Here is a 72089-nt window from a genome sequence, read left to right as displayed (position 1 = left end):
AAATTATTACAATGTGCTCTAAGAGATGAGACATATTCTAAATAAGTTTAATGAAAGATTTTAAAAAATATATCATTAGAGAGGGAAGGATGAGATGCTTCGGACATATAGTACAGAGGGAGATTATTTTTGGAAACTGGTACACATTAGAAATGGCTTCCTAGCAGAAGAAGCATCTAATCTGGGCCTTGAATGATTAGGTTTTCTCCATTAATTCAACAAATATTTCCTAAGACCCAATTTGACACAAATACATCATAGAAGAGACATTCAAGTTTGGCTAGTTAGGAGGGAGCTGTTTTTTCAACTGCTAATTTTCTACATTTTGTTTTTCTTCTCCTTCCTTGTACATCCCCAGTGCAGATCAATTAGGGATTGTCAAAACTGGCCGCTGCTAGAAGTTGGTTTCTCCAAACCAGCTAAACCTGCATTCATTCAACATGTGTTTATCAAGTACAGACTCTGCATCAGACACATTGGTAGGAGTCAGAAGTCCAGTGATAAGCCCAGCCACTGTCTCATGCCACTTACAGCCTGGTTGGAGAGAGGGACGGTATCAAATGACCTCACAAAGCCACATAGATTGTAATGCTGATACAAGCAGCAAAGGGAACATGGCCCTTGTGGCTGAGGACCTTTGAATGAAGGGATTTGGCCATGTCAGAGGGACCAGGGAAGGTCTCACTGAGGGCTTAATGCTTAACACCAACACGCTTCAAGTGTGAATACGAATTTATTAGGCAAAGAGGGAAGGAACAGTGTTCTAGGTAGAGGGAACAGCATGTACATGGGCTGTCAGAGGGGCTAGAGAGAAGGGAATGGAAAGGATTGTGGTGCAAGATAAAGCTGCAGGAGTAAGGAGGCGCCTGTCGGTCCAGGAAGCGAAGTCAAAGGATTTTCATCTTTATCCTCAGAATCAGGAGAAGCGACTGAGTATTTTAAGCAAAAGAGGTGGAGGGTAGTCAAATTTATATTTTGAAAAGATCCTTTTGGCGGCAGTAAAAGGAAGAAACAGAGGCAGAACAGGTGTGGGGAGTCCGCTTAGGAAGGAATTGTTACTGTCAGAGAGAAAGATGATGTTCTTTTGACCAGGGTGGTGGTGGTAATGGAGAGATACAGAAGAGCTAAATCAACAAGATAGTGGGCTGAATGTGGGAGTTGAAGGAAAGAAAAGGGTCAAAGGCATTGCTTCGGTTCTTCTCTGGCATGCAGAACTGAGTGGATGGAGAACCACAGAAATAAATCACCAGTGTGCTTGACTTCAGGGCTGCCGAAAACAGTTGTATGAGTTGTGCACTATACCAGAGCATCTCACTGAGGCAGGAAGGCAGGAGCTAAAAGTCAACCCATCCCAATATGGGACTAAGTCAACCATATTTAAGAAGAACACTTTCTTAAAACTGGCACAAAGGAACCATCCATTTGGCTAGATTAGACAAATCAGCCCCTTTAACTCTGCATTGCAGTAATTCAGGCAGGCCTGAATGGGTGCTACAAGTGAAGGGGAGTGGGCTGGGGTTAAAGGTCAGGACCAGAATACCTAGATGGTTATTTGAAGACTAGTGGTAGATGAGAAAAGGAGAGGGTGAAATGAACACCAAGCTCAGTTTATTTATCCCTCAGTGGCTGTCTCTGACCTTTCCTGGACTCCTGACCCACAGGGAGGGATCCTGGCTGTGGCTCACACTTCCTGTTATTTTGATTCTTTTGTTAAATGCCTTTGATGAAAGTAGACATGGAAACAGACTGTCATAGAGCAGAAGCACTTTAAGAACCATCTAGCGCTATTCCCTCGTTACATAGATGAGAACACGGAGGCCCAGGGAAGTGGAATGCTTTATCCCCCCGTCGCCGTATCCCCACAATGGGACTAGAGCCTTAGTTTCCTGACTCCCCACATCATGCTAAGCTTTCCTCTAAAAGAAAGAAAATAAGCTTTCACTAGCAGCCAGGCACACCTGAAAACGCACAGGCATTGGGTCTGGTTAACCTGGGTTTGGATTCCAGCTTTGTGATTTATTTGTTATGTGATGCTAGGCAAGTTACTTAATCTCTCTGAGCCTCAATTTCACCACTTGTAAAACAGAGATAAAATTAGTCACCTTGAAAGGTGGGGGTTAGTGTAAAGCGCCTGCAACAGTGTCCAATATTCACAAACCGAGGTCCAGACTAATGTTTCCTTCTACAGCCCCTGCCTCTTTCCCTATCCTTTCTCTGTTCCTGAAATTTTGGCAGGGTTCTGCAGAAAAGATATTTTTTTTTGGAAGCTCTTTGTTCTGCACAATATAGGTATAAATTTAGCATATCAAATAAACACAATACTGGCAAATGGCTCTACATTTCCCCCTAACCTTCTTTTTTTTTGCTCCTAAACTTTTATTTGAAGTTCTAATTCCTAAGATGTAAATGGCAAATAAACCCTGGCCCCTGAAACAGCTCTCTACTTTCCCCTGCAATGTCTCTGCACAGATGTCAGGAAGCTTTGCATGAAAATAACACCTTGAAAGCCAAAGCAAAAGGAACTGGAGAGGCTTCTGCAAGAAGCATAATATAAAAGCCAGTTTTGAAGAAGGTAGGGGTGCAGGAGGGGCTCAAAAAAATAAGTGATCACAGGAAGGGTTTTGTTTTTCTTCTTTCAAAATGATTTTTGATGGCACATAGTTACTTTCATTTGTTCCCTGACTTTGAGAGGCTGACAAATAGCAATGACATTCTGAATGCTTATTGTTACTCCTGAGAGTTTATGCAGAGTAGAAAGGATTGTTTTGAATGTTTCTCATGTACAACTGGAACCTGTACTCTTGCTACAAATGATTCATCCAGCAGAAATGATATGTAAACAAGACTGCATGCTTGGAAAGCGGATGGGAGGGCAAATTATTTCAGAAGGACTTTTCATTTCCATGCCAGCTAACGATCAAAGCTAGTGCTCAAAACTGGGTGTGGGGGCCAACAGGATGGGAACTTCAGAAAATTTTTGAATTTAACATCTCATAGTCAATACCGAAGAAGGTATTTCTTAAATTTTCTGACTAAAATCAGTTATTTTCTTAAGACAACGATGTAGCAATAAATTGATTCAATTTTAGGGCTTGACCTGTCCATGTGATATGGCTTAAACAGCATGGGCTCTGTAAACTGATGTAGCTGAGCAGAATCAGCACAAGGGTAAGGCAAGAGAGGCGGTTAGGGTGTGAAATTTAAGGAGGCACTCATTCTCAGGGTCATAGAAGCACCAAGTCAGCACTTGCACAATTCTGAGAGTGAGTGTCTCCTTAAATTTTGTACCCTGAGCACCTCTCTTACCTCACCCTAGTATGGGCTCTGGAGCTGAGTTAGAATCAAGACTCCAGCGTTTATTGGTGGTATGACTTTGGGGAATCAGTTAGAATGAAGTCCTGTTGTAACAGAGAAACCCCAAATAAGAGTGAGTGAAACAAATAGGAGGTTATTTCTCTACTACATAAAAGTTTAGAGTGATACAGTCCAGGGCTGGTGTTATATCTCTATTCCACAAAGTCATCAAGAAGCTAGTGTCTTTCCTGCTCACTGTTCTGCCATCCCTAGTGTTTTGTTCTCATGGTTCAAATGATAGCATCTTTGGTCCAAGAAGACATCCATGGTCCAGGAAGCAGAATGCAGGAAAGTGCCTAAACCATGTGAACATATCACTGATTTTTAAAAATTAAAAAATTAATAAAATTGTAATTACAAAAATGCAGCACAGGCTTTAAAAAATCCTAACAATATTAAAAATATATTTTATTTTAACTGTGAAATCACCTATCATATGATTGACATACTATTTCTATTATTCCCATACCAAATTCCCATCCTGAGTTCATGTTTATCACAAATATCAGGAATTGAGCCAGCCTGGCTGCCCAGAGTTGGGAATGATATCAGAAGGAAACATCGTTATGGGTCCTCATATAATTTTCCTAAAGTCACAACTTTGGGAATGGGAGAATTAGCTAAAGTGGAGTGGCAGATATCTGTGGAATTTTTCTGCCCAGAATTTAATCCTTATTCTGGTAGTCACACCCCCATTCTGATTTGGGGAACTAGCAGGTCTGCTTGCGGTCTTGATGGAAACTGTCAATTAGACTGAAGGTTGGAAGGAATAGAAATGGGACTCAAGACAGGCCAATGGCCTCCCTCTCTCCCAGCAATTTGTTTCTTGGGTAGAGAGAGAAGGCACAGAATATGGTTGGGAGCCATTCTCTGTAACAGAGGCATGGAGTTTAGACAGAGGCCCTGAGCTTTTCTGGACCCCATCCTTTCTAAAGCCTGATTCTTCCATTTTTCCTTCAAGTCTTTGTTATGCTTTGTATCTTCCAGTAAACTTTTCTTTTTAAGTTAGCTAAAATCTGTTTCTGTTGTTTGTAACCAAGAACCCTAATTGACACAAGTAGTCATTCATTTTCCTACTTAAAGATTTGGAATTATACACGTTGGTCTCCTACCTCGTTACCTCTACCAGTTTCTTCAGCAGCATCTCCCAACTGTGGCAACTTAAGCCCCCAATTGCCAATTTAGCTCTGCCCTGTTGTAGAGCAAGTCCCAAAACAGAATATAAAGAGTCTTGGTCTTCTTTTTGAGAGGTATGACTTGGAAATTAAGTCATACTTCTCAAATCTGATTTCTAATGACTAACAGGTCTGGTTTCATCCTTGTAACAGTTTGATATAGTTATGAATTCCAAAAATTGATATTGGATTATATTTATAAACTGGTCTGTACCTGGGCATGACTAAATTACAATTAGGGCTTTGATTAGGCCACGTTAGTAGGGTGTTAAGTCCCCACCCCTTAGTGGGTGGGAACTCAAAGATAAAAGGCATGACAAAGGACAGAGTTGGAGGATTTTTAGTGTTGGAACTCTGATGTTGGAGTTTGATGCTGAAGTCTTAAGCTGGAGCCTCGAGAAGTAAGCACACAGAAAAAAGAGAAGCAAGCACCAGGAAGAGAAGAACCCAGGAAGCCTGAACCCTGGCAGATGTTGGCAGTCATCTTGCTCCAACACATGGATATAGACTTTGGTGAGGGAAGAAACTTACACTTTATGGCCTGGTATCTGTAAGCTCCTACCCCAAATAAATGCCTTTTATAAAAGCCAACAGGCTTCTGGTATTTTGCATCAGCACCCCTGTAACTGATTAAAACAATCCTGAAGACTGAGATCAATGAGGGGATGGAGTGAGTTCTGTGCATCATCCCAGGGACCAGGCTGAGGCATTACCTAGAAAGTACCATGCTGAGGAGGGAAGAAGCCAAAGTGAAATGTAGACTTCACAAACAAACAGGTCTTCCTCTGTACCTTCAGTACTAAAAGGCATGCCCAGTCCATCATAAATATTCAGGAAATATATGCTGGATGAAAGAACGAAGAAGCAGTAGAGATAAGAAGGGCTGAGATTTGTGGTAGCAGAAATCAAATGAATGGGGTGAGGTGACATCACAGAGATGGAGAGAGAAGTCAGTGAGTAAGAAAGTGGAGTACTTGGAGTTAACAGTACAGAGAAGTTAGATTCTTAAAGGTGCCAAACCAAGACAGTCACAACAATAGCAGACTTTCTACACTTCCTTTTGAATTCTTGTCTCTGCTAAATAAATCTCTTAACCAGAGTCAACTCCAGGAAGACCCATAGCTTCCACATTCTGTCCCACTACCCAGCTCTCTGATGGGTTGGCTCATTCACTAAAATGACATTCTGCTTTGGTCCCTCCTCTTGAATGCTGACCATTTCCCTGTCCTAATCTCTAACCCCAGATATGGGCTCTTATGCCCTGCCTTTCTCTTCCAAGTTCTCCTCACTAAGACCAGAGACTTGCTCCATTTTCTGGACATGTTTCCTAAATGATGATCTGGTTAATAAAAACAATAAAGACAATATCTAACATTTATTGGACACTTAGATGATCAGTTCCTGGGTAAAGCTCTTAATTTTGTAAAATGCTCACCAGAACCCCTGGAGTAGGCACCATTATTGTGGCATGGGCAACTAGGTGCCTACCCCATATCCATTATCCCATTCTCTCTTATTAACAAATGTTAAAGACTAAATTTATCAGCCTTCCTTGCAACTATGAGTGGCCAAACATAAAATAAAAGAAAAGAAATGGAAGTTGCTGGGTGAGCTTCTTAACACAGGTAGTGTTGGGAACAGATGTGGTTCGAGTGGTTGAACACTGACCTCCCACATGGGAGTTCCTGGGTTTGGTTCCTGGTGCCTCCTACAGAAGACAAACAAACAATGAGCAGACATCAAGCAAAAACAATGAGCAGACAACGAGCAAGAATGAGCAGACAATGAGAAGAAATGAAGAGCAGACAACAAACAAAAAAAAAATGGGCAAGATGGTGAACAACAAGCAAAAACAAGTGAGCAGGGAGTGGATGTGGCTTGAGTAGTTGGGCACCCGCCTCCTACATGAAAAACCCCAGGTTCAGTTTTCAGTGCTTCCTAAAGAAAAAACAAAAACAGACAATGAACAAAAAAAAAAAAAAAAAAGACAACGAGCAAGAACAATGAACAGACAACGAGCTCAAACAGCAAGCAAACCAGATGAGGGAGCCATCTCAGGGGGTAGGGGGACAAAACCAAAACCAAAAAGGAAACAACAAGCAAAACAAATGAAGAAACCAACTCAAGGAAGCCAATGTGACTCAGTGGTTGAGCACTGGCCTCCACATATGAGATCCTGGATTCAATCCCTGGCCCCCATTACCTCAAAAGCAAGCAAACAAACAACAACAATGACAACAAAAAACTGGTAGATTCATGTTACTCAAATGTGGCCAGTCTTGAAGCCTAACTCAGCATCTAAATGCAATGCCTTCCCTCCAGCGTGGGACATGACACCTGGGGATGAGCCTCCCTGGCACCGAGGGATCACTATCAACTAACAACTGATAATGCAACTGGAAAATGACCTTGAATTGAAGGTTCAATGCGGATCAGTAGAATATCCCTGTCTACATAGAATAATATGACTTTAAAATGCTGTTTGACCTAATGTAAGGGGGAAATAGAAAGGAGAAATGAGTTTATATGGCTATGAGTCTCTAAAAAAAAAAAGAGTCTGGAGGCTGTCAGAAGGATTTCCCTTATGCACAACTGAGCAGAGTCTAAGAGACAGATAAAGTAGATACAATCCCCAGGTATTGGTTCCTTTGAGGGCTAAAGGGACCCACGGGTTCTACGGTCATGGCAGATAGGGTTCACTGCCATGTCAGATGGCCCTCCTATGGAGCTGGTGTTTCTGAGTGATGAAACTGGACCCAGAGGGGATCTCTTTTCATAAGACTATCATGCTACTTTACTGGAATTGTAGTTGGTATTGGGGTTTAAGATATATTTAGGGGATTGAATCTTTTTACTGACAATATGATAGCCAGGCCCTGAGCCTCAACACACTCCAGCTCCTACAATCTGAATTATTGGACTCACCTCACTCAGCTAAGATGGAGTTGAAGAAGGGCAACCACCACACCATGGAGCCTAGAGTGCCTACAACTGAAAGCAGGAGGATTGCATCCAGTAACCATGTGGAATCTGAGCCTCCTCTTGACATAGAGGTGCAACGGACACAACCAATCCAAGGACCTCAGAGAAAATGTGGCAATGGAGTGGGAAAAGTGGACATGGTGGCTGTTGGGTATGGGGAATGGCAGGAAGAGATGAGATGTGGAGGCACCTTTGGGACTTGGAGTTGCCCTGGATGGTGCTTCAGGGGCAATCACCGGACATTGTAAATCCTCCCAGGGCTCACTGGATGGAATGGGGGAGAGTGTGGGCCAGGATGTGGACCACTGACCATGAGGTGCAGAGATACCCAGAGATGTACTTACCAAATGCAATGGATGTGTCATGATGATGGGAGTGAGTGTTGCTGGGGGGGGGGGGGGGGGGAGGGGTGCGGTGGGGGTGGTGGGGTCGAATGGGACCTCATTTTTTTTAATGTAATATTTTTACAAAATCAATTAAAAAAAAATCAAAAAAAAAACAAACAAAAAAAACTGGTTGAGTGTCTTATTTTGCTTTGACCTTTTCTTCCTCCTTCTTGCCTAGAATGTGTGACCTTTTCTTCCTCCTTCTTGCCTAGAACGATAGCCGAAGAGCATCTTGTAACCATGAAGTGGCTTTCCGGAAGGAATCTGTGTGCAAAGAATTGGGAGTAGAAACACAGAAGGAGCCTATGCCCCTAATGACTGTGGAACTGCACACTGCCTCTGTTCAGATATCTTTTAGAACAGAGGAAATAAATCTCTATGTGTCCCTCACATTTCCCATTCTCTCTGGCAGTTGGGTTGGGCCATGTGTCTAATTCTGACTAATAGGCTCTAAACAGAATTGACACGTGTTACTTCTGAGATGGGACATTGAAGAGCCAGTGTGCCTTCTCCAGCTCTCTTCCTTATCACATTAATGGTGGAAACCATATGATGAGATGGTAGTGTCACATGACAGAAGAAACCTAGATCCCTGAATCATTGAATGTTGAAGGGTTTCCAGTGACCTGCCTCAAAGTTTGGGTGAGTGAGAAATTAACTTTTGTTTTGCTAAATCATTGAGATTTTAAAGTTTCTTTGCTACCACAGCATAGATTAACCTATCCTGACTAATACGTCCTATTTTATTGATGAAAAGATTGAGGTTCTCAATAATAAAAACATACCCCAATCATATGGCTACCAACTAACTGAGTTTATTAGATTCATAATAGCCAAACTCTATGGTCTCCTCTTTCTTGGCCACTGCCTGGCATCCCTGCCCCTGTTGGCTCTCCATCATTTGCTTCTATCCAAGCCTTTCCTTCTTTCCCTCTGCATCTTTCTCTTTGGCCTGCATAGACTACAATGCCATATGCCCAACTGACACTGAAATCATAGAATTACTTCTAGTGTTCCGTGTTGTAATTCTGTCTTGGAATTTATTTTGAGTCTTGGCTGGTTGAATTGGCCAATACTGAAAATGGCTGCTCAGCATCTGACTCCTATTTGGGTTTTGGCTAAAACATGAAATTCAGAATTAATTGCCATAACTGGGTTTGTAGTATTTTCTGTGTGCTGAGCACAGTGAAGGGAAAAAGTGAGATGTGGCTGTTATACTGTATTTGAATCATCCAGCTTGGGGGTTGAAACAACTTTTTCGTAAGAAAAACTCGTGTATTCAACAAATGTTATTAAATTCTAGGGGCCATGATAGATGCTGAGGATGCAAAGAAAATTTTAGATACTCATAGCACCCAGTTCAGTGACCTATAGAAACAAATATAATGCAAAACAGTGTGATAAGCCTTAAGAGAATCAGGATGTATCAGGAACAGTAGTGACACAAATGTGGAGGTGGTCTTTTTCCACCTGGAGTGGTTCTAATTCCCACATGAATGGGCTTTATCTCCACGATTGGAAGGGTTACTACATAAGAATGTTGTGCTATGTTTTTCCCATAAATCAATTCTTCTTCCCCCCTTTTAAATCTGTTCCATAGATGTGTAAATAAACTCTTGCTCAGTGAAAGTAAGAGAAGTGCCCAAAATTGCAAACATCTAGGACTTTGACCTCAGTTCCGTCCAACTGTAGAACTTCAAACCTTCGCAGCATGGACTTTTTAGAAATTCAGTGCTAGTTACCAAGGCCTCCCTACCTGCTGCGCCTTATTCTTCATTCCTGAAATAAGAGCTGTCCTGTAAACAGTTTCTGGTGCTTGCTTCCTGGCGTCTGGCTGGGGGTAAGGACGTTTCCAGGACATATGCTTCCCCACTCTGTAAAGAATGTGTTTATACTTGGTCCCCTCTGAAGATTGGCAGTGACCATACTTCTGTCCCAGTGGAATATGTTGGCCGGTTTTTCTGATCCTTATGCCCTGTGAAGCAGAGAACTACGCCTGCCCTCTGGCGCCACCTACCGGAACTGTTTCAAGTCCCTGAAGAAGCCCCCTAGGGAGTAGTTGAGATTTATTCAATAAGATGAATCCTGCCATTTTATTAACAGAATTTTTTTTCTTTAAGGATTAGAGGGTGACTAATAGTAAAAAGAGTATACAGCGAATATGTTATTTTACTTTAAAGAGATAAGTCTCTTCTTTCTCACTTTCTCTATCCCACCAGTTGTAGCATTCCTTCATCTTCCATCCTTTCTTCCTCCTCAAAAACATTTATCTTGTTATTGTATAGAGATCAGGGCATGGGGCACACAGCTGAACATCTGAGCACAGAGCTTATTGATTTGTTGGTATAATGAAAAACATTGGTTTTGATCTCATTGCTGTGATTTTACAATGGGCACCAAATTCTATATAAGATTCATTGAGGAAGTCTTCAAAGAACGCTGTTCTAGGTGTGTGCCTGGCAAGCTGCCTCTCCAAGTCTTTGCACAGGAATAACCCAAGTTTGGAGACCCAGGCCTGTCAGATCAAAGCCAGTCCTGGCCTCCAGACCTTGAAACAAGTCACAACAATGAACCTTACTCATCCATTTTCAAAATATGGCCTGTTCCCTTTGCAGAATGTAGCAAAGCCTCTCAGATTGGTGCTGGCTGCAATATTTGATATATTAGGGAGAATCCTGACTCCTTCCAGGTTTCTGCTGGTCTGTTTTAAATCCAAATGCTTGGCTGAGGAGGTTTTCAGTTATTTTTTCATTTGAAATGGAATTCAAAACAGCAGGGGCATAAAGCTCAGATATGGGTGGGAGAGAAAAGGCAAAGGCCCCTGGAGTTTCCTAGTCACCCTTCATATTAAGGAGAAGGAATTAGTATGCATTATAAGCCTACTATGGAGTAAGGCACCAGTCAGAATGGGTGATACTGTTGAGCCATTGACCATCTACAACATCTCTAATGCTTTTGGTTTTCTTCTTTTGGGGCACTTTGCTGTAGCAATTAAGAACTTGGTTTTCGAGTCAAATCTTGCTCTTGCTTCTTGCAGTCCTATAACCATTCTCTATAACCTCTGAGCCATCACCCCATTTTCCTCTCAAACTTCTCATCCTTTTAAAGATACAATTCAAAAATTACTTCTTTAGTGAAGTCACTGTTGAACTTCCTTAGGTGGGGTACCCAGCCCCAAGAGTTATGGATTGAATCATGTCCCCCACGAAGACAAGTTCGAGTCCCAACCCCCAGTCCTGTGGATGTGAACCCACTATAAATAGCATCGTTGAAGATGTTATTAGTGAAGGTGAGGCCAAACTGAAGCAAGAGGAGCTTTAACCCAGCATGACTGGAGTCTCTTCAGCAGAGGAAATCTGGACAGAGTAGGAGGCTGATAGCCATGGGGGGAGGCAGAGATTCGAGTTATGGATTGCTGGCAAGCCACCACCAGAACACCGCAGAGAAAGCGCAAGCCTGCTTACACCTTGATTTTGGACTTCTTGCTGCTAAAATGTGGAGACAATAAATTCCTGATGTTTAAACCGACTAGTCTCTGGTATTTGTTACGGCAGGCCTAACAAATTAATATATTGAACAACACCTGCTTTGTTAAAAATTGTAGTATCACATATATATCTATATACACACACATATATATATAACACAAAATTTTCTATTTTAACCATTTTAAGTATACACTTCTACGGTGTTAATTATACTCACAATGTTGTGTTAACATCATCTCTATCCATTACCGAGACTTCTTCATGACCCCAAAGAGAAACTCTGTACTTATTAAGTAATACTTCTCCATTTCCCCCCTCCCCTGACCCCTGGTAACTTCTAATGTACTTTCTGTCTCTGTCTCTATTAATTGGATTATTCTAGATATTATTTATATTATCTTTTTGTTGAGTTATAGCAGTTCTTTATACATCCTGCATATTAAATCTTTATCAGGTATATGATTTGCAATTATTTTCTCCCATTCTGTAGGATGTCTTTTTTCACTTTCTTGATAATGTCCTTTGATGCACAAATGTCACCACCTTTTGATAGAGAGATCAATGCTTTACATAGTTTCTCACTTCTAGTGTTTCCTGGATACCTGGCACAATAGAAGAGGCATTCAGTAAACATTAGGTGAATGAATGGAGTAACACTGCCTTCTGAGAGAGTGATGATAATTCAATCATATATTAATATCATAAGGTGGAAATATTTAAAGACTATTTATGACAAAAATTGATCATTGCATTTTCTCTTAGAGGTGTTTTAAGCCACACAGTAGGTACTCACCAACCTATCCTATATTTCATACTTGCAACACTGGATTTATCATTCATTTATGTTTATAACTAGTTCTCATTACTAGGACTTTTCAGAGATTTTCACAAATCTTGGTTTCCAGGTGTAAAAATATTAGATTCTTTGTGGAGAGGAAAAGGATCATTTCATTACACATTTGTTCTCTTCAGAATTCAGTCTATCTCATTTTTCCTTCCACTTTTACTACTTCAGCAATTGAATTGAGAAGATACCTATGCAGATATTGATACTGATGCCCTTAAATGAGCAGGTAAATAGAAGAAAACATAGACTGGAAACAAGTGCACTTGATGGGTTTCTTGACATGCCAAAGTCTTGCCTGGAGAATCTTTAACACTTTTATTTTTCCTTGATGAGTCACTTCTACAATAAACATCACAACAACTAATATCAATCAATAACTTTAGTTTTTATGCAGTATTAAAAATATATGGGAAATGAATGTGGCTCAACCAATTGGGCTCTCATCTACCATATAGGAGGTCCAGGATTCAATGCCCAGGGCTTCCTGGTGAGGGCAAGCTGGCCCATGCGGAGAGCTGGTCCATGTGGAGTGCTGGCCCATGCAGGAATGTGGCCCCGTGCAGGAGTGCCACCCTGCATGGGAATGCCACCCCACGCGGGAAAGCCGCCCTGCGCAGGAAAGCCAACCTGTGCAGGAGTGCTGGCTGACACAGAGAGCTGGTGCAGCAAGATGATGCAAAAAGAGACATGGAAGAGAAAAAATAAGAAGATGTAGCAGGACAGGGAGCTGAGGTGGTGCAAGAGAGCAATCACCTCTCTTCCACTCCAGAAGGTCCCAGGTTCGGTTCCCGGAGCTGCCTAATGAGAATACAAGCAGACACAGAACACACAGCAAATGGACACAGAGAGCAAACAACAGGGGTTACTGGAGGGGGTGGTGATGGAGTAAATAAGAATAATTTTAAAAAAAGAAAACTGCTTTAAGAAAAAAAAAATCTCATTTAATACAATGCTCTTCAGTATTTTCCACCCAGAGAAGTATGTTCTTGATGATCTGTACCTCATTAAAAGAGATCAAAATGTGGAGCATCAATTCTGACCTGGTTTTTTGAAGGGCAGTAGATGCCCTTCTGTCCTCATCTGTAAAGTTTGATGACAATAACAACAATAATCACAAAATGGACTGTGATGTTTGTTTAACTCCCCAGCATCTACTTCCTTCTAGCTCCTGATTTTCCTTTGAAGATTTCCTCCCCCTCTCTCTGGCCATGTGGTTTGATTGGGCTTCCAAAAATTCTGGTTTCAGAGGTGGGCATGCTGACCTACACCTAGGTCAATCATCATTTCCCACCCCTCCCCTTGGCCACAGTGATTGGTTCAAGGATGGATATGGGACCCAATCAGACTAACGAAATAGACTTTTATGGGATGGCAGGGAGCTGATTCTAGGCAAGTGCTCTTTGCTCTAGACTTAAACCTGGGAGAATGTAAGGAACTGCTATAGTCATCTTACTGACTCATACAGACAAAAAACCAGGAGATACTGACTTTACCACATGGAGACTAAGGATGAATGAAGCTGACACTTTCCATAGCAAGCTGACAGATGGAGAGAAATCCAAGCCTCCTGATATTATTTGATCCTTGGATATAGCCAGGCCTAAAGTTTGATCTGCAGATGACTTTCCAATTATGTATTTCAAGAAAATTCCTTTTTTGCTTAACTAAGTATTCTGTCCCTCACAACCAGAGAATTCTGATCTAGTTATGATTTGCTAGGACTAGACTAAGTACTTTTACCTACATTAGCTTATTTAATCTCTACAACAATGCTAAGGGGTGGATATTATTAGCTCCACTTTGTAGCTAATGAAATTGAGACTTAAAGAGCTGAAATGTTGGGAAACACCTGTGGCTCAGTCGATTGGGCTCCTGTCCACCGTATGGAATGCCCTGGGTTCACATCCCAGGGCCTCCTTGTGAAGGCAAGCTGGCCCATGTCCACAGAAAGCTGATGGCCTGCGCCCCATGGAGAGCTGACGGTCCATGCCCCACAGAAAGCTGGTGCAGCAAGATGAAGCAACAAAGGGAGACAAGCAGACACAGAAGAACACATAGTGAATGGACACAGAGAGCAGACAGCAAGCAAGTTGCAAGGGGGGGGGGCGTTAATAAATAAATAAATAAAATAAATCTTAAAAGAAAAATAAAATAAAGAGGTGAAATGTTTTCCCATTCACAGACAGGAGATGTTGGAGTTGGGATTAAAATTCAGGACTTAGCCACTGAACAGTTTCTTGGGTATGGGAACGTGGTTGGAGAGTGGTAGCAGGTTCCATACTCAGACTTCCACGCCCTCTCAGGCACTTTACCATCCATTGCTGTCCCACCATTCCCTAACACTTCTATCCCTTCCTTTGTTTGGCTCCCTCTACTTCTTCTTCTCCACATACCCCTTTACCTCAAGACTCCACAGAGATAAATATTAGCCCCTCCACCCAGCAAGCTCAGGGAGCCCAGATTTAGTCGTTCCACTGCCCAAAGAAGGGGGCTGGATGAGGTGGTCCCTGCTTGCTCCTTCTGGCCACCTAGCTATGGAAATCACAGCCCTGCCCTGGATGCTGTTGATTCTTCTTCCTTTTCTGGCACAGACCTATTCTCACAGCCTTCTTTGATAGCACTCTGGACAACTCAGGCTGATAGGCACCCTGCTTGGATAAAGCATTACACTGCCTGGGCATTTGTGTGCAGCTGGCTGTGTTTGAAATCCTGCCTTTCTCTGACTTCACTTCCTGAATGTGCTGACAAGCGTCTGAGCCAAACCAAACAGGTCCACAATGCCATGCCTGCAGAGTATTCCCCTGTGAATGCAGCTGGGGAAACAAAACTTCTCTCCAGTCCGCAGAGAGGACCTGCCAGCCCTTATATGACCAAGAAGCAGGCCCCATGAGACCTCGTTGAATCTTAATGGGAAATGTTTTTATTTCAGCTAGGGTGGTGTGTGTGTGTGTGTGTGTGTGTGTGTGCAGGGGCGGGAGTTCCTGATCATTTAAGTTAACAAGTCTATGAGAAAAAATGCTAATTATTACTTGCCTGCTACATACCTGTGCTTTATACATATAAACAACTGTTCAAAGTAGCCATAGTTGGACTCATTTTACAAAGGAGGGAATTGAGGCTTAATGATATTAAGGGATTTGCTTTGTACTTCCCAGCTGTAAGCAGCAGAGCTGGGATTTATCCCAGGGACGCTTGACACCAAGATCAGTGCAGCTCCTCTACCTCATAATATGTTGGTTATGTTATGGTCAAAAGGGCAGAAAGGAACAGTGGACAGGGAGAGTTTCTAGTGTCTTGCTAGCTCTCTGAAGTTGTGCAAGTTAGTTTTTCTCTGAACCTCAGTTTCCTCATAAGCAAAATGGAGAGATGACAGTGCCTGAGTGGCAAGGAGGTTGTAAGGCTCAACTGAGATGTAACTTTATGTGGCAGTACTATTTAGGAGCAACGTCAGGTGTGGACAAAACAGCTCTTTGGAGTCAGAAAGACCTGGGTTCAGCACAGATTTCCACCACTTAGTCCATGAATGCAAACAAGGTCTGAAGCACCATTTCCTCGTTTATAAAATAGAACCCTAACATTTATCTCATAATTTCTAGCACAGTGCCTGCTACATAGTAGAAGGTTAGTAAAATGGTATCTCTTATGAATATTATACAGATGTCAGGAATTGCTGGTTCCTACTGGATCAGTTAGGATAGGCCAAGAAATGCTACAATAACAAGAAACCCTTAAATCTAAGTGTCTTTAAACAGTAAAGTTTAATTCTTACTTGTGCTAAATCCATTATAGGTATGCTGGGGGAGGGGATTGGGCTGTGACCTATCTCACTCTCATTTAGGGGCCCAGGTTGATGGACTCTCCATCTCTGTTTTTGCAATTGCCAAGGCAGGGAAAAGAGAAAATGTTGAACTTTTACTAACACTTAAGCTTTCACCTGGATATATGACACTACTGATGACATTTCATTGATTGACACAAGTCATAGGCCCTCATCCATCCTCAACATGGCATGGAAGTACAGCCTCACCTTGTGCTCAGGAAGAGAACTGAAAATATTTGATACAGAGCACAAAAGATTACTTTGCCAACCCCAAAACCATATTCCCTTTCCACTTCTCTTTTTGCAATCAGAACCCTGAATTTTGTCTATTTGTAAAATTTATTTTCAGGATTCACCCTCCCACCTTAGAAAAAGGTGGTTCCATGAGGTGAATCATGACTGCAGGCAAGTCATGGTGGTCTCATTCCCTTTGCCAGTAATGAATTTAGATTCAGGCATGTGACCTGCCTGTAGCCAATGGGACCCAAGGGTAAGTTTCCTGGAGAGGAGGGAGGAAGTTCTAGGAAAGGTTTCTCTTGTTAATAAAGATAGAAATATGGAAACAAACACCCTGAAGGCAATTATTGTATTTACCTATGATGCCAGGAACTGCTGCAGCCATCTTGAGTCCATACAGGGAGTTTCCTTGGTACACTGAGAACGGTAAAATGAAAAGATGGAAAGCACCTGGGCCACGATGATGTCACTGAGCCATTATATGACCCATCTCTGGGAATCCTTATTTAAATTGTATCTTCTATTACTGGCCCCTATCAGCATCCTAAGTGGTGGGCTGATCAACGATATAACAGCCCATCTGCCTCTCCCACTTCTTCCAAAATTTGAGATAAGGTCAGGCAAAGTTTCCCTCTAAGGAGGAACTGAGGAAGAACCAATATATCATGGAAGAGTCTAGCTATCAGAGGAAGCTGATGGACAGAACATCCTGAGGAGTTTTGGGAAATGACTAAATTCTGTCTAATGAGTATCTATAACCAAAGAAGGTAGCAACTTAATCAATGATTTGATAGCCCAATTGTCTGAGGCAATAATGAGGCAACCGTCAGGCAATGTTTTTTAGAGTGCATATGTGAAGGAAGTCTGGATAGTAAAGAATTGTCAGGGCTTCTCAGCACTATTCTGGTCCGTCCAGAGAGGGAGATTTTGAAGCAGGGCAAGGAAAGTTTATTAGACATCACTACAGCATGGATGAAATACCCCAGGAGACTATCTGATTACTTTTGCTCAGATGCTGTGCATATCAAAGAACCTTCTGATAACTAATTCAGTTCTCCAGGGTCCTTGGTATAGATGTAGGGGGTATGCTGGGTAAGGGATCCAAGGTTCCTAGGGTATCTGGTTCCTACAAGAATAGAGGAGAATGGTATGGTTTTTGAGGGCTGAGGACCTAATCTATATCCCCCCAGTTACTGGATGAGTGGCCTTGAAAAAAGCACTTAAAACCCACTGGCAATCTCCACTTCTGTTCTGGTAAAATACAGCTACTATGAGTACTTCAAGAGTACTCATGAAAAAAAGTGAAGATAACACGAGATATAAGAGGTGAAAGCACTTTGTCAACTATAAGAATATGAACTTGTGGGTACAAAATCTCACCACTTGTCACTCTCCCCTTTACCCACTCCACTGCAGGCATGCAGACCTTCTCTTAAATCCTAGGACACACTGAAGTCTTTCCCCAATGAGGGTCTTCCCTCATGCTGACCCTCTGCCTAGAATTCTCTACCCCTACTCTTCTGCTTTTCACCTGATGGACTCTCAGTCATCTCCTAAGTCTCAGCTCAAGTATTTCTACTGAAAGGTCTTCTTTGCCTCAAACCCAGTTTAAGCTGTTATTCTCTTTTCTAGTGCCCCTTTCTTCTCCATTGCACATGTCAAAATGTATAATCATACATTTATCTGTGTATTTCCTCATTTAATATTGCTCTTACTAGATTATAAACCTCATGAGGGCAGGAATCCTGTCAATTTTCTTTCAAAAGAAGGAATTCAATATTACTTGCTGGGTAAAATGAATGTTATATGAATACAAGGGGTTCTTAGTCAATTCCCCCAACATACATAAAAACTTTGGCCTCTTTGTTTTATACATCAAAGAGTTTGTATAGTTTGGGTCAATTGGTCCCACTGAGCTTAATCAATTCTGGGTGACTAAATAAAACCAGACTCAGGTCCTGCAAAGGTGAGCCCAATCTGGCATGGTGCTGAAACAACCGAGCACTGTCATCTTGGGAGGCCTGGCTTAGGCGGAGCAGTCCTCTTTCTTTGACATCTGTTTATTTGAGCAGGAGGGCTCTGGGCCATTTTGTAAGCCAGCTTTCCTTCAGGATGCCAAAGTGACACAGGGGAGAGGAAAACTTGAGTATGGGACAAGTAGTGTAGGTGAAAAGTGAATTTCCCAATATCATACTTCAAGCCTAACATGTCGGAAATTTGCAGAAGAAATGTGGAATAGAAGTAGTTTGGACAAAGCTATCTTCTTCCATTTCTCTTCCAACTCTGGGATTACTATAAATGCCACAGGCATTCTAAACTAAACTAAACACTCTGGTCTTAAACCCCTTACCCAGTCTCTTCCCCATTAGTCCATCATCCAAAAGGCTGCCAAAGTGACTCTTTCTTCAGTTTAGAGCTTTCTGCTCTGCTTCAAATCCTTCTATCATTCTCCATCACCTGCAGGATAATAACCAAGCTCTTAGCATGGGTTCCTTTACAACCTGACCTTTATTAAACTTTCCTGCTTCATCTCCCTTCACTTTTCCTCTCATGCCTTAATTCCCAGTCACTCCCCTTTTCTTACAGTGTATATGTGCAGCATAGAATAGTTGCTGCTTCATCTCTACACTCCTTCCCACCAGAGTGTGAGTTCCCTGAGAACAGGAATTGTATCTTGCTTATCACCGAGTTCCTATGGACTAGTTTAGGACCTCAAAAAGACTCAGGCCCAGTGGAATGCCCATCTTTGGGGTATCCAAGGGAAGCCTCTAGCAAAACTAAGGACTAGGGATATTTTCACCTTCTGGGGCATCCCTAACTTCTAACCCTCTTACCCATTTCCATGAGCTTTTATTTGATCCATGTAGTGGTGGCTGGTGGAGGCAGGGGGGAGAGCAGACTAGATGGCATTGTCTTTTTCCTTGGTCCATCTGATGCACAGCTTCTCTAACAATAAAAGAACACAGAGAATAGATGGATTAGTCTATGATCAGATGAATATTGGGTACCGACTTTGGACCCTTGAAATACATCTAACTTACAAACAGAAATTCCCCTATGCCACTACAAATTAAGTTGGTTGTTTTTAATAAAGTCACATCTGGAACTATTTTTTTGTGCCTGCTAATGATACATGTATTATCCTTCCTTCTCCATCTCCTTCCTCCAAGCCTATTATTTCAGGCAGACCAGTTTTATACAAGAAGATGCCTCCTTGCATAGTGGAGAAGAAAAGGGATGCGCTGTGTGGCTAGAAGTATGAATGTGCTAACAGCTTAATTATTTTAAGGGCACGCACTGATAAAAAGGCTTTAGAGCTTGATAATTGGCCAACTTTGACTTCTTGGGGAAGTCTGATCCATCTAGGGTTGTGCACTTGGAAATGGATTTCACTGGGGAAAAAAACTAAGACCTGAAATGATTGGGGCAGAGGGTTTAAGATCAATTGTTTATTAAACATTTATTTTTATGAATACTGACTGTACCAGGCATTGCACTAGTAGTGTGGGCATAGCAAATGAGGATAAGGCTCTGACCAGGAGACAAAGAAATTCACAATGATAATACAATTTGGTAAGGTATATCATAGATGTTTTGACAAAATGTTACGGATGCTCAGTGGGGAATTATTCATTCCACAGAGAGAGTTAGCAAGGAAGGATTCACAGAGAAGGTGACACTAGTGTCGAGACTTGAAAAATGGGTAGGGTTCATCAGTTTACCCAGAAGGAATGTATTCTAAGTAGAGGAATGAGCACAACCGAAAGCATGGAGTTGATAGGGCATGGGATTCAGAATGCAGAGATAGATATGTTTCTGATGGTGGGTGTGTAGCCATTCAATTCAGGGTGTATTAACCTTTGTTGAATCATAAAAATCTGTGAGAACCAGATAAAAGCCATTGATCTCTCTCTCTAAGAAGTCGTACACATGCACACATACTTACATACAATTTTGTAGGTAATTTCATTGAATTCATGAACCCTCTTCCCCAATGGACATGCAAGTTAAGCATCCCTGATCAAATTATTTATTTAATATATTTAAAAGAGGTGAAATGAAGAGAGGATTAGTGATTTTATGTGCCACTAGCTTCAACCTCTTCAACTATTAGTGTTACCAGAAGCGTAAGTCATTCTATGTCTATAATAATATTAACCTTTGAGTGCCTACAAGTAATTAGCAGATTTTCCATCTCAAGAGTTTATAGGAAACCATTGGTTAACTTCCTCTACCACAATTTTTTTTCCCACCAATTTTGGTTAGGATGATTAGAATTTCAGGGATATGCATTTGGAATGACAGTTGAAACAACTAAGTTTGGGGATAGGGCCAAGTTTCAGAACTGAAAAAAAAAAAAGAAAGAAAAGAAAAACCTGGAGTCTAAAGCCAACTGGGGAGTGGTGCGGTTTCTCTGTGCTGCAGTGTTGTCTGGGCCTAGTCTACCTTTGCAGGTAATTAATTCCCCAGCCTGCTTATTTTTTCTAGTTGGCTCTTGTTTAGCTTCCATAGAGCCCCGCCCCAAAGTGCTTTATTGTCCCTCTGCTTACTATTCCTACATATGGTCAAAATCAACTCACCTTCTGGGTTGCTGACATCGGCAAATTCACTGCTTGGCGAACTGGGCTCTGCTCCCAGTAACCCTATGTTAAAGAAGTGTTATTACAATGGTGTGTATCTAATAGGCAAAAACCCTAGCCAATCCCTTCCACTTCTAGATATACTCCTCATGAGAAACTCTCTATTTGGATTTGCAGCCACAGGCAGAATATTAGACCTGTTGGGTACTACAGCACTGCTAATGAGCAAACAGCTCTGCCTCAATTAGTAGTTTATGAAATATTCCTGAATATCAAATTGCTTTTGCTGCTTGATAATCACACTTGCTCTTGGGATGAAAAGCAACCAAGGAAAATTGTTCCCTTGTTGAGTACTGCCTTGTTGATCTCCTAAGTTGTATGTGTAGACAGAACTCAAGTTTGCCATTTCCCCGGAGCTGGAGTTTGCTTTACACGTGGAATCGTTGTATTGGTGTTCAAGATCTCTTGCTAATCGTTTCCATAGCATCTAGAGTACTATCTTTTGAGACCGATTCTATAATACTTATTAAACAAAGTCCATTATTTTAGAAACAAATTAAGAAATAAAGTGTGGAAGGATCCCAAAATGGTAAACTGCTATGCCAGTAATTTTCTTAGGAGTGTTTATTTCAGGCAGACAGAGATGAAGATAGATATACAGGTAGATAAACATTTTCTTCTGCAGTATTATGACTTAAAGAATTAATGAAATTGGAAGGATGTTTTATCCAGGTAAACAGTGATTGCAACTTCTGGTTTTGATTCTTCCTAGTTTGCTTCTTAATGATAAAAAAAACTTCAGAGTGCAGTAACGTTAACCCCAGCAAGTGAAAAGAAAAGCTTCAGTAGATAAGCTTGGGGAGGAAAAGTAGTAAAGGGAACGGAAGTCAGGATCTGTTATAGATATTTGAATATATTTATTGTGACAAGAATGCTGTTATAAATATTCATAAGTAAAGACCATCTTTTTAATCTAGGATTTGCTAAAGTGAAGATTCCAAATTGGAAGACTACATCTTTTGTATAATGTCACCAGTTCCTACTTTAAGCATCTACTGTTAAATTTCTACTAAGTGGTTGCAGCACATGCCATTGGATACAATCCCAAACTTTAAAGTGTTTGACTCGGGCTGCCCCTCTCCACCACAACCCCCTTCTTCCAGCCCCCTGAAAGACCACACTATCCTTTGGTAAACAATCCCATATAGATAGTTGGGGAGAGAGAAGAATATACCTTGATGATAGCATCAGCTACACTTCTAAAGTCCAATACAGAACCATTTTTACTGCTTGATAGTAAGAAGCCCTGAGAGATTTTGACACTCTTAACTCTTTCAACTCCACCCATCCTTAATCTACAGATAATGTAAAAAAGAGGTGGAGGATAGTTTTTCAATATTTTATTGTATTTTCTTAAATATCCTTTCTGGAATTTTCAGAAACAAAACATAAAAAAATTATATATTTTATTACAAATGGTAAACTCAGAGTGCTCCAAATCTCTTATTTACAAACAACACTGGGCAGGACACCCAAACAAACAAACATGAAATAACTTACAAATGCATGAAGCTGTTTATTGACAGTAATCAGCTTTCATCAAATTAAAAAATATATATATATATGTACATACACAGTTAAGGAAGGCAGGCCAGAAAGAGTTCATCTGTAGGCTCAGCCTCCATCTCACAAACCACCCTCCCTCCTCCCCTCCCACCCCTTCCCTCCCACCCCCCCCCCCTTTGTGTTCTTACGGAGTACTACAGAAGCAATCTACAGTCTCTATTGCAGTTTGTAATCCCTCCCCCACCCCACCCCCCTTTTAATACTGAATGAGATAGAATGTTAGGTCCATGCAGTTCTTGGTCAATGTTAAAGAAAAGTTTAACGTTCCGTTCGTGCAGGAACAGCCCGTCCGCAAAGTCGGGCACCCGCAGGTGGCCGCTCCCTGGCTCCACACCAAGGGAGGGCGCGCCAAGTCCTTCCCACTCGTGCACACTGGGGGCGCCGTCAGGACGCAACCCAGTCCAACTTGGATAGCCTTGGCTTTAGTCCTCGGACACTTCTTTTCTCTCTCTCTCTCTCTCGCAACTTGTCAAGTTCTCAAGTTCGTCTCTCCGTGTCATTTTTTTTTCTCCGTTTCCCCTCAACCCCCAACAGTCTCTCCTCAAAACGTTTGCAACTGCTGCGTTAGCATAAGTTGGCACCCACTGTTAACGTGGTTCATGACTTTCTGTTTAAGCTGTGCCACCTGTTCCCTGAGCATGTTGGCCGTGGACGCCAGCTCCGAGTTCTGCGCTTTCAAGGTTTTCACTTTTTCCTCCAGCCGGGCGATCCTCTCCAACTTCCTTTTCCGGCACTTGGAGGCAGCGATACGGTTCCTCATGCGCTTCCTCTCCGCCTTGATCCGCTCCTGTGACTCCATGTCGATGGGAGACAGGGGCGGCGTCTCCCCGGGCATCTCGGGGACCGTCTGCGGCTCCTCCTTCAGGGCCTGCAGCCGCGGGTGCGGCACGGGGATCTGCTGGGGCAGGTGGTGTGGCGGCTGCGGCTGCGGCTGCGGCTGCTGCTGCTGGGGCTGCGCGGGAAAGGACAGGCCGCCCGCGCCGTAGGAGGGCGCCCCGCCGCCGCTGCTCAGCGCGCCGGGGTTGAAGTTACTGAGGTTGGCGTAGACCGGCGGCTCGCTGTGCAGGTTGGCGCTGAAGCCGCCGCTGCCACTGCTGCCCGCCACGGAGGCCACGGCCGGGGCCACTAGGCCCGCCCCGCTGACCGGCTGCGCCGCGGACGTGACGCTGGGCAGCGTGTTTTGGCTGTGCAATTCAGCCAGGGCGCGCACAAAGCCCTCGGCGAAGCCCTCCTGCTCGTCCGTCACGTTCTTGGGGCACAGGAACTGGGTGGGGGTCGGCGTGGTGGTGATGTGCCCGTTGCTGGACTGGATTATCAGACGCTCCAGTTCGGGCGACGCCAGTTTGAGCAGCCCCACGTCGGGCGAGGTGAGAAGGTCTGAGTTTTTGGCGCGCAGGTGCGGCTTTAGGCTGCCCAGCGGATCCGCCAGGTTCAGGGTCATGGTCTGTTTGAGGATCTTGGGGTTGCTATAGCCGTAGGCGCCGCTCTCAGACTGGAGGAACGAGGCGTTGAGGGCATCGTCGTAGAAGGTCGTTTCCATCTTTGCAGTCATAGAACAGTCCGTCACTTCACGTGGGGTTAGCCTGGGCTGCGCGCAGAAGTTTCCGGACCGCAACAGCGCGCGGACAAGCGGGAGACACCCGCGCCTCCCCGCGCCTTTGGCAAAGAAAGTTTCTCTTAAGAGCGCGCGCACCCGCCGGCTGTGCTCTCCTCGGCGCCCGCCTCACCCGCTCGCTCCAGGGAACGCAGGGTTAAGATGCCGCCAGAACTCTTACTTGTCCGCACGCGCGCGCTGCTCCACTTTGAAAAGTCGCGGTCACTCACTGAGTACTCGGCTGGCGCAAAGGTTCCTCGGAGCCTGCGGACCAACTCTGTTGCCGGGGACAGCGGCTCTCCCGGCGGCGCCGGTCACTTCGGAACCCGCAGTGGCAGGCCGGCGACGGGTCTCGGCCGCCCCGACTCCGACGACTGTCCCCTCCTCCGCTGCAAGGGGGAGGGGGCCACCCGGCAGCCGCGGCTCGCGCTCGCCCAAGTTCAGCAACCGGTGCGAGCGAGGCGGGGCGCACGTCCCTCCTCTCGGTCCTCTCTCCGCCGCCGCCTTCTTTACCGCCGCCGCGGCAGCTTAAGGCACAGGAAAGGTTTGCAAAAGTTCGCTCCGGGACCCGGGACCACTTGTCCTCTGTCCTCCCGGCCAGGAAAGTTCTGTGCCTCTGAGCCGTTCGCTGGACTTCCCCCGGCGGGTGAGTGGGCAGTCGTCGCTCTCCGCGGCTGTCAGTGCCCGGTAGCGGGGCACTCCTCCCGCGGCCGGCTGGAGAAGGGGCTCTCCGGGCGCTGCTCCCCAAACCACCAGCCCGGAGCCACAGGCCCTAGCTCTGGGCAGTTAGTGAGAAAATAGGAAAGAAAGATTTGCAGGTCGGACTCCACTGCCGTTCTGTCTTTCTCCCTGAGTCCGTGCACCTCGACTCCCGCCTCGCCGCTTCAGCCACACTCAGTGCAACTCTGAGTCCTTATCCAGCTCGGAGCTCAACACTTATCTGCTACCAGTCAACCCCTAAAAATAGCCCATGATGTCACCCCAAGGCCTTCCCATTGGCTTGCGTCGCTCTCAGGGGGGCGGGCCCGCCCGTCGCTATGGAGACCCCACCCTAGAAGATTCTTCTCTGGACCCGCGGAGGCTCATGGGATGAGGTAATGCTCCGCTGCCCTCCTACAGTTGGGCCCTTCTTTCTCCTCCTCTCCCCTTCCCCCTCCCGCGCGATCTCGCCTCTCTTCCCCCTCCACTCTCCGGCGCGTCTCTCCCGGCCCGCCCGGTGCATTGTGGGCTGACGTCTTGGGGTTTGACTGTCCTGTGACGGTGGCCGCGGCGACCTGGAGGACTGGAGCTGACGCTCGCAACTTCAGACAGAGGCGGGCTCAAATTCAGGGCTTACGACCGGGATGCAAGGGATACGGAGACCCGGAAGGCTGGGGAACCGGGCCAGTTGTCTGGGCCGAGAACGTGGGGGCGGTAGTATTTCTCCCCTTTGTGGGGATCGAAGTCACCCACGGGCATTTCTCCACAGCGCGGGACCCGGAGGCTGAGAGCTCGGATTTGTACCCCCCCCCCCCCCCCCCCCCCGCGCGCTTCCGGGGAGCCGGAGCGCCGCCCTTAGGTAGTTCTCTTAAGCCTCCTGTGGGGGCGAGTGAAAGTGCGCTTACGGTTAGGGGCGGTGTCGGGGAGTGGACCCCCCACAGTGAGAACGCTTCGAGTTTATTTCTTGGTCAAGTTCGGGAGCAACCGTTGGAGCCGCTATCTGGCTGTGCCTAGAGCCGAGTGATTTGCATTGCTCGAAACCCGGCACTCCGCTAAGTCCCCGCTGCGCCCCATTTCATTCTCCCGCACCATGAGGGAGAGGGTGCGGGGGGGGGTTGCAGTTTTGCCTTGGTGGGAAGGTTTTTATGTGAGGTAGTAGGAGCGAACTCAGCGTCCAATTGGGAATGAGCGTTTATTTAGAGACTCCGAAACTCGGGAACCCCGGGATCGCCTCCTCCACCCCACCCCCCACCCCATACACCACTCCCGCCCTGATTTGCTTCCGGGAAGACAAGTCCCGAGAACAGCAGACACGCCAAAAGTCACGCAGCGAATTAGGGGTAGAATCAGGATTTAAAATCTCTGCTGCTCGCCGGGTGATGGGCCCATGTCCTGTGCAGCCTCTAGGAAGCGCTAGACACATGTAAGTGGTTCTTCGGTGGTTATTTTATCCCCACCCCCATCTCTCCCGCCCCCCCACCTTTTCGAGACAAAAGTGAGTGGTGGAAAGACTATCGAAATCGGGAATCGTGGGTTCTCTCTTGGCTCAGGGCTGCTATAGTGTGAAGTGTGCAAATCACTCAACTCCGTGTTTTAGACCCCTCATTTGCAGGTTGGACCTGTGAGATCTCCCTTACTGGACTGCCAGGAATTACTGTGGTATCATCGCCTCCAGGCCTAGGGAGATGGTCTCCAGATAGCCCCCTTCCTGGGAGTTTCCCAGAGCCTTGGAGGAGGAGGATGGGCTGCTAGGATACAAGAGTTTGATTTGGCAGGACCAGGTCCGTTTTCCTGTGAGGAACAGTAAGGGGAGGAGGTGAGGGAGGAAAAGTTTAGAAGTCATTTCTTTCCCAGGCTTTCTGTCGAGGACTGGGGCTTGAAAGGGAACCCGAGCAGTTTAAGTTCCTAGGTTCTAATGCTGGCTTTTCTCCCCTGAAATTTGGGGGAATTCAGCCTTGAGTTCATAGTCCCTTGACCTTAAGGTATTTGTAGCTTTGAGAATTTGGAATCAACAGTAAAACAGCAGCTGGTGTGGTGTCAGTGGGAAATATGCCAACTTTTCCTCACACTGGGCACTCACTTCTCAGTCACTCATGCCACTGAGGATAACTGAGTGGCTGCTGTGAGTCAGGCACTGAGCACAGGGAGGTGGGTAGGATAGTGTGACAAGATCTGGTTCCTTCCCTCAAGGAAGCTCATCCTCTATTGTTGCCCTGAACAAATTTCTGTTGTCATCAGGGAACTGGTGTTCTTGATAATTATTTTTACCATAACAGTAGTAAAAATAATTTTCATATATTTAACACTTACCATTTTCCAGACATTCTCCTAAGCAATGCAAACTTTTCTCCTTACAACCATCTTGAGATGCATATATTATCTGACTTAACTTATGAGGAAGTAGGTCCAGAGAGGTTAAATATCTTACTAAGGTCATACAGGCAGCTGGAAACTGACATTCCCTATTATCTTCTTGGCTCTGGTAAACTTTCTTGTGAAGTATTGGTTGTCTGCAGAGGAAATGGAGCTTGTGGGATAGGAAAAACTGTCTTGCCTGATCCACTGATTGTAAGTCCTGAGAGAGACTCCTTTCAGCGCTCCCATATTTAGAAACTCCAAAACTTAGGACTTTAGCTATATATTTTTTTGCCTAAGGGTTCTGTATGTTCCTCCCTGCCTTATGTGGTTTAGTAGGCTGATTTTCTTCTTATGTTGAGAAATAGCATATTTCATCCAAAAAATAACAAATCTGTTCATGTTAACGCCCCTGCTTCATTGCCTTCTCCTTATGTAAAGGAGAGTTCTGACTCCTTTGCTGTGGAGAAGGGGCCCTTTGCAATCTAGTGTTCTTGCTCTCTCCTGGCTCATCTTTCACTTCTAGTATCATTCAGGAAAGGATGGGTTATGCTACCATAACAAGCAACCTTAACATCTCAGTGAAGTAACACAATGAATGTTTATTTTTTTGCTCATGCTACATGTCCAGTGTGGGTCTTCAGGGGAGCTCTCCTCCCTGTAGTCACTCAAGGGTTCAGGCTGAAGAAGGTTTCATCATGACACATGCTTCTTACAACTGTCTTGGTTTCTTGGCTGGGGGAAAAGTTTTGGCCTATCAGTCACTAGCTTTCAGAGCATCCACCCAGAAGGGACACATCTTTTCTCATATATCATTGGTCAAAGCAAGTCACATGTTCATACCTAACTTTAAATCTGTTTAATTCTGCCTGCTGTCTTGAAGGGAGAGAGCCAGGAATATTTGGGGGAACAATACTGATAGACTATAACATTACCCCATTCTGTTCACAAAATGTTTGGCTCAACCTCTTTTTGCAGGCAAAACTCCTTCACTCTTCCTTAAGGGAGACAAACCTAAAGACCCACCCAGTCTCAGCATCCAGCTCACTGTCCAGGATTTCTGGGTGCTGGTAGTAGAGTTTTCATCAGATCCAGATGTGACTCATCTTCATCTAAAAGCAAGATATCTACCTACCCTCAAAATGTTAATGATGGGACAGAGACAATATAACTGCAGTGAGCACTCCCACTTAGAAAAGGAAGAAATGAGAGACCACCACAGACACTGGTCCACTGAGCAGACCTCTGGAGGACATCCCTGTCCAACTCTGATTAGACCCTGATAATGCTCTGAATGTAGCTGCCCTGTCCACTGTTTTCCATGACCTCTGGCTTTGCCCTTTGATAGAGTCTTCCTTTCTACATCTAAAGCAGGCATTGGGAAATAGGCTTTTAAATAAGCTTGTAACAATGTCGGGGATAAGTGTGTAGTAAATCTTGAGTCCAGTCTCTCTCTCCCTTTTTTTTTTTAAGATTAATTTATCCCCCCCCCCCATTGTTTTTGCTTTCTGTGCAAAACATAGCCCAGGTCATGTGAACCTTATAGACCAAGTAAAGATTTGGGGTTTTATCCTAAATCCATTAGGATCCCCTTAAGGAGGTTTCAAGAGGGGAATCTGATGTGTTCCAACTTATTTGTATTAAAACAAGGTATGGTTGCTATTGGGCTATTAAAACACCACCTTAATTCCACCATGGAAAGGACTATAGAAAAAAAAATCGGTCAATAAGCATTTATTGAGTACCTTTTTTTCCTTCCATGTGTACCAGGCACCATATTAAATAGAGGAGATTCTCTATTTTTACCATTACAGTAGTAATGGTACTATTGTTGTCTGCTTTCTGTGTCCATTCATTGTGTATTCTTCTATGTCTGCTTGACCTGTGTCATTCACTGTATGTTCTTCTGTGTCTGCTTGTCTTCTCTTTTAAGTGGCACCCGGAACTGATCCTGGGACATTCCAGAATGAGAGAGAGGCATTCAGTCTCCTACCTCAGCTCCCTGGTCTGCTGCATCTCTTATTTTCTCTGTGTCTCTTTTTGTTGCATCATCTTGCTGTGCCAGCTTTCTACGCAGGCCAGCAGCTTACTTGAGCAAGCTGTCTGCTCAGGCCTGCTCACTGCATGGGCCAGCTTGCCTTTACCAGGAGGTCTGGGGAATGGAACCCTGGGCCTCCTATATGGTAGATGGGAGCCCAACACTTGAGCCACATCTGCTTCCTGAGTCCAATCTCTTTTAATCCAGGCTGATGTTCTTTTGGCTATGCAACTCTCAAAAATGTATTATGCTTTTTTTTTTTTTTTTTTTGGTAGATGCTTCTTATCTATTTGATTCTAGGTGTTCCATGTGCAAATAGAAAGCCACATTTCTTTTCTAGACATATTTCTAGATTCTGTGGTTTGCCATATTTTTTAGTTTTCTTTCTCTCATTCCTCCACCTTTACTCCCACCCCCCTCCCTGATTTTGAATGTGTTAGGCTTATTGAGCTTTGTTGGGAGAGTCATCATTGCCTCCCTTTTCCAGACCCATTTTGTCCAATTGAAAGCATATGTTGCATAACATCTTAATTTATCCAGAGGTGTTCATAATAGATTTGAAGGCCATACCCTTGACTTGATCCTTACTTCAAGACCTTGCTTTAGTAAGCTCTTACTTGCTGGAAACTATTTCACTATTTAGAATTGAGAAACAATTGCCTCTTCTACCTCAACAAATCTCTGAATTTATAGATTGTCTTTACTCCCTTTTACTCTTGCCTGAAAACTGTTCAGATAATTTCTGAACTCATCTCATTTTTCGAATAACTTTCTAGAAGAACCAACAGCAACCAACTGACTCTTAAGATTCTGGTTTATGACCTCGTGCCTTATTTAATTAGATTCATGATCTGCCTTCTAAGTTGTCACTGCATTACATTTGTCAAATGGATCATCATCCTTTCAGCCTCCAATAACAACGTTCTTAATGACTTCCCTGTACACAAATGTTTAGTTTTATTGTTCCTGTGCTCATTGTTGTTACTGTATTTCCCCATGTCTGGGTACCTGTTTTTATGTCAGTCTGAATAGGCTAGGTTATACTGTCATAACAAAATCTTAAAATCTTAGTAGCTTTACATAAAAACTTTATTACTTGCTCATAGTAAATGGTCAAGGCTAGAGGGGCTCTGCTGAATGTACCTACTCAGAGACCTAGTCTGGAAGAGGTTTCATCTCGACACATGCTTCCATAATCATCCCAGTCACCTTGGCAGGGGAAAGAAAGCATGGTGAATTTATATTGACTTTAAAATTTTCCTCCCCAAAGTGACCCACATTACTTCTGTTTACATATTATTGGCCAAAGCTAGTCACATGCCTAAATTAAAGGATACAGGAAAGTGCAGTCCTATTATATGCCTAGAAGACTGAGAGCTGGAAATGTACACCTCTGTATAGGCTAGGTTACACTGTGGTACCACTCCAAAAACCTTGCTGGACTATGACCACAGAGGTTACTTCTCACTCATACTGTATGTCTAGGATGGGTTGGCTGTGACTCTGCTTCATACACATCATCTCTACTCCAGGACTCAACTAATCGAGTACCCCCTCTCTAGAGCATAGCTAATCACTATGTGCAGCAGTTTAATATGGTTATGAATTCCAAAAATAGATATTGGATTATGTTTATAATCTGGTCTGTACCTGGGAATGATTAAGTTATGATTAGGGCTTTGATTGGGCCACGTCATTAGTTGGGTGGCGACTCACAGATAAAAGGTATGGCAAAGGACAGAGTTGAGGGCTTTTAATGTTGGAGTTTTGATGTTGAAGTTTGATGCTGAAGTCTTAAGGTGGAACCCTGGGGAGAAAGACAGAGCCATTTGCCTGATAGTCTACAGCTCACCTTGTGGAGTGTGGCAAAACCTAGAGCGCCTCATAGTCTACAACTGACCTTGTGGAGAAAACAAAGAAGCTGAGCCCAGAGGAACCCAGGAAGCCTGAACCCTTGCAGACGTTGGCAGCCATCTTGCTCTGACATGTGAAAATAGACTTTGGTGAGGGAAGTAACTTGTGCTTTATGGCCTAGTATCTGTAAGCTCCTACTCCAAATAAATACCCTTTATAAGAACCTTTATGTAATATAAAAACCTTTATAATACACCATGTCAGAGAGAAAAGAGCATGGTGAACCACATGCCGGCTTTTGAAACATCTGCTGAAAATAGCTCATATGGCCAGAAGCCTGATTTCAGTGGGGAAGGGGCAACAGGTGTTTGTGAATGGTAATGCAGTCTATCACACCCTGTAGTGCGCAATTCTCCCATCCCTCTGCTCAACCACCCCAAATAATTTCCATTCCTCTTATCATTTTATTTTTGTCTTTCCATTTACATTTACCCTTAATTGAAATGCAGCTTGGCAAATTCTTACTCAACCTTAAAGACCAAGCTCAAATTATCATCCCCTCTGAAGCTTTTACATACTCATTCCTCACCTCACCCCTGAATAGCAATTATCTTCTTTGACTCTCAGCACACTGGGTACACACCTGAAGGAGAGACTGTTTATCACATGATCTCATAAATGTCTTCTTACTTCCCTGTCTCCAAATCCAGGAACTCTTGTCTATTCATTTCTGAATCTCCTCTATTTAATATGGTGCCTGGCACACATAGAAGGAAAAAAAAGGTGCTCAATAAATGCTTATTGACTGATTTTTTTCTATTGCTCTTTCCATGGTGTAATTAAAGGGGGTGTTTTAATAGCCAAATAGCAACCATACCTTGTTTTAATACAAATTAGTTGGAACACATCATACTCCCCTGTTGAAACCTCCTTAAGGGGATCCTAATGAATTTAGGATAGAACCCCAAATCTTTACTTGGTCTATAAGGTTCACATGACCTGAGCCATGCCTACTTGTCTAGCCTAATATAATCAGTATTTCTCCCCTCACTATTCTTCAGCCATATTGGATGTGGCTGTATCAGTCAGGAGTGCCTAGGTTATGCTACACAAAAGAACAATCCCCAAGTCTTATGAAGAAATTTTCATTTCTTGTTCCTGCTGCTTGCCCATTGAGGGTTGGCAGGGACTCTGCTCATGTTGTCTTCTTCTGGGACCTGGGTTGATGGAGCACCCATTTTCGGGACCTTACAGATATCATGATGGAGAGAGCTTTGAAGGGTCTTAACCTGGCAATTAAGTGCCTTAGCCTGAAAATGTCACTGTCACTTCTCACAGTTCACTGGCTAACCTAGTCACATGGTTCACCCTCCACAAGAGGACCAGGCAGTACATTCCTATTTGTCTGGAAGGCAGAGCGTCAGAAGTCTGGTGACTAGCCCTAATGACTCCCCACTGGCCTCAAACTCTTTCTTGCCTAAGAACTTTCATATGAACCTTCCCTCCTCTTCCTGTTCCTTTGTCAATTTTTATCATCTTTTGGTTGTTTTAGTTTCAGTGACACTTAAAGAGGCTTTCTGTGATTTCTGTAGTCCTTACCACTCCAATCTAAATTAGATTCCTTTCTTATACTCTTTCTTAAGTCCCTATAGTCTTTCTTTTTAGTTATTGAAATCTGGGGAGGTTTATAAATGACACTTCTTCCCTCTTGCATTCAGGACAAGCTGATAGTTAGACAAAAGAATCAGATGAGTGGGGAGCAGAATATCATCCTTCTAGCTGGTATATACTAGATTGGAGGGCATGGCAGACATGAGACCATAATCTAATACTTCACCCCTGAATCTTAAACTTAGCCACCGCTCTCTGGCAAAGGTGGGCAATTGCAGACCTCTCCCAAAGAACAGTGAGTGTATATCCTGTGGACAAACTCTGAAAAGAGAGTAAGTTGCTGAGATGGGCCTGTTCAGGTCTTTCCTTTGAAATGAGCAAATAGATAACTTATTCATCTTCTTATAGGGAGGAAAAATAAGAAATAGAAAGGACAAGAGATTAGTCTAGTGAATGTCCTCTCATTGAAACCTGAGGCCAGGGAGCTAGAGATTTCCTTTAAACAATGGAATTTGTCTTAATTTGTTATTCCATATTCCTTTGGGTAATTGTCTGTCTCACCCACCAGGGAATAAGCATTAAGAGGGCAGGAGAGACTCCTCTGTTAGTCTTTACTGTGTGCACAGCATCTAGCTTGTTGCTTGACACATAGAGAGCACTCAATAAATCTTTGTGGAATTTACATATCAAGGTCCCTGTGGAAGTCCTTCTCTTGGATCAACCATCTGCCAAATCAGTTCTTATATGCTCAGATCTGGTTTCTAATTTTGGGACATTCCATTTCTCTTCCCTATCTACTGCTATTATTACTACTTTTGTTGTTGTTGTTATCTTGGATATATGCATCTACATCACAATTGAAGAGACAGAAATGAAGCACATTGTAATACCAGTAAGTTAGTGAACTGGGCTGCTGAAGAGTATTTGTGGACTAGGCTTTTGTCAAGGGGTAGCCTATAACTGTTGTACACACCACCACCCTTGTGGTGATGCTTTTCCAGTGCTCAGAACTTCCACAGAACTTACAGGATCATAAATTGGCAAGGGTCCTTATAGGTCATCTTCCAAGTCTTGCTCTTCTAATGAGGGAATTCTTTTGGCAGCTTTTTAACTACTTAAATACATCTAGTAAAAAAGTAAGGACACCATGTCCAGATCCAGGAAGTAATAATTCTACTGAACATGGATGGGTGCACCTTATCAGTACCTCATCAGGGATATTGGCATGAAACTTGGAAAGCAACATTGGCCAACCATCGAGATCTCAGAGAAGGATGGCCAAATGGTGAGAGTCCTGAAACTGTCCCATTGAGTAGAATTGAGGGAACTGGGAATAGTTACTCTGATTTTAAAAAAACCCAAAAAACCCCAAATCCAAAAACAAAACAAAAAAATAAAACAAAGCAAAAAAACAAACCATGAAAACACATAAAGGAGTTCCCAGCTAGTTGAGCAACTGTCACATGGAGAAGTTGGCTTTTTCTGTAGGTCAAAGTTGACTTCTTTTGAGGTCAGAGCTTGGGTAATGTTTAGAACAGGAAAATACTGCTATATCTGGGGTAGAATTACTTCATGGGATAGTTGCCTTAAAAGTCAAATTAAAGTTCTTTCATTCAATACATATATATTATCTACTGTGTGCCAGACACTATGCTAGGTTAGTTTATGATAATTCCTAGTTAGCTCATAGTAACTTACAATGATCATCACTTTTTTTTCAAAGTTCATAAAAGCCATGTTTAAATAATCCATTTTAGAAATTGTCTGGGACTATGATCAACATTCATGGTTTTTCAGTTCTGACAGTGTCTTCCTATCCCAGTTGGTGCTGCAAGGATACCCTCAGTGAAGGAATAAATGCAGGCATGAGTTTAGGGATTTTGTTCTGCTCTTTCCAGTTTGAATAGAATGGTAGAGGGGGTAGAAGCAGAGAACATAGTGCTTAATTGCATACTGAGACTTCCTGTTGCTAATGCTTTTGACCCCTTTTTCACTCAAATTTTGAAAACCTCAGATGATCTTTTTTTTCTAGGTCTAATGTTAGTTTGATGGACATTCCTCTATAAAAACAAGTGTTTTCAGTATCCATAAATCAAAAGTAGCTATACTTGGGATCACTTAGGAAAACTAGGTTTTCCCTTGACATCTTTGGCAGAAGCACTACAATGTATTCACCAAACCCCTTTTCCTTTTCCTCTGGCGTGTACAGCCAGACTACATTTTCCAGCCTCCTTTGTGGTTAGGTGTGTCCATGTGGCATCCCAGTGCAAAGGGGGTGAACATGATATGTGTCACTTCCAGGTCTAGCCCATAAAACCATCTCTCCCCATCTCCTGGTTAAATGTAAGGGTTTCCAAGGACATAGATAAGGGCAGAGCCACAGGTGGAAGGAGCCTGGATTTCAGAATGACTATGTGGGCCCCCATCCAGGAAAATTTGCATTGGATTTTATCAGGATAAAATGAACTGTAAATAAATTATGTTGAGGCACTGAGAATTTGGAGTATATCTGTTAAAGTTGCCAGTGTCTTCCTATTCCAATTGGTGCTGCAGTATACTCTCAGTGAGAGAGCTAATGCAGAACTGAAGTACAAGATTTTGTTCTGCAGTTTTCAGTTAGCCGAGAATTACTGGAGGAGGTAGGAGCAAAGAACATAGTGCTTAATTACATACTGAGGCTTCCTGTTGTTAGTGTTCTCTTCCCATCTAATTTATAAAGTTCGTAAGACATCTTACCATGCTTTACACCCTCTTCTCTATTTAATCTTTCAGTGGATATTTACTAAGAAAATCTTCTTCTGAGGATTTCAGAAGAAATGTAGATAGCACCTATTCAATGTTTTATTCATGTATTCAGCAATTAAATTTTGAGCATTTACTGTGGGCAAACACCAGAATCCTTGCCTACAAGTTGGGGTGTAGCAAGAAAAATAGACGGGACAAGGCTAGTCCAGCATGATAATTCTGTGGGTGAGAAGGAACAGGATGCTATGGGTGCACACAGATGGATCATCTGATAAGGGTAAGGCCAGAGAATTTCCCTCAAAGTAGGTGATGAGCACACTGAGAACTCAAGGATAAGTAGGAATAACTAGAAGAAGAGAGGCAATAAAGAAAGAGTGTTATAGGAAAAGGGAGTGCATGTGCAAAGTCCTGAATGTTATTGAATATAGGGCATGTTTGGAGGGACAGAAAAAGAAGCTGGGAGGGAAGAATGGGGGAATGAGCATGTGAGGAAGGTCTTGGAACCTGATATATGTATGCATATACATAATCAGTGCATACAGAAGAATGCTGTGCTTCTGTGTGTATACACTGCAGAGAAGGAAATATGGCTGATAAGCCAGCAGGGTGTCAACAGTTGTAATATTTGGGCACTTCCCATTTTCCTCCTTATGCGTCTGTTTTAACACTTTCCACAATAAACATGCGTTACATTTGTGATTAAAAAAAAAAAACAAAGTAAATGTTCTCTCTTACTGGTTTGTGACTATATCTGCTGTCCCTCCTCAGATTCTCACAGTTGTCCTCTGAGCAAACTGAGACCCAGGGCTGATACATGGCCAAGCTGGAATTAGAGTTCCCATCCAGTCTTCTTTTCTCTCCATTGTGCTTGCCTTCCCTGTTATTTTCCAAGTAATGATGGCTTTTCCTGGAACTGCTGACTTGAGTGCAACAGTACATGTTCATGTGTATGTAGTTTGCAACCTGGAGAAATTGGGTCCAAATTCCTATGATACTGACCTACCTAAGACATTTCTACACTAAAAGGATGGTCCTTAATCCAGTGGGTTACTGTCAGTTTACTTATCTTTCCCGTGATACTATCATGTCCTTTGCCTAATGACTTGGCAGTTGGGAGGGGGCTGTTGATATATATTTTTTAATGAGTTAGGGAGGTGAGTAGGTGATTGTTTCTAATTATCCTGTCAACCCATATCTTTATTAACTAGCAATATTGATGCTTGGCCACACTAGTGATGATGATGAATATTTATAATGACTGCTCAAACACTTGCACATTTTAAAACACTCTTTTAGCACTCTCTAAACTATGCTGTATATGGTAGGTAGAAAAAAAGTCCTTCCAAAGATGTTCATGTCCTAATCCCTGGAACCTGGAAATACGTTTCATTACATGGAATAGGGGATGAAGATAGCAGATAGAATTGAGGTTGCAAATCAGTTGACCTTAAAATCAAGAGTGAATCCTAGATTATCTGGTGAGCCCAATCTAATCACAAGGGTCTATAGATGTGGAAGATAGGGGCAGAAACATTAGTGTCAGAGTGATGCCATATAAGAAAGAATCAACCAGTCATTGCTGGATTTGAAGATGGAGGAGGGCTGTGAATGAAGTAATGTGGGTAGCCTCTAGAAGCAGGAAAAGGCAAGAAGATGGATTCTTCCTCACAGCCTCTGAAAGGAACAAAGCCCTGTCAATACCTTGATTTTAACCCAGTGAGACCATTTCAAACTTCTGACCTTCAAAATTGTAAGATACATTTGTATTGTGTTAAACCACAAAGTTTGTGGTAATTTGTTAACAGCAGCAATAGGAAACAAATACACTTTGGCAACCAACCACTCCTCAAGTCTCAGAGACTTAAAACAATATGGGCAGAAGAGCCACTTTCTATTTGAAACTATAGTTAGTACTAGAGTTGATAGGTTTATGTCCAAGAGATTTAAATCTTTGGGCTGTCCATGTGCCAGTTGGGCCCTGAATCTTTGAACAGAGTTGCAACACCTATTCTCCAGTTCATGGGACTCACCCAGGACAACTAACAAAGCAATGATGATGACAATGACCATCCCAAGGAACAGAGAGTCTGTGACTGCAAGCAAGGTAGTCCCATCTGTCCCATGGGATCTAAGTCCCCTCTCACTTAGAGTGGAGTGGGCATCACCATCCCAGAATCCTCAGGATTGGGGAACAAATGATGGACTACTTACTGTAGAATAAATTTACTGTTATTCTACTATAGACTTATTGTTATTCTAGCAGTGGAAGACCTTTTATCACTGGTGTGGAGGCAGTGGCCACCAGAGGTTCTGAGGGGAGGGAGAGGGAAATATATGTATAATATGGGGGCATTTTCAGGGCATTGGAATCATCTTGAATGATGTTGCAATGACAGATACAGGCCATTATATATCTTGTCATAACTTACAAAATTGTGCACGAAAGAGTTTAAACTACAATGGAAACTATAATTCACATTTAGTAGCAATGCTCCAAAATGAATTCATCAATTGTAACAAATGTACCACACTAATGAAGGATGTTACTGTGGAAAAGTGTGGTAGGGGTAAGGAGTGGGGTAATGAGAATCCCTTATATTTTTCATGTAACCTAAGTATCTTTAAAAAATAAAAATAAAAAAATTATTTAAAAAAAAAACTATATGGATTTATTTCACACTCATGTTATATATCCATTCTCGTTTAGGGTTTAGCTCTTTACTCTGAGACCCAGGCTGAAGGAGCAGCCCCTGTCTGAGATATTGCTGATGTGGTACTACAGGGAAGAGAAGGATGAAGCCATAGGATGGCTCTTCCAGTGTTGGCCCACGCATCACTTCCACTTCTGGCTTTTCATTGGCCAAAGTGTATCACATGGCCAACCCTGAGACAGGGGAAGAGGAGAAGAGCAGCAAATCTTTTGACAGGGATCTTCAGCTCTCTGACTCCCAGTTTCTTCATCTCTAAAATGGAAACAGGGAAAATACATTGTGGTATATTCAAACCATGGAATATCAAGTAGCTATTTTTTAAAAGGAGTTAACTATATTTAAAAAGATAAGTCAACCTAGAGAGATGTCCATGATACAGCATTGAGCATAGAAAGTTAGTGTGATGTGCAGAGCATGGCCTCATTTTTTGTGTGCATTTAAAAAAACATGTATTTGGGAACAGATGTGTCTCATGGTTGAGTGCCTCCTTCCCACATGGGTAGTCCTGGGTTCAGTCCCTGATTTCTCCTAAAAACAGAAAAACAAACAACAAGCAAACAAACAGAAAAAAACCTAACTCAGTGGAGCCAATATGGCTCAGTGGTGAGTGCCAGCTTCCCACATACGAGGTCCTGGGTTCAATCCCCATTCCCAGTACCTCAAAAAACAAAATAAAACAAAACACCTATATTTTAGTGTATTTACTTGTGTGAGAATATTAAAAAAACAAACAGCTAATGTTTAATGAATGTGTGCTCCATGTATCAGTACTGTGCTAAGTGCTTTACATGCATTTGTTCTTTTAACCATTGGAAAAAACAGAAAGGAATAGAAAGTTACACCAAACCACTACTATCAACTTTTAAAAATATAGAATTTCTGTATATATTTACTTGTCACAATAGGTGTATCAACCAACTCTTGCTGTGAAACAAACCACCACAAAATCTGAGTGCCATACAGTGTTAAGCATTTTGTTAACTGCTCATAGGTCTGCAGGTCAGCTGAGGTGACTTAGACTTCCTAAGGCTCCATTCAGTCTGCTCTCCTCTCCACTGTGCCTGCCTCCCCTGCAATTTTCTAAGTAGTGACGATGGCTTTTCTGGAACTGCAGTGTGGGAAGTTCATGAGAATGTAGTTTACAACCTAGAGAAATAAGGTTGGGGGTTAAATTCAGGTCTGCTCCATGTGTCTCATTCTAGGATGCATTCTGGAGAAACAGCATCTACCAGAAATATGCCCTTCTTGTGACAGAGGTCAGAGCAAATAGAAACATGTGAAGTGAGGCATGGAACCAGTATGTTTGTCACCTCTGCCTACATTCTGCTGGCTGAAGCAAGTCACGTGGCTAAGTCCAATATCAGTGGAGCTGGCAAGTGTGTATCTGTTATGGAGGTTGCCAAAGGAGAAAGGGAATATTTCCTGAATAACTGCTCTACCACAATAAGCACAAATTGCTCTCTTAGTTAAAAAAACAAAACCAAAAAAGCTAATAACGTGAGGAAAAGAGAATACTTAGCAGGAATAAATTAAATTGCGTTCAATATAATCTAATATCAGATTATACATTTCTTAAAAATATAAACTCCATATCTGCTATTAGGATGAGCACAGTGATATTAGCATGGATATTTAATTAATCAGAGGAGATAATGTCCTAGTAGGGCAGGTAAGAGTTTACATCAGCTTTACTTTTGCTGCCTGCAGTGTGACAATCTAAGCATAATCCAGATGTGTTCCATATGATCATCTCTCTGTATACATCACTGCTACTTGTGTGGCCATCTGCAATCCCAAGAGTTTAAATCATGAAATCACAGGCTCTCAGACCTGTAAGGGCTCTGGTGCTCATGGTAGACAGGTACCTCCCAACTTTCAGGGACAGCTGCTTTTGCCAGTTATAGTCATGCACCAATGGGTGTGTCTCACATTACCAGAAATTGGTTATGGAAATCAAACTCCTTTTAGTCAATGGGGACATAAATCCCCCTGCTCCAGCTGTGATTAACCTGAGTGACACAGTAAGTTCGTGGCCAAACATGGCATGGAAACCCAGGTGTCCTAAGTAGACTTAAGTCCTTTTCCATTGTTTCTTTTTTTTTTTTTTTTAAAGATTTATTTATTTATTTAATTCCTTCCCCCCTCCCCCGTTTGTCTGTTCTTGGTGTCTGTTTGCTGCGTCTTGTTTCTTTGTCCGCTTCTGTTGTCGTCAGCGGCACGGGAAGTGTGGGCGGCGCCATTCCTGGGCAGGCTGCTCTTTCTTTTCGCGCTGGGCGGCTCTCCTCACGGGCGCACTCCTTGCGCATGGGGCTCCCCCACGCGGGGGACACCCTTGTGTGGCAAGGCACTCCTTGCGCGCATCAGCACTGCGCATGTCCAGCTCCACACGGGTCAAGGAGGCCGGGGTTTGAACCGCCGACCTCCCATATGGTAGACGGACGCCCTAACCACTGGGCCAAAGTCCGTTTCCCTCCATTGTTTCTTTACACATCAAGTATATGGATCATTTTGGTAGATTCACTAGACCCTGAAAATTTCCATCACTCTTTGAAAAATATACTAGATCTCCTAACTCATACTGTTTCCTCTATCCTAAGTGAACACAAGCACTTCTTAGAGCACCCACCTCAGAATTTCGAAAAACCACCAATTAGTACGGAATGCTAAAATAAAGAGTAGCTCATTTCTTAGCACACTTGCCAGGACATCAGACCTGATTTGACTTCCTGTCTATTCTGGGTAATTGAGAAAATATCTGAGGATATAGCTCATGGAAATCAATTGCAAAAATATATGTTTATATTAAGAAATTTGTTAGGATTAAAGTTTCTCAAGTTTTAACCATTCACACATCACTTTTCCCATTTTGCTATATCCACTTACATCTGGAAGATTAATATTTTTCTTTAAATGAAGTCACTTTTAAAAAATGCAAATATATTGTTAAAGGAGACTTTACATTACTATTTGAAATGGACAACAGGTCTTACCATAGACATTTAGACAAATATAAAAAGAAGTATGTAACCATTGAAATAAATAGATTTGTTCATGGACCACTGGAAGTCATTTCTTATTCTACAAGTAGTAGGTGTTCTCCACTGATATAGTGGAAAAGTCTAGGCTTTGGAATCTGAAAGGCTTGATTCAAATCTCAACTCATTCCTTTACTAGCACTGGAATCAGGCAATTTCCTTAAATTTCTGAGCATGAGTTTCTTATCTGTAGAATGAAAAAAAATAATAGCTATCATAGTTTGTGTCTGTGTATTTGTTCAAAAAGTATCTAGAGTGCCTGGACATAATAGGAACTCCAAAAATTATAGTTACTTTTTTCCTTTGCTTATTTATTTTTTCAAAATGGCAATCATGACTGTATTATTAAATCAATGATTGATCCTGGGGCACTGTTGGAGATTGAATTGTGTCTCCCACAAAAGACCTGCTCAAGTCCTAGCCTCCATTTGTTAAAAAAAAAAAAAAGGAACTTTGATGATGTTATTATTAAAAGTGAAGATTCATTTGTAAATATGATTTGCAAAGGTCCTATTTAGATGAGCGTAATTGAATTGGGGTGGACCTTAATCCATATGACTGAAGTCCTTAAAGGAGAGAAAATCTGGAGAGACACAGTTGACTAAGCAGGAGAAGTAGACACCAGAAGGAGAATCCATGTGATAGGGGCAGAGACATATCTAAAAGCCAAGGAACTCCAAAGATTATGGCAAGATGGTACCAGAATACTATAGGTGCTGGAAGTAAGCATGCCTCTGACTTTGGACTTTTAGCTTTCAAACCATGAGACAATAAATTCCTATTGTTTAAGCCAATCTATTGTGTGGTATTTGTAATAGTAGGCCTGGCAAATGAAGAGAGGCAGTATTAATTTTTCCCAGATTGCCTACCATGTGCTATGAACTGTGCTAAGTGTTTTGAATACAGTGAAGACTTGGCTTTGGAGACCTGGGTCAAGTCCTGTTTCATCTTCTTTGGATAAGTCATTTAACCTCTGTGAGCCTCAGTTTCCTATTTGAAAAATGAATGTGGTGATTCCATTTCTGCCTACTTCAGAAAGCTTGTGTAAGTCAGTAATAGCTTACAGGAAAGGCTTTGGTGAACCGATACAGGTATTTCTGCCATTACATGATAAACACGAAAAATTTTGTGTTCTGCAGAATTGGAAAAATAGGGTGGGGGTAGACCACTAAAAACCTATTATAGGGAAGAGGGTATAGCTGACTGTTGAGCACTTGGCTTCCTATGTATGAGGTCCTGTGTTCAATCCCTGATTCCTCCTAAAAACAACAAGCAAACAACCCCTATTATAATATTCCTTTTTTTTTTTTTAACTTTTTCTTTTTTACATGGGAAGCAGGTGATCAACCACTGAGCTACATCCACTCCCCAACAAGAGTTGTTTTTTTCATTTGTTTCTTTGTTTTTAGGAGGTACCAGGGGTTGAATCTGGGACCTCGTCCATGGGAAGCAGCACTCAACCACTTGAGCTACCTCTGCTGCCTATTACAATATTCTAACCCTGAAGATAAGATAAACTCGTCAGTATCCTAATAAAAATAGCAGAGCTCAAAATACCTATTAAATTTGTAATATATAAATAAGTACCTACATACATACTACAACAAATATAGAACTTTACCTTAAAAACGGTGAAGATAACTTGATGGAAGGGATGAAGCTGTTGAGTTATGGAGGCAAGGATTAACGCTCAAAGGCTGGGGAGAACCATGCAAGAAGTTGTTCCAAGAAAGAGCATGTAGGCACACTGAGCCCTGCGGGAGGACTGAGGGGTAAAGGGGCATTATGTCCAGTACTGTGCTCCTCACTAGCAGTTGCATTCAACTGTGTTGGTGAACTTTCTGCTCAGCTGCTGCTTCTTGGTGCAACAAAACTTGAACATTCTTAAATCAGTGTAAAATAAAGCAGCTTTCATGTTATACTGTTATCATTCCTGTACTTATCAGTGGTATATCGAGTTACAATATTGTATTGTTGTAGCAGAGTAGTCCACAATTGCAGGTAAGGGGTTGCAGCTCTCAGCTAAGCTTTTCACGGACAGAATAAGAAATGACTCCCAGAGGTAGAATTCATTAAGATATGTGCATCTCTCTCTCTTTCCCTCCTCCTTCTCTTTCCAGCCTCACTGGGCTATGTCTCCCTGCACTCCTTGGTTCCAGGTTCCTCATCGATACTAGCCTGGGAGCTCCTTGAGGGCAGGCCTTCTGTCATATTCACCTTTGTGTTCTGAGAACCCAGCACGGGAGCCTTGGAGCAGAATGGTTATGTTACTGTTGAATCTTCTTTTGTGAGCAGTGAAGAGCCTTGGAGCAACCTAGTGGATTCTAGGGCTCATTTGAGGGCATTAGAATTGCTGGACCACCCTGTGGTGAGGATAGTGGCATTTCCCCAGGACAGGGAGACCCCTCAGTAGGTCCCAGGCGTTCTCTACCCACGACAGGGCCACGATGGGGCTAGCAGTTCATCCTCCTCTCCTCAGCCCTTCAGCCTGCCTCCTCCTCTTTCTCCCTCCATGCCTCTCTCTTTCCCTCCCTCTTTTTTCTTCCTTACTGCCTCCCTCCCTTCCTCTTTCCCTTCTGTCCTCCTTTCCTTCTTTCCTTCCAATCAACAAATACTTGCTGAGTCCCTGTTACATGCCAAGCATTATATAAGACCCAGGGGTGCAGTGATGGGGGAAAGAAGACAAGGAATCTGCCATCAATGATGCTTCAGTATTGGCTAGCGATGAAGAGTTTACCTCCAGAACCGGACAGTTGGGGTCTGATATCTGGCTCTGTCCTTTTTTACTCAAAATAGAACCTAGTTCAGAGGATTGTTGCGTGTATTGAATGAATTACTATATGTAAGTACTTAGAATAGTGCCCAACACAGTTAAGTGCCCAATAAATATTAAGTATAATTACTAGTATTACAGTTGCTGCACCTGGATAACAAACAAATTCATAAAAAATTACAATAAGCAATAAATGCTATGAATGGTACAAATGCAGCAGGCATTGCATTTGCTTGGAACTTTCTCCCCCACCTCCACACTCTCCCCCAGGGTGTTGTATCAGTAGCAGAATCTGTAAACATTATCTAATGGGAGTTTCTGTGGGAAAGAATTGAGCCCACTGACCTAAGAGGCTCTGTAAATACCATTCTGGTTTTGAAGAAGAATAATAGTTGGGGTGGGGGTGGGAGAATCTTCTTAAAGAGGGTGACAGGAAAGGGTCTCTGAGGAAGGGATGTGATAGCACTTCAAGGACTGGGAGAGGGTGGCATGGGAGGGACAGTCCAGACTGAGGAAAGCAGAGAAAAGCCCTTGGCAAAAGAGTCCTCACCAACGACCAGGTATTAAGGACTTTCCCCTATGGGGCTTGCACCAGCCAAGTGTTTTGTTAAAAAGCTTTGCCAGTTAAAATTTCTCTATATAGGGAACCCTCGGCTGTCACTCTAAAGGACTGGTGACTGGGCACTCGTCCCTTCCATATCCTAAGGATTCTAGAACTTTTTTTTTTTAAGATTTATTTATTTATTTATTTATCCCCCCGTTCCCCCCTCCCCCACCCCAGTTGTCTGTTCTCTGTGTCTATTTGCTGGGTGTTTGTCTTTGTCTGCTTCTGTTGTTGGCAGCAGCACGGGAATCTGTGTTTCTTTTTGTTGCGTCATCTTGTTGTGTCAGCTCTTCGTGTGTGCGGCGCCATTCCTGGGCAGGCTGCACTTTCTTTCGCGCTGGGCAGTTCTCCTTACGGGGCGCACTCCTTGCGTGTGGGGCTCCCCTACGCGGGGGACACCCCTGCGTGGCAGGGCACTCCTTGCGTGCATCAGCACTGTGCACGGGGCAGCTCCACACGGGTCAAGGAGGCCCGGGGCTTGAACTGCGGACCTCCCATGTGCTAGATGGACGTCCTAACCACTGGGCCAAAGTCCGCTTCCCTAGAACTTATTTATTAAATTTGTTATGTTACGCTCCAGCAACTCGAAGGAAGGAAACATAATGAGCATTCATTTCTGTGTTCTGCATTCGAAGTTCTCTCCCAGGCCCTAATTTTTCTTCAGTTTATGTTACCAGCCACGTACAGTTTGGGTAAACTTGGTCATGTCATCGCATTACCTGCTCATTTATGACTATTGATTCAACAAGTCCCTAATGAACAAGAAGTCTGTACTAACACAATGGGGCAGATGGGCCACTTGGGGCCTCAGATTTTCCATCACATCAGAAGACTTGGACCATTTCAGTGGTTTTCAACTGCAAGGTTTACTCCCAACCCCCATTTTATAAAAACAAATTAGGATGCATTCAAATTTATTATTCCTTTAGTAGTTTCGACCTCACTCCCTGGTATTCTGGCTTTTTCAGATGGGAGAGAAAGCAGTGGGGTGACAGTTAGTGACCGGAAATTTTTATTATTACCCAGAACTTAGTTTTCATCTGTCCTGTTGGTAGGGTTTGTGAGCCTCATCTGTTCAAGGTCTCTGTGGAAAGGAAACTGGGTGTTCTCTGATGTACTTTCTAGCTCTGACTTTCTTTGAGTCTTGAGACTAGTTTACTGTTTTCTTTTAACACCATTTAGTATGCACACTTCCAAGAATCCACATGGCTCACTCCCCTTTCAGTTTCAAGGGCTATGCTTCAGTTTTGCTTAACAGTGTCCCTATTGGTCTTTCCCTCCTCTTGATTCATTGCACTTCTATAGACCTTTATCTGAGCCTTCCTTTCAATGAATCCTAATGCTACATGTGTGTTGCTCCTCACACGTTTTTTTTTTTTAATTTTTATCCCTGCTACCAATAGGCACTTAGCAATCGTTGGTTGGCTGAATGAACAAATGAATGGATGAATTCTTAGTTATTTTCGATAACCACACTACATAGACACAATGTAAAAGTACATGCTATAACCCTTGGCTTATTTGACTTCTCTTGTGAGGATATTAATGATCACAATGGAATCTCCAGCTCAAAAATTATAAGCAAGTTTCATGCTTTTATTTGCAACCTCGCGATTGCTATGGCACTTCTGTTTTATGTAAGCAGTAGTATTGCTGATAACATTTGTGGTAATTATAACATTATCTAAAATAATTAATCAAATCAAGATGTATTTCTCCCTTTTTTTCTGGGTTATAAATATTCTTTGCATTCCAAACTCTAGTAGTTTCCCTAAAACCACTAAAATTGTGATACATATTCTTGAATTTATCCAGGGAAAAAGAAATGGGCTACTCCAGCTCTAGGTGCCAGCACTGTTTGTGTTTCCTTGGACACTCCACCCGCTTGCCAGTTGAACACTGGCCTGGTTTGGGCTTTTCTGAGATGACAGTGATGATGACGATGACGATGACAACGATGAGTTAATAAAGGTAACTACAACAACCCAGTGAGAAAGATACCATTAGCCCTGTTTTATAGATGACTAAACTAAGGTTCTTAGAAGTGAAGTGACTTGCCCTCACTCACACAGATTGGAATTAGCAAAAACAGGATTTATATCTGGTTCCATCAGACTCAAAGCTGGTACTTTTTCTACTACACCGTCCCACACCAGTCCCCAAGTGGATGTTCAGGGTCAGGATCCTCTTGGGAGTAGCAGGTCTGTCAAGTTCTGCAAGGCTGAGTTGTTTACTGTTGCATAGGACACTCATCATGGTGCTAATTACATTAATTACTGCCCACTCTGCTGCGAGGTGGGTGGCTTAACAATACCTAGCAACGTGGTGATGATGCCCGGACCTGCCATTATGCATGAAAACATCTGACTTTTTAATAGAAGAACTTCTTCCTATGGTGACCAAAATAGTAATTACAGGTTCTATTTGTTGGAAGTTAGTGACTCTCTACCCTGTGGGGGAAAGGTCAATACTCTGAACTTTGTCCTCCATCAGCCTCTTTACCAGAAGGGTAGTAGGAGGCAGGGAGGGAAGTCAGGATTTATTAAACATCACCTGTGTGATTGACAGTTTATTTAAGGACTCTTTCATAATCTTCAAGACAGCATGGAAGGAGGTATTATGTTATCCTCATTTTGTTTATAAGGACACCGAGTTGCCTGCTTGGGTTCACTCAGCTACAAAGAGGTGGAAAGAGGCTTAGAACTTGGGACTGGTGGATAAATTTCGTCTCCACAAATTTTCTTATACCACAGCATCCCTCAACAGGAGTTTTCTTCATTTTGATGCTTGGAATTGAAATACAGACCCATGGGACTGAGTATGTATTTCCAGAGAACAAGCAGGGAATTAGGAGTGGTGGTTTCAACCTTCCAACCCTCACCTCTTCCCTAAGCTTCTAAAGGAAATTTAGGAGGGTTTTCACACTGAGTTTTTAAGACATAATTTGAGGACTGCTTCCCTGCACTTACTGATGACTTTGGTAATTCAACATAATTGGGACCCAGATAACAGAGGATAATTTAGGAAGTAATTGACCTTGGAATGTTGTATATGTGTGTACTTTATGGGTGTATCCGTATCTACATGTCTGTGTCTCCATGTCAATAAATGTGTGGGTGTGTCCACAGAATTTCTCCTGAAAATTTTGGGGCGCTTGTGGACTTGGATGACTTTGTTCCTTTCATATCTACAATCTATCAATAGATGAGGTTTAAAAATAGATTTTACTAAAGCTCAGATCAACTATATTATATAAAGAGACAGGGTAGTAGATATTTGGAACTAGACCAGGGTTTGAATCTTGGCTCTATCTCTTACTAGCTATTATGACTTGGGCAAGGCATTTAACCTCTCTGACCATCAGTATTCTCATTTCTAAAAATAGAAATTTTTAGGACCTTGTGGGTTGTTGTAAGTAGGGAGATTTTTAAGGGCAGGAACTATGTCTAAGTATTTTTCTGCACTGAACCAGGACAAGGTTTGGAAAGAGAAGGAGGCTTTGGATTTAGGTAAGAACTCAACTCTTGATTCCAGCACTCCCACTACTGGCTGTGTGACCTTGGAGAAATTTTTTAACCTTTCTGGGCCTCAGATTTCTCATTTATAAAGCAGAAGTTTATTATTCCTACTTCAAATTAACGTTTGATGATGAGATGGAACATATGAAGACTTAGTACAGCAGTGAGCACGTGGCGGATATCTAGGAATAACTGTTTTTTCCTTCCTTCCCATCCCAGAGTCTTACACAAGGAGGACCTCAATAGCTGATGATTGAGTTTTTATTTGCTATATAAAATGCATTCTTTTCTCTCATGCCCTTTCATTTTTCCCTCTTTCCCATCCTTTTTTCTCTTTCCTTGCTCTTCTCTTCCCTTCCCTTTCTTTGTCTCTTTTTAGTCAGCTCACAGCTACCATAACTCAGCCCTTCTGTCAGGCCACTGTCATCTGCCCCTGAGTTGTTGCAGTAGCCTTCCAACTGGCCTGCTCACCTCCATCCAGCCCCCTGTTGTTTTATGCTCCACGCAGGGTGGTCCTTATCACCTAAACTAGACCTTACTCTTGTCCTGTGCCACCACCTCCAGCGGCTTCTCTTCATACTTGGTAAAGTCTGTGACCCTCACTGTAGCCTCCAAGGCTCTGTGTGAACTGTTGTCTTGCAAACTCTCTGACCTTGTTCCTAACACTCTCTCACTTGCTCTGCTTCAGCCTCAAAGGTCTCCTGGAGAACTTTCTGGAACATGCCAAGCATGCTCTTGCTTTGGGGCTTTTGAACTGAACTTCTCTCTGTCTGTCTTCCTCCAGATATCTGCAGACTTCATTCTCTCACTTCCTTTAGGCCTCTGCTCACATGTTTCCTTATCAGAAAGGCTTTCATTGACCACCTTACATAAAGTAACTCCCGCAATCCTTGATCCTCATTTTATTTTTCTTCTATTCATCTATAACTGATAAGTTATACATTAATTTGTTTACTTTTTATTGTCTCTCTCCCCCCAGTAAAATGTAAGTTCTATAAAAGCAGGCTGTTTTGTTTTCTGCCTTGTCCCCAGTGACTGGTACTCAATTTGCTGAGTTTATGAATGCTTGTGACCTGGCTAGGAAATGGCAGAGAATCCACATAGATGGTCAAGGTGATTCCGGGCCTGGCTTGCTCACTGACCACCATTTATCTTACCCAAATCAAGGGAATGAGCTCATGAGGATTAGGTGGCCATTTAAGGATCCCTTCCTTCACACACATGCCTCGGGACACAAAGCTATTTCCTATGTAGAAGTGGCATGCCCACTTTAATGTTTGTACTTTGTGCCACAGTTGCAGTGTTGTCCGGAATTCCCATGACAGCTTTACGATATGATTGCTCTTGTCCCTACAGATATGTATTGATCACAGATAAAGATACTTAAAGTTTAAATTTAGCACCACCATAATAAATAGAAAGTTAGAGGTATGATACTTAATTGTTTCTAGGCTGTGAAAACAAAAACACAAAGTCTGGTAGCACTGAATCACTCTTCTCCACCCTTTCTCTCCCTTCCCTTCTTCCCACTTAACCTCCTTATTCCGATTCTGTTCACATCATAAACCACAATAGTTTAGGGAAGTGAAAAACAACACTGGGAGTCCAGGGGTACAGACCCAAACCACCACTTTTTCACTGTGAGCTGTCAAGCTGGCCCCCTCACCTCCCTGAGCCTCAGTTTCCTCTCTGTAAGATGGGCTTCCTTGAATAGCAGGTCCTGGATAATATGCCTTGAAGGAAAAATGACTAGGTGAGGTATCGTAGGGAGGTTGGTGAGCTCAAAGTGAGCACCCAGCACATCCTAGTTGCCTCCCATGGCGACTGGGGTTTTCATAACCCTGCTTTGGCTCTTGTAGCATGTAGGATAGGCAAGGCTGACCCAAATAGGGGTGGGCTCATTATAAGGCCTTTCAGAATCAGCACCTCATAAAGGTTTACATGGAGGTCCTACTCTGTGCACAGCAAGGCTGAAGATTTGGGGCAGGTGGAGTAGGGGGCATGGAGGCAGTGAAGAGCAGATTTCATATCCTCTAGGAATTTCAGACTAGGTAGACGGTCAGCTGAGCCACTGGAGTTTCAAGGAAGCCCATGATTAGTAAGCAAACCCTACTCGAGTATAGTTAGGGAGTTGGTTCATTAACTCTGGTACAGAAACATTCACTAAGCCACTGCTCTGCTTGATGCTAGGAAGGAGAAATGAGGCACAGAATCTGTCTTCAAGGAGTTCACAGGTTGGTGGGGTGGGGGGGGGGGTGGAAACAGACATTTCCAGTCATGTGGTAGAGCTGTGTGGAGGTGGGAGCTTAGCGGAAGGTCCAGAGGGGGCTGGGTGTCAGAGAGGGCTTTCTAGAGGAAGGGTTGTCTCATCTGATGCCTAAAGGATAAGTGGGTAGGAAACAGCCAGGTCAAAAGTGGGGAGGAGTATTCTAGGAAAAGGGAACCAAGGAAAGAAAGCCTGACCTCTCCAGGTGCTGCCAGAAGCCAGGGAGGTAGGCTGGAGAGGCAGGCAAAGGGTCAGTTTGAACAGGGTGTTCAGAGACAAATGGGGAGCCATAGAAAGATTTTAGGGGGAGGAGTAACATGACCAGATCTCCATATTAAAAATAAAAATTAGAGAAAGCTTTTGGAGAAAGGTGCTTTTGCAGTAGTCAAAAGATTGTATTTATTAGGTTTGTTAAAAAAAAAAAAAGGTAGCACACATACCCAAAGAAAAGTACACAAATCATAAGGGCACAGCTCGATGAATTATCACAAAGTGACCAGCCTGTGTGTACACCACTTAGTTCATGGCAGAACAGAGGAGAGCTCAAGAAGGACCAGTGAATGACTCAGGATTTCTCCTCTTTGCTCCATGGAGAAATGGCCTCCGTAACAGAAAGAATCTGGGATCTGGAGCAGGAAGATGCATTTCTGAGCCCCAGACCTACCATTTCCTGCTGTGTGATCTCAGACAAATGAGTATACTTCCCTTAGCCTCAATTTTACCAACTGTAGACTAGGCTAACAGTGTCTGCCTCCCCAAGATGGTACTGGGATGAAGTGGGACAAAGTTGATGAAAGCCTTCTGCATTATGCAAAATAATTGCTTATATGATTCTCAAATTCCAATCTGCCCAAATCTGGCTGCTTCCTATTACTGTCTTCCTTCTCCATCTGACAGTTTGACAGATAAATGAGGAGGGGGAGAATTTCTCTCTTTGCAACCCTTTTTGTTTGTTTGTTTCCCCATTCCAAAATGTCTACACCAGACCCAGAATGCCTCTCCTCTTACCCTTCTTTGCTCCTGCCCTTCCTGCTCACTGCCCACAGCCTCACCCATCCAGGCTCAAACAGGTAGGTGAAGGAGGGCAGGGTACTTAGGGCCATCTCCCAGGGCTCACTGGATGGAATGGGGGAGAGTGTGGGCCATGATGTGGACCAATGACCATGAGGTGCAGAGATACCCAGAGATGTACTTACCAAATGCAATGGATGTGTCATGATGATGGGAGTGAGTGTTGCTGGGGGGGCGGGGAGGGGTGCGGTGGGGGTGGTGGGGTCGAATGGGACCTCATATTTTTTTAATGTAATATTTTTACAAAATCAATAAAAATAAAAAAAAATTAAAAAAAGAAAGCCAGTTCTCTTCCCTGAGCCCCCACTGAAAGCCTGCTAGTCCCTGCTCTGCCTTTGGGCTGGAGAGGGGTTGGGGTGAGAGGGGAGCAGGGAAGGCAGAGGCATAGATGTAGCCCATGACATTAACACTCATATAGTTTACTGGCTAATTTGTTGAGGCAAAATGAAAACAGGTCACTAACAAAGCAACAAAGCAAGGCCAGTTAAAGTCAAGGTCTTAATGTTAGAGGCAAAAAGCCCCCAAAGGAGTTCAGAAACAGGAGAGTCTACTTTATTGGGTATAAAAACATCATAAAGAAGGTGAGCTCAGCACTAGATTGTCTCTCTTTCCTCCCATTTCAGAGTCTTGGCATTTATTCAATCTGTATTTTTAAGCACATCAGACCATTATTTTACATACATTGTCTTATTTGATCATACCAAGAAGATTGAAAAGGAAGTATTGTAGTTACCCTCTTCCAGATGAGGGGCCTGAGATTTAGTGACTTCCCCAAGAGCACACAGCCATAAAAAGAACAGTTTTGAATCCACATCCCTCTAAGTTTCAAAGCCACTGCCCTTTCCACTCTGCTATCCTGTTTCAATGAATGCATGTGGAAGGGAGCCATGTTTTATCTGGCTGCATCACATTGCATGCATTTTTATATGTGTGCACACATGTCAACCGGCATGTGGGAAACCTGCTGGGTGAGTTGTAAGGATTGCGCTTTGAGGGCCAATGCATTTTTCGCTGGCAGGGCCTGACTCAAGGGGAACAGGAGAGGAAGTATACAGGCCCACTGTGTGGGAGGCCAGTCACGCTGCGTGAGGGTTGGCCTTTGAACAAATTATTGGGAAATGGGTCTGTTAGCCTGGTGGATACTTCCCTGGGGGGAAGAGGGAAGGAGGAGCTGGGTTTTTCCACAACGATTCTATTTTCAAAACATAATTCATTCTCCATTCTAGTTTTTTAAAAAAGAATATTCTTTTAGCACCCACTATGCACAGTACTAGCTGCCTTACATCTATGATGCATTTAGTTCTCACAAGCCCTGCTGTAAAGACACCCTTAGTGACACTGTTAACTCCAGGAGACAGACTTGGGAAGGTTAGATGGTTATGCTCAAGGTCACTCAGGCTGTGGAGCAGAGCTGCCCCCCACCCCCCACCCCCAGTGCTGTTGGGGTACAAGCCTGCATTGGCATTTTCAAGCTCTTGGTGGGGCATTCTATTTCTCAACCAAGTAGTAAGTTATCTCTAATTCACAAAATCAGATGTTCACATACTGACTCTGCCCCTCCTCTTGTAGAGAAAAGAAATGCTTTATCTTTTAATTCCTGAGTAATTGTGCTGCTTTGCCCCAGAGATAAACATCTGTGCTGCAGGTCACTTGTGTGAGGAGGGTACAGCTGTCTATCCTTGCTTGATAGGCTTTTTTCTTCTTTTTCCCTAAGGCACCTGGGTTCCTTTCAAGCTCTCCCCCTCCACCCTCTCGTCATGGTAGTCTGCATGAATTGGAAGGCATGGGGCCTTCTGGTCTGGATGAGCCTGTGGTTAAAGACAGCAGACGTGCATGGAGTCCAGAGAGGCCTCTGGGACTTGAGATGGGCACTGATAGTCTCCCAAAGACCCTGGGACCCCACTCACCAGTGCCATGGAAGGTAAAAGTTGTCCTCAGTGTCACTGGAGAACATTTGGAGGGCATTTGGGCCACCTGCCCTTGAAGAGTACATGGCAATTGTTGAATGCCTGAATCGCCTTAATTTTTGCACTTGGCAAACAAGACTTGACCGAACCTTCCAGAAGTGGGATGAATAATAAATATGAGGGTCTTTGCAACCCTCGGTGCTCTCTTTTCAAATACCTTTTAAAGCTCTTGCAAGGAGAGCTGTGGGGAGGGAGGCTGGGGGAAAACGAGCTCTTAGTCTGGGCCGTGGTGGAGGAACCACAAGATGTTGCTGCTGTTGCTCTCCAGCTGTGTGAACTTGGGCTCATCACTTGGTTTCTCTTTTGACATTTGGCAATGGTAATGCCCTTCCCCCCCTCCATATAGTGACTGTGAGAATTAAATGAGAATGTGTTGGTGGCTTGGTAGCCCAGTCCCAGCACAGAGAAGGTACTTAAGCAAAAGTCAGCAGGTCTTAGTCCTATACGAGACTTTACTCTAAACTCCGTGTATCCCCTCTCTGGGTCTCCCTTTCTCTAAAACAAGGAGTTCATTTCTATAAAACCAGAAGTAGTAGTTGTTGTTTTCCTCTAGTGTCCCTTTTGGCTTGAAAATGCCCTGCTTTCAATCTCTTAGTGGAGAATTAGAAGTAAATCATTTAATATTTAGTTATTCAGTGGTTCAACAAATACTTAATGAAGGCCCACTCTGTGTTTGGCACAGTACTTGGTGCTGAGCATACAAAACAGACATAGCTCTGCCTGATGGAGTTTTAGTCTAGTATGGCTGTTTGGGGGTACTTCCCATCTCAGATAGTCGAATTCCAGGGTAAATGCTGTTAGCTAAAAGATTAATGCTGGGCATATAATAGGTGCTCATATATTTGTTGAATGAATAAATAAATGCAGTCACCTTAAGGAAGCTCTTGGTATGTCCCTAGAGTTGGGGAACAGTTTCTAGGAGTCAGAGAAGGCTGTGGGAGCTCTGGTCAAGGGCGTGTTTAATTGCAAAATAGTTTGTTGAGACACCTGTGGGCGGGAGGATCTGCCTCTACCTGCCTGGTTCTCCAGGGGGCCACTCACTGGGAACAAGGACTGCTTCACGTGTCATGGATTTTCCCTGGAGATGGAGCCAGTGTAGATGCTGGAACTGATGGGGAGAAGGGAGGAGCGGCCAGAGAGAAATGCCAGGGTTAGCATGGTCGATGGGCCCAGCCCAGAGAACCTGGGGAGGGAATGGAGTCTCTTGAGTATCCTATCAGAAGGAGAACTGGGGCCTAGAGGGGAAATGACAGCTTCTGTCTGTGTGAAAGTTGGCCCCAGGACCATGGTTGGGAGGATGCATGGGGAGGGGAAAGACTCCTGGGCTCTGGAGTTAGAGATTGACTCAGATTTGAAGGCTGTGGAACCTTGGGCAAATCACAACCTCTGAACCAATTTCCTCAACGGTTAAATAGACCTCACAATGCTGACCTCTCTAAGATGTTATGAGGCATCATGTCTCAAGCACCTAAAATCAGTACCTGAGACTTACTATGACTTGATAATTGACATTTATAGTTACTACATTAAGGCATAGGTCTGTCTCTGTACAAAAATGAAACAGTGGTGGGAACAACTTCAATGAGAAAACTTAGAATGATGTTGAACTATCTTTAAGTGAAATAGAGTAAATTATTGGCACTTAGCTCTAGCTTAATTCATCCACTAACCAGCTGTATGACCTTAAGAGCTATTTTTATCGTTTTTGAGACTTGTTTTCTCCTCTGTGAAGTGGGGATGATTTTCATGCTCAACCTTTTCTCTTCCATCCATTAAATATTTATTGAGTGCCTAGTAGGGCGCACACTATGGTAGGTGCTGGGACACAGAACAGACCATGGTGTCTGTCCCGAAGGAGCTCACCTTTCAGTGGGACAGACCATTAAATGGATATTTACAATCGAATGTGCATAGCAGATTCACTGTCTGAGCAGACAAGGAAGGTTTCCTGGAGGAGCTGACACCTCAAGCTGAAGGCTGAAGGATAAGTAGGAGTTAACCAGATGAAAATAAGAGAGGAAGTGGCAAGCTGGGAAAGTCATTCATGAAAGAAGGAATTGCACATGCAAAGGTCAGGATGTAAGAGGGCACATAGGATGTGATAAAGTGGCGGCTGCTTATGTCTTTCACTGCAGTATGGACTTAGTTGTGTAGGTGACAGGATGCCACTGAGAGATTCTAAGCAAGGGAGTTGGAGTAACATGATCACATTTGCATTTTATAAAGAAGAGTTAGGGTTCCCGTGAGAATCCAATAGGGGAAAATCATTTGAAAGTCATCTAGACTGTAAGGCATGTGCCAATGTCAAGTTTTATCATGGAGACCAGTTAGGATGAGTGTACTCCTACCCCTGCCGCTTGCCTGCCCAGATGGCTCGTATAAGAAGAAATAAGCCACATGAGCATGCCTAGTGTAGTATCTGGCACATAGTAGTAGGTGGCCAATTATCAGATAGTGCTGCCTTTTTTAAACGTAGTCCCTGAAAGACATATCCCCTGGCAGGAAGTACGAGTTGGGACAAAAATACTGAGGGTGTGGCTGTTAGTATTTTCTGGCCTATGTTCAGGTGTAGCTGATGGGATTTAGGTCAGAGGAAGTTCCCCAGACAGCCCAGTCCCAACCAGCCAAATGGGGTTTCAGGGAGGGCAGGTGAGGGTCATAATACTCTCCGCCCCTTACACAGGAGGTCACCCCTCCCCAGGACCTGAGGATTCAGTAGAGGTGGGCAATCTGTTAATTAGCCTGGGCCTGCTCATCTCTGAAATGGGTATGAGGCTGCTTGCTCTGCTAACTGCACAGGGTTGTCATGAGGATCACAAGAGTGGGTGAAGCACAGCAAAACAACATATTAAATTAGTGGATTCAACTTGGGCCAGGTCCTGTTCTAGAAAACAGGTATTATCATTATCCCTATTTTGCAGATAAAGAAACTGAGGTTCAGAGAGATTATGAGAATCATCCAGAGGCACAGAGTGAGTGGCAGAACCTAGAGCCCTCACACCGGGGTACCACAACCAGTCCTCCTGGGAAAACCACTGAGTGCTCCCTGAGTTCTTGCGTGATGCAGGTGCCTCAGAAATATATGCTTACAGACTGAAGCAGGTGGGAAAGGAGTGGCGTTCAAAGCCTAGAAAGTTCTTTCCTAACACCCCTTCTCTCTGCCCAAGTCCTGAAGCTCACTCCAATCGCTTTAGCATCTTCTCTTAGGTGCACTCTGGGAAACGGTGCATCACCCCACACTAAAATGACCTAATGACCTTGTTACCTAGGTGACTCCTTCCTAGGCTGGGAGTTCCCTGAGAGCAGGGACTCTGTCTGGAACACGGTTGTATCCCCAAGGCCCAGTCCAAGGTCTGGCACATAGCAGACAATAAATATTTGTGCAGGGAGTTCCCCTAAGGCCGCTGGGCTCCTGTGTGACAGAGGCCTGGGGGAGGTCAGTGTGCCCGCCCTGGCCGACGCCCAACACTGGCCTCCAGCCGGCCCTCAGCACCACGAGTGGGGCTGGGGTGGCCTATGTTCCCCATGGAAACTGGGGTCAGTGGGCTGAGCACAGAGCATGGGGCCCACGTGAGGAATCCTAAGAATTTGCTGGAGGGCCTAAGTGGGCGGAGTCACTGTACACGCCAAGGGGCTTGAGTTGGGCCCACCCGGCTGGTGGCTGATTGGCAGGTTGCACAAGAACCCCAACCATCCTCACGCACTTTGAGCAACCAGCTTCCGTTGCTGGTCCTGGGCAGGAACTGGCTCCTCGAAAGTGAAGAAACCTGTTCTGGACCCCCGCGGGGTGGGCATGGGCGGGGCCCTGCTGAGAAAGGGGCTCCTGGACCGGAAGCAGCCGGTGACTTGGGTGGAGAGGCTGGAGAAACAGTGTACCCCGGGCGTTTCCGTGCATCTTCCAGAGCAACACTGGCTTTGACAGTGACCTGACCAGGGACACTGGGTCAGCAGTCACACGGCGTGCGATCTCAGCAGAGGGGTGGAACTGCAGGGAGGTTTAGATACCCTGTGAGAAACTCTTGTCGGTAACAGGAACTGAGAGAAGAGGCGGTGACCAGAAACAGCCTGGGTAATCGCCAAGGTCTCCTGACCTCTGAACTGAATGGGTTTTCTGCATTACTTACCTGCCTCTCCTCGGGGCAGCGCAGTTAGATGGACCGAGTAAGGGATAGAGTTGTGGTTGAATCCGTGATATTCAGCTACACATATTTGTGTTCTTGGGCAAGTGACTTCACTTATCTGAGCTTCAATTTCCCCAGATGAAATATGGGAATACTGACCGCAGTGCATTCTGTGAGGATTCAGTGAAATAACATCGGGCAAGTGTCTAGCACATAGCAGATACTCAATAAAGCAAGACTCCCTTTCCCTTTTTAATTTAGTACCCAAATCTCCCTCCCATCCCTGAAGTCATGCCTCAAAGACAACCCTAATACTGCGAGGTCTGGGAAGCAAGAGGCCTAGAATAACTGAATCCTCGGAACCTCAGTTTGCCTATCGAATGGGGTGGGGCCTGGGAGCGGATTTCGAAGGCTGCCCTTTGATTGGGTTTAGGTGATCCTAGAGGGGAATTTCAAAGCATTCTTTCATTCATGCAGTTGTTTGTTCGTTCATTCACTCATTCACTCACTCATTCATTCATTCATTCATTCACAGATTCCTATCAAGCAGAGGCCGTCTCTTACTGACTTCCCCGGCAGCGACATTCCCCTGACTGCCTGCGCCAGCGTTTCATCCATACATCCTTACAAAGCCAGTCTCCAAAGGCTGCTTTTGTGTAAATAAAGCCGAGGACTTCTGCCTGCAGGTCACCACCCTTCTGGCCTGCAGCGCTGGGTGGATCCGCCTGGCAGGAGCTGGTGCGAACAGCGCTCTGCCTGCCTCTGGCCCCTGGGAGCCAGTCCCAACCTAGCCCTTGCGCAGGGCGGAGAGTTCAGGGACTAAAAGGAGGAGGAAAACCCAGACTAGGATCGCCAGGGTTCTCACCCATTGGCATCCTCATTCATCGCACCCAACACATGGCAGGCCCTTGCCAAGCAGCATGCCCAGTCCTCTCAGCAACCCTGCAAGGAGCAGTCTCTATTTTATGGAAGGGAGTGGAGGCGGCAAGTTTGAACAGCTTGACCAAGGTCGCACAGGCAAAAAGTGATGTCGGGTTGCAAAGCCCACTCCATCTGTCATCAGTCAGAAAGTAAATACCTTAACTGGAAAGAATTTAAAAAAATTCACGCCGAATGCAGATTAACAAGACCTATGAGCTGAACGGGCCATTCCAGGGCTCGCTTGAGTGCTCAGAAACGGGACTAGCAACCACAGGACAAATCACAGGATATTTTTCCTGGATGGCAATTTTACCCCTTTTAAATTAAATCGGATAGGCCCTTATTAAAACAAATGGTGATGCTCATCATTATTTTAGTTGAAAATAAGAGACTTCAAGGAAATCTCAGGCCGTTTCCTAAATCCACCCCCTCTCCCAATCGCGCAGAAGCACCGTTCCACTCGTTACATCGGTGGGCAAACTGAGGCCAATCGAGTCCTACGGAATGAGGCAGATTTCCCGACTCCCGGCCTCCGGTGCTTTCCGCTGGAGCCTGGGGTCCTGGTGGCAGACAGGCTTCCTCAGGCAGCTACTGCTGATTTTTGTCGCTCGGCCAACCAGGTGGAGGCGATTCGGAGTAATCTTAGCAGGCGAGGAGCGCGGTCCCGGCTGAAAGCGAAAGGGGCGGCCGGCGGCCGGCTGGCGAGCGTGGCGGGCGGGCGCGGAGCCCCCGCGCCGAGGTAGGCGCGGCCGCCCCCGGGCTTCCCTCGCAGGGAGCCTCGCAGGGAGCCGCCCAGGCGCACCCCGCCCGCGCCCCTCCCTTCCGCCCCGCCCGCTGCAGGCCGGGGCGCCCGGGCCGCGCCCCTTCTCGCGGCGCTTCGTGGGCAGGAGCGCCCCCGCCCCCGCCCCCGCAGAGGCTGGGGAGACGGGAGGGGCCGCAGGCCGGCTCCTCGCGCCTCGGGCTCTAGGCCCCAGTCTCCCGCTTCCTGGGGGCGGGAGGAACCAGAAGGTTTTCCCCTCCTGAGTATGAATTCGGCCCTGACGTTTGCTAACTCTATGGCCTTGAGAAAATAACTTGGGTCCTCAGTTTCTTTATCTGTAAAATGGCGGTTAGCAAAACTTGCCATATATAATTGTGAGAAGTAAATGCGTGTCTAAAGGCTTAGCACATCAAAAAGAAAAAGGGACTTCAGTTTTCCCTCCTACAAAAGGGAAGGAAGTATTACACTTTTACAAGACAGGGTCCCGGTGAGGATAGAATGAGATTCCCCAGCATCTGGGAAGTCCACAAGTGATTATGTTGGCAACTCTTATTTGCCAGCACTGTTCTAAGCACTTTACACTTCCTAGTTCCTTTAATCCTACAATTACAGTATGAGAGAGGCATCGCTTCTATCCCATTTTAGAAGTAAGGGAACTGAGGCACAGAGAGGTTAAATGACTTATCTAAGGTTGCATGGCTACTAAGTAGGCTCTGCTCTACAAAATCTGGCTGCATATTCCATGTTCTAACCATTGTAGTATGTCCTAGGCAGTGGGGGTGCATCCAGGAATAATCTTGACACACAGTCACCTCCACAAAGCTCAGGTGCTCCTTTCTGAGTTTATTGGTGTCCCAGATCCACATGCTTAAACATTGCCTGCATTTATTACATTTTAAATAATAAAGTGCCTCACACACAATATGTTTCCAGCATCATCCGGTTCCCCTTGCTGTATTTTGCAAAGTCCAGATACAAGTGCTTACATGGAGGGTGAATGCTTGGTGTTTTAGGTGAGAGAGCCCTCGGTGTCTAGGAGGAGTGCAGGCACGTGAATTCCCCTTTCCTGGACTAGTGATTTTCCAGTTAAATAGAACAGCACACCCATAAGGCTTAGACCTTTTAATAATAAAAATTGCTTCTGTCTTTGAGAATTACTGTCTGCGCTGTGAGGTTCCCAGAACTGAGGGTGAGTTTACTGTATTTATCACTTAATCACTTCCAAAACAGCTTATGACCATGGCATCTTTAGTCAAAGGTGTAAAAATCTCCTTCTCCTACCCTCCCTCTTTGGGGTCCCTGTGATAACTCTTGCTGTAAATGGCTAAAGCTATTAAATATAGAATGTCGCTCTTTCTGCGATGCAAGCATAAGCTGTGGCCGCACTCGTTGCTTAAATGTTATGATCATGTCAAGCATGGCTTTTGCATTAGAATCCTCAAGTTAAATGTGGAAGGTAAAAAACAAGCATAAGGGTTGGAAATAAAAATGTGCAGTGGGTAGGTTTGCAGAGTAATAAAAAAAAAAACAGCTCTAATTTTTAAAAGATTTAAACCTGGTCTGGTTCTTAGCAAACACTAAGTCTTCACCACTCATCCTGACTTGATCCTGAGGATCAAAACTGCTTTTAGATAATTCAATGAACTCAACTAACGATCAAGCTTTAAATTGTGATTTTCTCCCTGTAATTAAGACAACCTGTGGAGAGCACCAGCCCGTGGCAGGCATTCAAGGGGAAGCTATATGATTAAGGACTGGGATGCAAAAGGAACGTTGAACTGACATTTATTGAGCACCTACTGTGTGTCAAGTGCTAACAAATCCATTATTTTGAAATAAACATCACAATAAGCCTGTGAGGAAAATATCATGCTATAGTTGAGGAAGTTTCATGCTCCAGTAACGTCGTTAACTTGCCCAAGTTGCCCAGGAAATAAGTGCGGAGTCTGAGTTGGAGTTTGGGTCTGACTCCAAGTTTAATTTACTAAACGCCTCTGCTGCTTCCTGTATGCCCAGGTGTGGGTGATCTTAGAGTTGGGGTTAGAATCAGAGGAGACTCTTAGCCAGGGACTCTCTGTCTCTAATTTTTTTAAGTAGGCACTGGGAATTGAACCTGGGACCTCGTACTTGGGAAGCAGGCACTCAACCACTGAGCTATACCTGTTCCCTCTCTGTTTTTTTTTATTCCAGGCTACCCTTAATTAACACAAAAACCTCACACTCCCTTTTAATGAATTTCAAATTCAAAATAAATTATCATGATTCAAAACAAATCAAAGCAAAGGGGCAAATGTTCAGTATTTTGTTTTTAAGCAAAACAAGTAGCCCCAGAGCTTCTGGTTCCTCACCCCCACCAGCCCCTCTGGAGACCTGACCATCTGGCACCTCCTTTTATTTACTTCCCAGGAAGTTGAGCGTAGGGAGGAATACCTTCACAGAGACACTGTCAGCACTTGAACTCAGGCCTACCTGACTGCAAGTGTGGTGTCTTTTGTCTTAACATCCTGCTTAACCTCTCCAGTCTGGTTTCTCAGCCAGCTCAGGGTTCATACTTCAGACCTACTTTCTTACCTGTAACTCCCAGGATGTACCATCCCGCAAAGCCTTTGCTCAGACAGTTCCTGTCCTCAAATGCCCTCCCTTCCCCTCCTCCCTTCTTTGCGGGGTGAACTCCTACTCATCCACGTTCAGCTGAAAGGCTGCTCCCTCCATAAAATTTGTCTGGGCTTCCACATACACCCAAATAATGGGAACGAAGTTCTTCTGGAACCTGCCCATGTAGAATTATCTCATGGCATTTACTAACACTTTAATGTCCTTATTTGTATAATGTCTAGCTCTCTCATTCACTTTTTTTTTTTGGTAAAGATTTGTTTTATTTATTTCTCTCCCCTTCCCCCCGTTGTCTGCTTTCTGTGTCCATTTGCTGTGTGTTCTTCTGCGTCTGCTTGCATTATCTGGCAGCACTGGGAAACTGTGTCTCTTTTTTGTTATGTCATCTTGCTGTGTCAGCTCTCTGTGTGTGGTGCCACTCCAGGGCAGGCTGTGTTTTTTTTTGTGTGGGTCAGTTCTCCTTGCAGGGCTCACTCCCTGTGCATGGGGCTCCCCTATGCAGGGGACACTCCTACGTGGCAGGGCACTCCTTGCACGCATCAGCATTGTGCATGGGCCAGCTCACCACACAGGTCAGGAGGGCCTGGGTTTGAACCCTGAACTTCCCATATGGTAGGCAGGCGCTCTATCAGTTGAGCCAAATTTGCTTCCCAAGTGTGAGTTTCTTAATGTAAAATAGATGCCATTTTTGTGTTCATTCCTTAAAAAGGAATCTGCCAAATCTATCCCAAGGATGTTTTTAACTGAAATGTACAAGTTACTGTCATTCTAATTTAAGGATGGCACTAAAATGCCACTTGCAGAGGGTAGTTTTAGTCTGATCTCACAGGGAGACTCTGGGGTGTCATTGCCAGATAAGGTAGGGGTCCTGAGTTTTCCTACCAGCACATGACAGTCCTCCAAGAATAGCTGCAGGGACTGGCTATTGAAAACACCCCAGAGGGCCTCCCTATCCCCTCCCTAACCCCTTTCAACCCCCACAGAGCCAGTAGAAAGGAATCCCAAGGGGACCCAGGTGGAATAAGGACATTGTCCAATACAATAAGGCAGGATAAAAAAGGAAGATCTGGGGTTCTTCTTCCTTAGTGAAGCCTCATGCATGTAGCACCCATTATACTACCCTGATTATGGGACCCAGGGTAGTTAAGGGAGGATGGAGAGGTTCTGGGCTCCCAGGCATAGTTTCAACATCTTGGCTTTGCTCTTACTCAGTCTTGGTGGTGGATAAATACACAGTTTAAAAGTACAGGTAAGGGAAGCAGATTTGGCCCAATGGATAGGGTGTCCGCCTACCACATTGAAAGTCCAAGGTTCAATCCCAGGGTCTCCTGACCCGTGTGATGAGCTGGCCCATGCGCAGTGCTGATGCGCGCAAGGAGTGCCGTGCCATGCAGGGGTGTCCCTCATGTAGGGGAGCCCCACGCACAAGGAGTGCGCCCCGCAAGGATTGCCGCCCAGCACGAGAAAAGTACAGCCTGCCCAGGAGTGACGCCACACACATGGAGAGCTGACACAGGAAGATGATGTAACAAAAAGAGACACAGTTTTCCAGTGCCACCAGATAATGTAAGCAGACCCAGAAGAACACTTTTACTTTAAAAAAAGTAAAAGTGCAGGGAAGTAGTGTGAAGGCAGAGACCTGGACTCAGCTCTGTCTTCATTTCTTATACTGTGGAGAGTCATGTGACCTTCTGTGCAGCCCCTAACCATTTGAACTTCAGTTGTCTCTTGTAGAACACAATAATTCCCAAACCTGTACTTTCCCCACCGTACTGCCTTGTCTTGCTGGGGCACCAATGTGCACCTGCAGTATGCCTGAAACAATGTAGACACTAACTTATGATTTTCAGGAACCAGATGAATTCTGGCTGGACAGTGCATAATTGATATTCTTGCTTTGTAAGCATTCGGCCTTAACTTTACTTGTTTTATTGCTTCTAATTATATGGTCTTGGGTCAGAAACCTTGAAATGCACTTGCAGAGGAGCAATTTTATACCTTATTTTAGAACTAGAGGGGATGTTTAAAAAAAAAAAGGTGCAGCGCGAGGGAGAGAGAGGGATATATGGCCCAGGTTTACTTAGAGAGCTATCATGTTAGCTCATTCTTTGCCTCTCGTTGGAAAGTAGACTTAGGGCTTAAGGGCATGAGAGAGTTGTACTTTAACATCAAGATTTGGTGTGGTGGTGGAGGTTTGAGAACAGTGAGAGGGGGGATCGTGGAGTCCTACACACTGAGGGGCACTTCTTAGGGATAGGCCCACTCCCAAGTGGTTGTCAACCTTGTCCAAGTTTGGCGTTGACTGAGTGAGTGATTTTTTCCATGTCATATGATGGAGGGGGAAAGTGTGTGCTCATCAAAAGGCCTAAATTCTAGTCCCCATTTCTACCACTTGGGTATGTTCCTTATTGTCTCTGAATTCCATTTCTTCATAAATTGGGGAGGGTCAGACTTGCCCAGCCTACCTCCTTGGATTGCTTTCAGGATCAGATTCTATGCAAATGCACTTGTTTATTGCATGTGATAATGAACAGATAGTGTGATAAAGTTACTCCAGGACTAACTGCAGCCTCTCTCTGCAACTAACAAGTGTGACCTCAGGAAAATCCCTTACTTTTCTAAGGCCTACATTTTTTCATCTGTAAAATGGAGATCATCCCTGCCCTGGCAAATTCATAGGGATTCAATAATGTATGGATGAAGAAGCATCTGATAAATTATAAAATGCCACAAGAAAAATAAGGAATTATTATCTTTTCCATTCTCTTTGACATTCAATATTCCTTGGTTCCTGAGAGGATCTCACATGTGGGCATGCTCAGTTCTTCCTTATCAGGGTGCTGGTTGAGGGCAGAGTATGGGCTTGTGAGTTAGAGAGGCTTCTGTTCAAAATCCTTGTACTGCTGGCTACCAGATGCTGTGTGACCTTGGGTAAGTCACTTAATCTCTCTGAGCATCACCTGAAAACTCAGAATACTGAGACCTGCCTCTAAGGTTTATCGTCAGACCCAAGCAGATAAACATGTATATGGTAGCCAGCAGAGCACCTGGTATAAGAGATCAATCAGACTTAGTTACTTCCATTAGTGACCTCCCAGCTCCTTGGATTGACAGACTTTAATCCACAATGAGGCAGATGCTGGTTGGCTTGCATTATTTCTAAGGCCACTTGTCCCCTGCTAAGCTAAATCATGGTGAGTTGCATGAGTTCCTTTCTCTATCAGGTTTTGAACTCCTGAAGGAGAGGTTCTGTGGCTCTGATTCTAGCACCCAAAACTGAGTGGGCATGATAATCTAGGTACAAAGCAAAGGGCTCACAGACGGGAGGCAGGGTGGCCCAGGGAAAAATCCACACAGAAGCTGGGCTACACAGATCTCTGCTTAAATTTCCATCGACTACTGCCTTGGGGCTGAACCCTGGGCAAGCATTTGACTATTTGGAGACTCAGTTTCTTCGCCTGACAAGTAGCCAAGTAGAGATGCATGTGCTAAGGGGTTGTTAGGAAGATGGGAGAAAATGCATGGTACCTGGCACACAGTAGGCCTTCATGAGTAACTGTGGACTGACTAAAGGCCCTGCCTAGTATTACATTCTATCGCAGATAGAATGTTCTTTTTCTAGGCCAAAGGAATTGGAAAGTATTCACAGGGGGGTCATACCAAGCAGGGGCGGGCCATCTGTTCTGATGGGAAAGAGCATTTTTTCCCTGGCTTTGTCTGGAATTGCCTGCACGTGTTGACAGTAAAAAGCAGACTGACTCTTAGCAAGGTTCACTTCAGCTTTTTAAGCTTGTTGCAGCTAATGCACCCTTATTACTTGCACCCGGGGTGGACTGCTCCTACTTCCCTGCTCTTGACTGGCCACTAGCTCACAGACTTGAAAGAGAGGGGAGTGGGAGGGAAAGCTGTAATCCCAAGGCAGTGAGATGATTGCTGGTAGAGGAAGGAGGACCCCTGGCTACGGAGGAGCACTGAGGTCAAAGCCACTCACAGAGGGGGGGCTCGTGAGCCGGGGCGGTCGGGGAGGCCACCTGGAGAGGCTTCCGGAGGCGGAGTCTTTAACCTGGTCTTGGGGAAGAGCAGGATCCCGCCAGGCCGGGAAGACGAGGACCTATCAGGCAGAAGCGACAGAGCACGCCCGGGCACAGAGGCTCTCCTCCGCCTGTCATGTTCTGGAAACCTTAAGGAGGAGGGTTTGGTTGGACTGAATCGACGAGGCACATGACTTGTATTTAAAAATCTTCAAGGCAGTGACTTCAATTCTCGTTTTCTTGCAGGTTCTGAAGAAGATCCAGACCTCGTGCTCTGCTGTTCTCTGAGGGTAGCGCTTCGTGGAACCTTGTTTGGCGCCTAGCCCTGAGGATATTTCTCAGGGAAAGCCCTTGGATCCATCAGTCTGTTTTTTCTTTTCTTTGGAAACTATGGTGCTCCCTGTGAAAACAAAGCGATTTGGATTCTGTTCAGGAAAAATGTAACCTACAAACAAATAGCCTTGGAAAATCTGTGCCTCACCCTCCGCGCCTGGGTCAGGCACAGGGAGAGCCCCACCCTTCTGTTGCTTTCTTGCTGGCAGCCGCCTCCTAGTTCCTTTTCTGTGTGCTGTCTCTGGCTGCTCAAGGAGCAGTGCCTCCCATTCTTGCCTCTCCTTTCTCTGCTGCTCAGACCTCAAGTCTTTGCAAGTGCCCTTTCTCTCCCTGGAATGTTATTCCTCTCCCTGTCTGCAAGCCTTTAATCATTCTTTAAGACTCACTCCAATATGCCTTCCACTGTTCTGATTCCCTCAGATGCTTTGTTATTCTTCCATTCATTATGTTACTCAGGAGAATTTAAATATTCTTCTTTTTTCAGATAACATATCCCTGATTTTATTTTTTAATATAATAATAATAATGGCTGCCGAGTCTTCAGCTCTTGCTATGTGCTAGGCACTATATAGCTTGAGTTACGCATCTCAAAGTGCTCAAGAGAGAAACTAGCACATAACAAAGTGCTCAATACATGCTACTTATTATTTAACTTAATTTTCCCATTGTACCTACAGTAAATATGATTTGTCATGTCTGTGATAATTACCAGGTTACTTGTCTGTGAGCTCCTTCCTCTGATATCTCCCAGCACACAAATATTAAATGGATAGTCAGTGAGTGAACATCTAACCATTTGAAACTGATGACTGAGTACAGGGGTTTATTTCAAGAGCTCCCAAATCAATTAAGAGTAGCAGTAGTCTAAAGAATATAGGACTGAGAATCAGAAGATGTGGGCTTGAATTACATTCCAACTACAATTAGCTTTGTGACCTTGGGCAAATTAGTCAAACTTTTCTGAACCCCAAACACCTATTTTCTAAAATGAGTCTAATAGTCCCAAACTTGCCTTTCTCACAGATTTGCCTTGAACATTAAATGAGATCACACATGGAAAAGTTTTGTGAATTGTACACGTGTGAGAAATTATTGTTAAAATCTTCTTGGCCCCCGTTGCCATCACCACCATATCTGGCAGAACATGGGCCTATGGGTAGTTTTAGTTGAATAAATATCAGTGTGCCACTTTTATTTCTTCAGTGTCAAAAAATACAGTTTTTTGAGGTTTGGAATACCAGGATTCTTTCTCAAAATTCATCCAAGGTATTAACCACAAACTTTTTAAGAGGTTTTAAAAGTTCTTTGATTTTACTACTTGTTTGCTTTTTTTTTCCCCCAAAGAAAATTTATTTTTATTGTGTTTTTCTTGGAGGGAGAGTGGTGAGGAAAGGCAAATCTCTTCATTCTGCATGATTAAAGGTGGTTTCATGCATTTTAAAGCCACAATTTTATATCTAGACTTTCTGTAGAAACCAACATCTTTGGAAAGGGAAGGAAAAAAAAGGAGAAGGAAGAGAGTTCAGTAGGATTTTTTTTTCCATTTTCATTTTTATATAAAAGTGTTGAGACCACAGTGAAAAAAAATTATTTATCCATATATGTAATAAACCACTTTGTGAGCTACATATTTTTCTTTTTTTTTTTTAAGATTTATTTTATTTATTACTCTCCCCTTCCCCTGCCTTGTCTGCTCTCTCTGTCCATTCGCTGTGTGTTCTTCTGTGTCCACTTGCATTCTTGTCATGTGGCACCGGGAAACTGTGTTGCTTTTCTTGTTATGTCATCTTGCTGCGTCCGCTCTCTGTGTATGTGTTGCCACTCCTGGGTGGGCTATGCTTTTCTCATGCAGGGCAGCTCTCCTTGCGGGGTGCACTCCTTGTGCAGGGGCACCCCTACATGGGGGATACTCCTGCATGGCATAGAACTCCTTGCGCGGCAGCACCGCGTGTGGGCCAGCTCACCATACAGGGCAGGAGGCCCAGATTATTGAACCCAGGACCGTCCATATGGTAGGCGGATGCTCTAACAGTTGAGCCACAACAACTTCCCCATATTTTTGTCTTTTTCATCTTCAGAAATATTCTCACCTTGACAATGGTTAGATAGCATCATGCTCAAAGACATTCGCAGTACAGTCAAACAAAGAAAGAAACAAGCAAACACAAGTATGTGATATTAATATAATTGAGGTAAGAGAGGAAACTCAAACATTTTAACATTCACTCAAGAAGAAATTTTTCTTTTTCTTTATTTTGTCAGAAAAATGCCAAGCACAGTGAATTATTATTTATTTTAAGTCACAAAAATCTGTTTTTACCAGAAGTGGATGACTGATGAGCCAGCTCCTCAGACTCAGGCATAATCTCTATTGGTTTTCCTAAGAATCCACCAATTCCCAGGGAAATATAAGTCTACTGGCTTGCTTTTTAATTTCTGACCCTAAATTTCACTGTCACATACTTTCTCTCAGGAAGGGTCCTGTGAGAATTGTAATCAATAGTAGTCTTCATTGTTCATTTTAATTCAAGAAGATAAATGCTAGGGATAAGGAGGAATGAAAGAAGTATAACACATAGTCTTAGTCTCAAGGAGGTTACAGTCTAGTTTGGGAGCCAGAGCTAAATCCTAGATTTGTGGGCAAAATATGTGATCTGAGAAAGGAGAGACCTTTCTGTGTTGAAGTGGTCTGTGAAGGTTTCAGGGAGAAATTGGGCCTTACGTTAAGTCATAGAAGAAGATTGACATTTAAATTGTAAGCATGAGAACATAATTCAAAAATCCAGACAGAGGTCAGGACCATTGAGAAATGTTAGTAACATTTCTCCCTCTGTAGGATGTTGATTTCATTAGTTCTTGTTGGAGATGCAAGATGGTATGAAAACACACTACTAATGAACCCACTGACAAATGTCTCAGGCCAAAAAAAAACTGCTAATATTCTGTGGCTCTTACTTTCACTATAAGAAAATAAAAACTCTTTACTTTTTCTTTTCCATCCATAGTTTACTTCTTTTAAAAGATGTCAGAGAGAAAGACGTTTACAGAAAACTATAATGTTTTAGCTTCTGGATCTGTAAAACCAATGCACACTGTTGAAAGTATAGGACGACAGTAATACTAACTCAAAGAAGAAATTTTTTAAAATGCACAATTGTCAGCCATTTAAGAAAATGAGAACCCCAGATCTGAAAATTTTTATAATGCAGCCAAAGCCATAGTCAGAGGTAAATTCATAGCTTCTCACGCTTTCACTTAAAAATAAAATGAAAAGGGAAGCAGACTTGGCCCAGTGGATAGGGCATCCTTCTACCACTTGGGAGGTCTGCGGTTCAAACCCTGGGCCTCCTTGACCCATGTGGAGCTGGCCCATGCGCAGTGCTTATGCGCACAAGGAGTGCCATGCCATGCAGGGGTGTCCCCGTGTAGGGGAGCCCCACATCAAGGAGTGTGCCCCATAAGGAGAGCTGCCCAGTGCGAAACAAAGTGCAGTCTGGTGCCACACACACAGAGAGCTAACACAACAAGATGACACACACACGCACAAAGAATAAATGAAAAGAAACTAAATAACTTAAGAATTTAGAAAATGCGCAGCAAAACAAAGCCAATAAAAGCAGGATAATAAAAAATATAAGGATAATAAGTGAATTAGAAAATTAACAAAAGAGCAAACTTCATAAATTTATTAGCTGGTTCTTGGGGGGGATAAATAAAATAGAAAAACTTCTAGAAAACCCACTCAAGAGAAAAAATAAAATAATAGTTGATTAGAAAGTTCTTATAGTTAGTAAAGCACTTTCCCATCTTCATCACTCTTGATCCCCAAACTTAGCCTAGATGTTACATATTTTATCCCTATTTTGCAAATGATCAAACTGAGGGTCAAAGAAGTGAAGTTACTTTTAAGGGTCATACAACTAGTGAGTGGTAAAACCATGACTTGAACCCAGGTTTTCTAAACTTGTTGAATATTCTTACTATAATTTCATGATATTCTCTCAGTATAAATATAAGAAAGGAAAAGTGAAATATGTTATATGTCCTTATTTCTTTTGATTGTGGTTTCAAGAATTTTTTTCATGCTTTTTCTACCTAATTATTCTATGCATACATGCAAGCATCCATCCATCCATCCAGCAATCATTTCTCAGTCCTTAAAATGTGCTAGGTACCTGCTCAAATGGTGAAAAACAAAAAAGAAAAAGCCATATAAGGGTTTAGGCTAGATTACTAGGAGTTTTCAGAAATAGGGTCAGGGTAGAAATGGCAGTCTGTTTTACTCATCAGACCAACGTCGGACACTGTTCAGGTTCAGGCACTTTAGCGGGGAGGTAAATTGGGACAAATTCAGAGGACAGGGATAAAGAACCTGAAATCTTTTCATTCTGGAAATAACTGAAGGAAGTGGAGGTGGTTAGATGTCTAAGAAAATACCAGGTATGTATATGGGGGGTGGCATGGAGTGAGAGGTAAGAGACATGAGGACACTCCCAAAATACTTGAAGAGCTACTAGGTATAGGAATCTGGGTTGTTTTTTTTGTTTTTTGTTTTGTCTTTAGCTAAAAGAACCAGAACCAACAGGTAGAAGCTACAGAGATTTATATTTGAACTCTATCTATAGAAGAACTTTCAAAACTGGGATAGTTTAAAGGCATAACCAGGATTGGGTAGTTCTGATACCTGCATATTTGCAATTTTCAATCCTAAAACTGCTGAGAAGATGCCTCATTATCTCCATAGGGAGACTGTGAAAGAAGGAGGATTATTAATGGATTTTATTGCTTGCTGAATACTACAAACTAGTTACTAGAGATCTCTGTTTAGAAATTGTAGAAACACAACTTTAAAATTGTTTTGCACAAACATTTACTTTTCTCAGTATAAGCACAGTGGTTTGCATAAAATTAAATTAACAACAATTTTAAATTTCTTTTGTGTGCCTGGCAATGTGGCAGGGCTGGGCAATGCAGGGTTTAAAAAAGACCTGAGCCCTAAACCCAGGGTGCACACAGGATAGTGGGAGAGATTTGATATAAAACATAGTTGTTCTAATACTATAAGAAATAGGTGCTCAACAAATATTTGCAGAATAAATAACTGAGTGATTTTCATCAAAGAATATCTTTTGCTGTTATTACATTGACTTTATAGCAGGGTGACCAATGGTCTCAATTTGCCCAGGCCTGATAGGTGTCTTGGATCCTGGTGCTTTCAGTGCTAAATCCAGGAAGGTCCTGAGCAAGCTGAGATGAATTGCTCACCCTACTTTAGAGGCTTTTTAAGACGGAAGAACGATGTAAGATCAGTGGAAGATCAAAAGCAACTACAGTGACAGCAGCAATAACTGAATAGTGGAGAGAGAGGACAGATACTGCCTTTGACTGGTGGACACAGGCAAGGCTTCAAGCTTCCATTGGGAAGGACAATGTCTGTCTTGTTCACCAAGATATTCCTAGCTCTCATCCTGGAATTCAAATGATGTTAGTCAGATAGATGGATTAACTTATACATATGAAAAAGCATTTGAGCTGAGTTTTGAAGGCCACGTGATGTTTTGACTACAAGAGAAAGGGGTATATGGCAGAGGATTCCAAAAGTACAGAACTAGGGTGTAGTAATTGGTAAATAAGATTTTTGCTGGCTATTTGATGACTTTTCCTAAGGCTAATAATATCTTTCTTGGAAGCTCTTAGCTTCCAAGTCAATCTATTGTATTTCATCTATTCTTTTTTCCATCCTAGAGACCCTCTCCCAGCCCCCTGTTTTACTGCTTTCTTCCTTTCTCTCTGAAGAGCAAATACTCTTTGCAGAAACAAAGCCATTAGTACATCCTTCAGGGCAAACCTAACTGACAAACTACGCAGGAAAGCTTTCAGCTTGGGATGCACGGAGGTGCAGGTGGATCTTAGAAGGGTAAGATTTGGCCAAAGAAGGACAAACGGTTCCTATGGTGTGGAGCAGCAGGGGAGG

General features: G+C 43.6%; 1 protein-coding gene and 1 long non-coding RNA gene across 2 annotated transcripts; one reads left to right on the top strand and one right to left on the bottom strand.

The window, feature by feature from the left end:
• Nucleotides 1-22254: 22254 nt before the first annotated feature.
• Nucleotides 22255-25020, bottom strand: JUN (Jun proto-oncogene, AP-1 transcription factor subunit). The gene has a single exon (XM_004470671.5). It carries the CDS (start codon nt 24045-24047, stop codon nt 23037-23039), a length of 1011 nt encoding a protein of 336 aa, XP_004470728.1. The 5' UTR covers nt 24048-25020; the 3' UTR covers nt 22255-23036.
• Nucleotides 25021-25328: 308 nt separating this feature from the next.
• LOC105747311 (uncharacterized) lies at nt 25329-59057 on the top strand. Its single transcript, XR_001119403.4, has 3 exons — nt 25329-26211; nt 46330-46485; nt 57993-59057. It is a non-coding gene; the product is annotated as an uncharacterized lncRNA (long non-coding RNA).
• The last annotated feature ends 13032 nt before the right edge of the window (nt 59058-72089 follow it).

The sequence above is a fragment of the Dasypus novemcinctus genome, chromosome 9, assembly GCF_030445035.2.
Source record: "Dasypus novemcinctus isolate mDasNov1 chromosome 9, mDasNov1.1.hap2, whole genome shotgun sequence".
NCBI classification, from domain to species: domain Eukaryota; kingdom Metazoa; phylum Chordata; class Mammalia; order Cingulata; family Dasypodidae; genus Dasypus; species Dasypus novemcinctus.
This window is presented reverse-complemented; position numbering and strand designations above follow the sequence as displayed.

Coding starts and splice junctions, on each gene's coding strand:
- JUN (XM_004470671.5), bottom strand. CDS start 24,047: ATGACTGCAAAGATGGAAACGACCTTCTACGACGATGCCCTCAACGCC.